General features: G+C 34.1%; 1 pseudogene; it reads left to right on the top strand.

The window, feature by feature from the left end:
* The window catches only part of LOC141695857 (sphingoid long-chain bases kinase 2, mitochondrial-like), a 4,187-nt pseudogene extending 3,368 nt beyond the window's left edge, over positions 1 to 819 (top strand).
* Positions 820 to 72,089: the final 71,270 nt, after the last annotated feature.

Raw genomic sequence — 72,089 nt, forward strand, 5'->3', positions numbered from 1 at the left:
TTTTATTTTTAAATCACATACTAAATGCATAAATATATTAGCTAACATAAATATACATCTTTATTGGGTTTTTTAGCATGTAATATGAAAAATGTAATTTAGTAGTAGTAAAATGTGAACATTTTGTTAAGATTTAATATTTTTTTAAATCACATATTAAAGCAGAAACATACAAGCTAACAAATAAACATCTTTACTGGTCTTTTTAGTATGTTTCTCAAGCTAGTCTCTGATAGATTAAGTAACTACGAGTAATACAGGAGTGGAAGGACCGAAGGAGATCCAGTTATATGTTTTTTTTATGAACGATGACTTACTGACTATCTCTTCTTGTTTGTTTAGCATTTACCCAAGGTTTAGAAAATTATGGCTGAACTTTTAATTATATGTACAACATCTCACTCAAAATTATATATTATATATTATCTCGAAAATTATATATAAATTTACTTGTGTATTTGGAGGTATAATAACCATTGTGTATTAATCTGTTAATTTGACTTAGGCCAGCATGGAGAGTGAAAGACGAAAAAAAATCGCACATTACATCAGACGTAAGATGCTACATCATTCGAATAAAACTCCCTGTGATGTGGAATATCCTTTTGATATAATTAAATAGGATCTTTCACATGACCAGGGTCTATAAGTTTGATCCGAATGAAGTAGCATTTTACATCTAATGTATTGTTAGATTTTTTTCCCAAATGCTCTAGGAAGATCAACCAAGGAAGTTTGACAAAAGGAGGTGCTGCTCTGACCACCGTTATGGGCTCCAAATGCCCTGGATGCAGCTGTGCAAACTTGTGGAGCTCCTGAGAGCAGTCGAAGACTACGCAACCGGAATACTTTATACAGTTGAACTCTATTTTGGTTTGATATTGTAAATCATGATCTTGATGTGCTCTATTAGTTTTAGTTTCCAGTACTTGTTTTGGTATGGTTGATGGTTGGTAGGCTTGGAACTTGTTGGTGGTTGGTGGTACTTGAATTGGTTGTTTTGGTTGTTGGATTATTTTTGTTGATGAATGTTTGGTAAACTTTGAAATGGGGAAGTTCTATTTTCAAATATTATCTTGCCTTTTTTTTTCTCATAATGTGTTGGTAAAGAGTCCTATAAAGTGTAGCTATTGATATAAATTGTTCATATTCTCTGTTGGTGAATACCAAAAAACTTGTAGGTATAGATTTAAAAGTGTAGGTAAAAGCTTAAAAGGTCCACATAAAAGTGTAACTATAGATAACAAGCCGTAGCCATTGATAACTTTGTTTTTCAAAATTTAGTGTTACAATAGCTAATATGGTGTTACCATAGCCTTATATTTACACCAAATATGATGTAACAAAATACCATAATTGTGTTATCATAGATCTATAGTTACACCAAATTTAATGTTACCAAAACAATAAAAGTGTAGGCATATATGTCCTATGATTACACTTTTTTCTGTGTTACCAAAAATTGAAAAAGTGTTACCATAGACCCCTATGGTAGCAATGATATTAGTTATGATCCTATTTTTCGAAAAAGTGTGACCATAGCCATTTTCTTCACTTTCAGCAACGCTTTTTGACCTTTATTCACACTTTTTTGGTGTTACAATAGGCTGTTTATGGTGTAGTGATAGTACTCACATTTTTTCAAATACAAATATTAATATTTATCTTTATCAAGAAAATGAAAAAAAAATAGAAATGAATTCCTTTCCTTAAAAATGGTGTTTATTCAAAGAATTTGAACAAAAAATTTTAAGTTCCAGTCATTTCTACTATTACGTCACTATCTAAAATCTAAAAGAACACTCCTTTCTATTCAAGTATATAGAAATATATTTAAGTATAGAGAAAGAGCGTATGAGAGCTCACTACCTTAATGTCAAATTTTAATATTATTTTTATTTTTAAGATTTAAGCTTATAACATATTTTTATTAATTCCCATTTTAAATATTATTAAATTATAAAATTTTATTTCTTAATATTGGACATATGATTTTCAAAATTATTGGGTTGAGATAGAATGTTTACCAAAAGATAAAAAAAATCTAAAAATCAAATGTTTTAGAGAATTTTTGAAACATACATTATTAGATATCATTATTTTTGGTATTATTTATTTTAAAACAAACAATAATATGGATAAAAAGTCTACCAAAATAGAAAAAAATATAGATTAAAACATTGAGTAACAATGAAAACAATAGAAAGGATAATAAAGACTGAGACAGAAAATGAATAAAAGGAAATGAAAGCCTAAATAAAACAGAAAAATAAATTGAAATGCAAAGAAATTGAAAAATAGTACAATACAGTTTGTCGGTTGATCTTAGGAAAATATGATTTTATACTTGAAGCATCTTTCAGGCTACCCATCCTCTCAAGTACATAACCCCTTAGTACTAAATCCACAGAAGTGTAGAGCCACTCAAAATCATAGAAAATAGAAAATAATATGATACCAACTTTTCATAGTATGGAAGTAAAACCAAACCCCATGACATTAAAATTAAATACTGCATGAGCATGACAGCAAATCTACACGACCATGCCATTATAACTCTCCAATGAACCACCTGACCAAGCTGGGCATCTTCATCATCAATGCGATCTTTAAAAATAGTATCACGGATTTCCAATACCTTAGCAGAATTTTCACCTTCAATTACTTCGCCATATTACCATGACCTTGGAACCCATGTGCAAAAACTTCCGCACCATTTTCCAGTATTTTAATATGTGTTCCTTCCTCCTATTAGTTCATTAAATTCTTGGGAGTGTGTGTGGAAAAATCCATGTCCTCCAGACTCCATTATTATTCTTAGAAATAATTTTTTCTTTTTGTACTATGCTCTAAACCAACTAACGGGGATCACATTCTGCCTTGAATCCCAGTAGCATTTGACCCATCTAATTCATATCATCACCTCTTATGACATGCATATCGGGGCAAATTGAAGAAGCTTTACTTTAGTAACTGTACGTAGCACCTAAATCCTATGACTACTCCAATTCTTTCAACAGTAAGCCCAAAAGCATCCACATTATTCTACTCTGCGAAATGTGATCACGTGATGTATAAAAAATAATCATAAATAGGTTAAGGTAATCAACATAGAAAAATTAGTATCTGACAACCAAATAGAGGTGTGTTAATATTTATTTTTAGCATGCTAACATACTCCCAAAGAATTAGATGGCCTTTGCAAGAGGTCTAAAACTTTCTTCAGCTTCCGAGCTCTCAAAAAGTAGATGCATAGTGGTGTGATATTTAGTCCGCATCATCATAATACAGAAGCAGAGAAACAGAGTCAAGGCTCTGTAATTCACTCATGATAAATGTATTATATTTATGAAATGAATTCTTGCAAGACACTTATACTTAATAAGTACTCGTAATACATAACTGATTTTCGTAAGGAGTTTCGCACACTCAACGTGATCAGATTACAACCATCTATCAGGGCCATAAGTTGTCTTGGAACCTGAATTTTCATTACATTCCTGTTAGGTCACATACACTGTAGAAGGGGGTTGAATACAGTGTATATCACAATTAAATCGAATTCTAATAACACAAGTAACAGAAAACAGACTTTTTTCAAAGCAATAAACTCTGTTACAATATGGAACTGTCCTCTCTCAGTGATGAACAAATATCACGAGAGCTGCTAGGGTTACAATGAATAATATTCTCAATAATGATAACACTTATAGTGTAAACCCTATGTCTGAGTTTATATACTACACAGTTACAAGATTATCGCTAATTGATATAGAATATAATTCTGCTTCCTAAAATATATTAATCAGATATCTTTTCTTCCAAGTATTCCATTCTTCATAGAATTCCTTCTTCATGCATACATAATCTTACATTTGTCTTTATCTTCTTTCCTTTCAATCAGCCGCCATCCTTATCTGAAAGTTTCCTTTAAGCCCTGATATTATCTCCTGATAAATATCTCCTAAACCTTAAGTACTGATAACTTAAGTTCTGACTTCAGTATAAGTGCTGATTTCAGTCAAGTACTGATTTGTCCTGTTTAAGTAAGATCTGAAAACTAAACATAAATCATATTAGTCATGACATTATCAAATATATCTAACAATCTCCCCCAACTTGTAAATTAGCATAATATACAAGTTTAACAGATATTTGGTGATATCAAAAACATTAAGTACAAATGCATGAGAATTTGACTAGATAACTACAACTTACAGTCCTTAAAGCTTTACCAACTTTAACTTCTGATAACAACTTCAGTCCGTATACATATAAGAATTTGAGCAGTTGTAGATCTTGACTTGGCTTCACTTTCTGATCTCTCTGATGTCAGGAGTTGTTCTGAGATAGTTCTTTAACAAATATCTCTCAGCATATCTGAGTTCATCAATCATCCTCCTTTTAGCATCTTTGAGTTCTGCAGTATCTTCACCAGTTTGGAAGATAGCAGCCCTGAGATCATTTATTCTAGCTTTCCTTATGTCCTGATCCAGTCTGATCAAATATGCCTTGTCAGACTCAAGATTGAATTCTACAGCCTTATAACCCAGAAAGGTAGTTATAATCTTAGCAGAGTTAGGCTTCATCTCAATAATATCACCCTTGTGATCTCTGTACTTTGGAAGATATGTGCTGTAAGACTTTACAGAATAAAGCCTTTTCTGTCTCTGAATTTGAGTCTTCAAATAGTTTGCAGCACTTTCTGTTATTCTGTCATTCACTTGAAGTAAGAATAATACATGTTCCAGTTCTTCAAAATACTTCAGTGGAATAGCATTTTCCCTTATATGGTAAACCCTACCATCTGTCATGAAATATAACAAGATGTGTTATTTCAAGTAAGTATGGTAAACCATTTATACAGATTCTAGTTGATTCAATCTTTCAGGAGTTGCTCCAACACCTGGTTCACTTAAGAAAGTTGGATCATTGGTTGTGTTCTATACTCTTCTTTCATCAGCACTACCCAATCCAGATTTATCTCTTGCTTCCTTTCCAGTAACCACTCTTGCTTCAAAACCACTTGCTGCAGTCTTCAAAGGTTGAGTCTGTTTGGCTTTAGTGAAACCTGGTACGAGTAACCTTGAGGATTTAACATGAGCAATGTCAGAGGTTTCCTTTGATTTATCTTTTGATATCAAGTCAACTTGAGCTATGTCAGAGGTTGCTTGCTTCATTGTTATATCAGAACTAACTATATCTTGACTCTAAACAACTTGAGCCATGTCAGAGGTTGTCTTAGAAATCTTTCTTGAAGTCAGAGTTAGATTAGCATCTTCAACAGAAATTTCTTCATCCATAGTAGGCACATAAACCTTTATAGGTTCACCAACTTTTTCTTTGCCCTTAGACCTTGGATCTATCTGCAATTGTGATTTAGCCTTGGTTGTCTCAAGATTTGTCCTTTCTTTTATCACAATGCCTTTGGCCTTAGGAAGTTTCTTTTTACCAACAGAAGCTTCAGATTTAGAATTGACTTTTTCTGACTTAAGTCTAGCTTCTTCTTCCATTAGACTCTCAAAGTCCATTCCTGGATTTTCTTTCAGAAATAACTGTCTTGAAATTTCTTCATCAAGATCCAAAAGTTCATCAGAACTTATCCTTTTACCAGTATCAGAGGTTATTCTTCTCCCAGTATCAGAACTTGTTCTATGACTTGTAGTTCCAGCTCTTCTTGATGAGAGACTTCTACCTTGACCATGACCTCCACCCATTCCGGAGTTTCCGTGGTCATCTTTTTCATCATCCTTCCCCTTCAGTGTCTTAACAGTTTTGCATTTGGACTTAATTTCTTTCTCCCCTTTTTTGGCATAAGCAGGTAAAAGAAGAGAGACAAGCAATTCCACTGAGGATTGGATTTCATCGAGTTGAGATTGTTGAGAAGCTTGATTTTCAAAATTTCATCAATCTGAGATTGTTGCTTCTCCTGGGTTTTCTCAATGTAAGCAACTCTGTCAAAGGTAGGTTGAAAAAACTTTTCTTTTCAATTTTCTTAGTCAATTCTTGCTTGAGTAATTCTTCCTGAATTTTATGCACCTCGGCATGAGTTGTTGAATGTAGACCTTGAAGATGTCTAGTACTCAATGCAGTAACTCGTAGCTGTGTCTTGAAATCATCATTAATTAGCATCTCATTAGCTTTTGCCAAGTGCTCAGAAAGAATTTTCTCAGATGGAACAAAGGTGACTGTGTTCCACTCCTTAGTCCACTCCTGTCCTCTAGGAGTTTCACTTTAAGGTACTGGTGCTTCCCCTGTAACAAACTTCCTGACTATCTCACTTGTGTGAACAGTTTGTTGAGGTGCATGTCCTGATGGACCAGCTGTATTAGCATCTTCTTTTAGAGCAGCATCACCAGTATCATCAGCATTTACAGCATCAGAACTTACAGAGTCAACATCCTCTGATAAAAGAACAGTATGAGAGGCTATTGAGGCTTCAACATCATCCTCTAAGTACTGATCTGCTTCCAAGTTCTGATCAACAGCCATATTCTGATGCTCACCAATAATCTGATCATCAATGTCTAGATGCAGAGAAGGTGTTGTAGACAATTATGGAGTTTCATTAGCATCAGTAATTGGTGTTGTTGATGGATTAATTGGAGCTGTTGGAGCTTCTAAATAGAGAACCTCAGGCACAATTAGGTTGTGAATATCAATCTCAGCACTTGTGCATGGGTCTGCAGTAGATACTGGTTCATGTACAGGAGACACAGGTGGTGTAGATGTTTTATCTGTAGCAGCTTCCTGAGTTGGTGATAATGGAGGTGGAGATGCAGTAGCTTCAGCAAATTCTGGCTCTTTTGAGATCAGAGATTCCTGATCTCCTTCCCTAGCTGCTTCATCCTCATCCTCTGAAACTGGCCTGTGAGCTCTCTGTTTCTTTCTTTTCTGGGAAGATGGAGATACCTTGGGTGTTTCATCAGAATACATCCTTCTAAGCCTTTTGAGAAGCTTAGACCCCCCAATTCCAGTATCCTTCTAAGAAGAGACCTTCTCAGCTTCTTTAATAACAGGTTCTGATACAGAAACCTGTTCCTCACTGTCTGACTCATCTCTCAGAACAATCCTCCTTCTCTTCTGTGGTGTCTGAGGTACAGTCTTTGTCCTCTTGGGCTTGAACGATGAAGGATTCACATTATGTGCTGATGATGAAGGTTGAGTTATCTGTGAAGGTTTGAGATGTGTTCGGATAGAGGGTTGAGTAGTTTGAGGTGTATTGGTGGTATGTTCTGATGGTTGTTGTGGTGTCTGGGATGTGGTGATGGGTTGAATATCAGGGTAAACAGATCTGTAAGTTTAAGGATCAGCATTTACCAGGATCTGTTTTACAGACTGAGGTATCTGTAAGGGTCTAACCACCTTCTTCTTAAGGTCAGCATTTACCAAGTCATTAAAAGCTCGTTTTGCAAGTTTAAAGGGTGGAAATAAAGAACTAGCTAGTTGAGGGTCATCAGCACAACAAAAAGTATATATAAGCTGACAGAATCTAGCAAAGTATACGACATTCCTATCCTCTGTCATCCTATCCCCTATAAAGCCTAGCACAACACTTGCAAAATCAAAATGAGTTTGGTGAACAATAGCATACCCGATGTGTTGACTCATAATTGGAATGACATCAAAGTTGGAACACTTATTGGCGAATGCCTTAGTGATGCAGTCGAAGAAAAGCTCCATTCCTTTCTGATATGTGCTCGTTTCAACTGTCCAAGCTTGGCCAAACTCTGCTCATACCCCAAATTGGCCATGAGCTGCTGTAGAACAGGTTCCTCCGGTGTTGAGAAAATGCAGCCTTCTGGTAAGTGAAGAGCTTTACGAACTGCTCCAGGAGTTACCACATGCTTAACATCATTGACTTCAAAAATAATGCTAGGAGTACCAGTAGCACCACCATTATCAAAATGCCCAGTCCGCCAGAATGTCAGAACTTGCTGGCTTGAAATTACTTGAGGTTGGGTCAACGCATACCCAATCTCACTATGTTCGAGAAGATCTTGCACAAAGTGCAAATCAGATGGAGCTTCATCATGGTTTAAGATTGTAGCATAGTTGCTGGGTACAAACTTGGCTCCATCTATAATCAAATCCTTAGTTGCCATGAGAAAAATTGAGAAATAAGGTTGCCTGTAAGGTGTTTGATAAAATGTCTGAATGAAAAAAAACGTCAGGAGATGAGAGAGAATAGAAGTAAAGAAAGAGAGATAAAGTTTGAAAGTAAATAAAAGATTTTACAATCTTCTCCCTCTTTTACTTATACACGGTGGAAAAAGTAACCGTTGGACACCTGCCAGACATGCAGCAGTAAAGAATAATTAATGGGCACGGGAAAACAGTAATCATTACTTATCACATGCAGTTTTTCAAGGACAATCCGTTTCAATTATCAAGTGATCCCATTAATTAAGGTAGTTCAGTTTTAATTTTAAAATTTAAAACTGTTCCCACTTAGTAAATCATTTTCACTGCGAGTCCAATATCCTGTAAGAATGGAATGAGTGAGAGAATGACCAAAAAAAATAAATCAAGTAAACAGGTACTGACACGTCAGAATCAGAACTTGATTTGTATCAGAGATAAAACGGTCATCAGAATATGGATAAATCAGGATTTAATAATGCATCAAAATACCAAACAACTCAGAGACAAAATCTTGCAACAATATAAAATTTCATTAATATATTGAGTGAATACATTTCATGAAATTTAAATTACATCACAAAATTACAAGATTGTCCTAAGCTACAACTCATAACATCAACAACTATTGTCCTAAGCTAAGAAGCCTGACAAAGCTGACGGTGAAGAGAAACAGGGAGCAGAAACTATTTCTTCTTCCTACTCTCAACCAAAAGAACAGCGAGTCGAATGATTCGCTCCTGCTGTCGAAGACGACGGAGATGTAGTTCTCTTCGAACTGTCAACAGATCACGTTTAATAATCTCTGGAAATTGAATCCAGAGATTGTGAGGGATGTTGTTGATAGGGTATGGAGTTGGAATTCCATTTATAAAGACATGTACAGTCTCATCGCCATAATTGTAAAACCAGCCAAATGCGGCCATTTTTGGTGATAAGAATAAGACGAGAGTGAGTTTTGTGAGTAAATGATATATGTGTTGGCTGGAATGAAGTTTTGGTTTTTATAGCCAATGGAATGTCAGGAGACGCAAGGAAAAGTTAATGATTATTGGTAGAAATAATTCTACCTCGTCTCCCTAGACTTAGGAGTAGAAAAACAGTCATTGAAAGTGTAAAACAGGATTTAATGCGCACATGATACAAGTAAAAATTACTGTGCATAGCCGTGTACCACTAATCCAAATTATGTTGACTGTTAATATCTCACCTAAACATATTTTGATTTCAAATACGACTGTTTCAGATTTTAACCATAAATAAGTCAAGTAAAGAATCAGGTGTTAATATCAGAACTTAGACTTATATCAGAACTTAACAGTCATCAGAACATGATTTCTTAACTCGAAAAGTGAATGCCTATCTCTGTAATTCTTCACACAAATTCTGATTTTGGTTCTTCAGAACTTAATCATCAGAACTTTCATCGGAACCTGTCCTCAGAATGTATACAATCTGACATATAAACTGTTCATCTAAACATCATTTATCACCACAGTAATTTTCATCATTCATATGGAGTGTATGTGTGTGCAGTAAGCTAAATATCAGATAAAGATTAAAGTCTGATTCACTTCAGTACATCTTAGAAATAAGGCATAACTAAGAACTTTGCTCAAAATCTGTCAAAATTCTGAAGTCTACTTTAGAATGAGTTCGTGCATGAGTCTACCTCAACTGTTTTGTGCTCATTTTATGTATCTTTTGAAATTCCATTTTACAGTGGCTTCTCAGTGTAAGTGATTCACGACTGCTTATCAGAATTTATGCTATTATCAGAGTATTTCTCCAGTAATCATAGAGTGTGAAAAGTCACCAAGAAAATTTTTATTTGCTTTTCTGATGCATATTACTTAATACCAGCAATGCACTTGGGTCGTCCCTTTCATATTCTTTACTCTAGATCTTAAAGGAGTACCCAATTTTTATTCCTTTTTCTTTTCCTTTTTCTTTTGATAAGAGAGGTTTATCAGCACTTAGTACATCAATCAGATTTACTAACATCGGAACTTAACAGATAAGAAGCATTATTCTAGTTTTTGACTTAGTAATAAGATAGACAAAGTAAACTTAACTAAGCTCAATATCAGAATTTGCTTGTGTCAATAGAGTTCCATATAAATAATTACTTCTAACATGGGATTTGTTAGTATATTAAAGACTACTAGGTTGGTATCTAGCATATTTATCCTCATTGGATTGAATAATCACAGAAACATTCATATCACTATCAGAGTTTAGAAATTCACATCAGACAACAATCAGTACTTAAGCAATTTTCAATTAAGCACATAATACATAAAGATAGTAATATCTGTAAATACTGATCATAAAGTCTGATGCATCAGAACAAAACTAAGCAGATTTAGAGAAAGAATATGAAACCATTCCAAGTTCATTTACCAATCTTGTAAAAGTAGCTTCACACAGTGGTTTGGTGAAGATATCTGCTAGTTGTTGATCTGTTGGAACAAAGTGTAATTCCACTGTACCTTCATCCAAGTGGTACCTAATGTTGATGTGCTTTGTCATTGAGTGTTGAACTGGATTACCATTCATAGCAATAGCACTTTGATTATCACAGTAAATAGGGATTTTAAAATATGTTAACCCATAATCCAGTAACTGATTCTTCATCCAAAGAATCTGTGCATAACAGCTTCCTGCAGCATTGTACTCTGCTTCTGCAGTTGATGTGGAAATTGACTTATGTTTCTTGCTAAACCAAGAAAATACTTCTGATGCTCCCCCTAAAAGTATGCTCTCCGAATTGGATTCTTCAGAATTTAAGTTTTCAGAATTATCAGAACTTGGCTTATCAAAACTTGATGAATCAGAACTTGAAGAGCCAATTATATGTTCTGATGCTTCTTGAGATGTGGTTATATCTTCAGTATGCTCCCCCTGTACATGTGCATTTTCCTTTGGCGTAGTCATCACAGTTTCAATAACATCAGAGCTTAATCCATCAGCGTTTGTAGTATCAGGATTTAGACTGTCAGGATTTTCAGTATCAGAGTTTAAGTCTTCATTTTCGAATCTCAGCTGATCATGATCATTGAAATCTTCAAGTCCAGTAATCTTCTTATCATCAAAGGAGACATTGATAGATTCCATGACAACCCTTGTTCTTAAATTGTAGACTCTGAAGGCTTTTGTGGAAAGTGGATATCCAATAAAAATTCCTTCATCAGCTTTTAAGTCAAATTTAGATAGCTGTTCAGGATGAGTCTTAAGAACAAAACACTTGCATCCAAATACATGAAAATATTTCAGATTTGGCTTCTTTTTCTTCACCATCTCATATGGTGTCTTTCCTTGCTTGTTAATAAGTGTTGCATTCTGAGTAAAACAAGCAGTTTGCACAGCTTCATCCCAAAAATAGGTTGGTAGCTTTGCTTCATCAAGCATAGTTCGTGCAACTTCAATAAGAGTTCTATTCTTTCTCTCAACAACTCCATTTTGATGTGGAGTTCCAGGAGCAGAAAATTCCTGCTTAATTCCATGGTCTTTGCAGAACTCTTCCATTGTCAAATTCTTGAACTCATTGTCATTATCACTTCTAATGATCTTCACAGAATCTTTGACCAATTTATCCAGTTGCTTGACATGATCAATCAAGATAGATACAGTTTCACTTTTTGTGTGCAAGAAATACACCCATGTGTATCTGGTGAACTCATCCACTATGACCATAGCATATTTTTTCTTTGCAATAGACATGACATTCACTGGACCAAATAGATCAACATGTAATAGGTGATATGGCTCAAGAATTGATGATTCAGTCTTTCTCTTGAATGAAGATTTTCTTTGTTTAGCCTTCTGACAAGAATCACAAAGGCCATCAAGAGCAAATACTGACTTTGGCAGTCCTCTCACAAGATCTTTCTTGACTAGTTCATTTATATTATTGAAATTTAAATGAGAGAGTTTCTTGTGCCAGTTCCAGCTTTCTTCAATTGATGCTCTACTCATCAGACAGATTGCAGAACCATCAGTACTTGTTGAAAGCTTGGCTTCATAAATGTTACCATGCATGTATCCTTTCAGAACAACTTTGCCTGTAGATTTGCTTACAATTTCACAGTGTTCTTCAAAGAAATCCACATGATTACCTCTGTCACAGATTTGACTAACACTCAACAGATTGTGTTTAAGTCCTGAGACCAGAGCTACTTCTTTAATGATGACATTCCCAAGATTGATATTGCCATATCCCAATGTTTTTCCAATGTTGCCATCTCCATAAGAAACACTTGGGCCAGCCTTCTTCACAAAGTCTGATAGCAGGGCTTTATTTCCAGTCATATGTCCTGAAAATCCACTGTCCAGAACTAGGATGTTTTTCCTGTTGCCCTGCAATCACAAATACCACTAATGATAAGTTTTAAGGACCCAGACTTGCTTGGATCCTTTGGCCTTATTAAGTTTGTTAACATTTGCATCAGAGTTTATGTTAACATTTTTCTTATCAGCATTTACACTATTAGTCTTTGTATCAGAACTTACACTAGAAGGAACAATGCTAACTTTCTTTAAAGAAGGTTTTATTTGATAATAATCACAGTACAAACTATGATATTCCTTACAAGTATAAATGGAATGCCATAAACTACCACAATGAAAACAAGGATTTTGTGGCTTATATCTAACAAACTGACTCTTAACTCCTGACTTTGAAGGTAAGGATTTTATGTTCTTATTCTTCCTGCAAAAAGAAGCCAGATGGTTAGAACTTCCACAGTTATGACACGTTTTTCTAGGAGCATCAGGAACAGGCTTATAATCATTGCTTTTATTCACACCTTCCTTTCCATTCCTATTTTTCCTAGGTGATTTTACCTTTTTGCATTCTTAACATCTTTCAGCTTATGCTTAAGCTGCTTCTTAGTCATTAAGCCTACGTTTACTTCAGTTGTCTTTTCTTATTTTAGTTTGTCAGAAGTTAATTCGTTTTTAACTTCTGATTTCTCAGTATCAGACTTTACAGCTACAAACTTAACAGGTTTTAACTTTGGCTTTTGTTTAACAACTATAGGCTTAATATCTACAGTTCCTTTATCATTCTTATCATCTCCATAACCTAAGCCCTCTTTCCAGTTTCCACTACTTAACAAATTCTGAGTTGTTCTGCCAGAGTTAGTCCAAGTCCTGATAATCTCTCTTTCCTTTTCTAACTCAGTTTTTAGAGATTCATTCATTTTAAGTACTTCATCCCTAATATAGAAAGCATCATCTCTATCTTTCTGAGTTTGATGGAACATGACTAACTCTTTTTCTAAATAATCATTCCTCTTTTTACAAGCAAGATTTTCAGAAGTTAATCTTTCACATGTTAAAGTTTGATCTCTATAACTAATGAACATGGTTTTAAGATATCTTCTCAACTCATTAATATTATCAGTATAAAAGGCATAAGTAGATTGAGGTACCTTTAACTCAGCAGCATCAGAATTGTTATCAGCATTTACCATATCAGCATTTGCCATCAAGGCATAGTTCTCCTCACTTTCAGAATCTGAGGTGTCTGTCCAGTTTTTCTTATTTGTGACAAGAGCCTTGCCTTTGTCACTCTTCACTTTCTTGCAATCAGGAGATATATGGCCTTTCTCACCACAGTTGTAGCATTTGACATTTGTGTAATCTCCTCTGTCAGACTTCCCTCCTTTGCCTTCAGATTTTCTGAAATTCTTCTTATCAGAACTTGCACCTTTCCCGGAAAGCTTCTTTCCCTTCCTGAACTTCCTGTATGCAATCCTTGTGATTCCTTTTACCATAAGAGCACACAGCTTCATCATCTCTTCATCAGCATCCATCTCAGGCAAGCTTTCAGATTCTTAGTCATCATCACTATCAGAACTTGATGACTCAGTATCAGACTTTGTGATGAGCGCTTTTCCCTTGCCTTTCCTTGAGGTAGCTTCCTTGGGGAATTCTTCTTCAGCCTTAGGAGCAACTGTCCTTGACTTTCCTCCTTTCCTCTTGCTTCTTTGTTCCATCTCAAGTTCATGAGTCTTGAGCATCCCATAAATTTTATCAAGAGTTGTTTTATCAAGATTATAGTTGTCTCTTATAGTGGTGGCCTTCAAATCCCAGCTTTCAGGAAGTGCTAAAAGGAATTTAAGATTTGAATCCTCAAGATCATATTCCTTGTCAACTAGTGACAAATCATTCAAGAGTTTGACAAATCTGTCATATAAACCAGTTAATGACTCATCAGGCTTTGAGTCAAAGTGTTCATACTCTTGAGTGAGTATAGCCTTCCTGTTCTTCTTAATCGAATCAGTTCCCTGACATCTTGTTTCCAAGGCATCCCATATCTCCTTTGCAGTTTTGCAGTTTATTACCCTATTTGACATTACATTATCAATGGCACTATGCAGTAAATGTCGTACCTTAGCATCCTTAGCAATTGATGCGATATCTTCAGCAGTGTAATCACTCTTCTCTTTTGGTATGGACTTTGTTGCTTCACCTGCAACTGCAACGGCGAGTTTTGTTGGATTGTGAGTTCCTTCCTTGATTCTATCAAGATATTCTGGATCTGTAGCTTCCAGAAACATAGTCATCCTCACCTTCCAAATGGGATATTCAGATGGTTTCAATATGGGAACTCTAATAGCCTCATATCGACTATGGATTTGTGTCTTTGGAGGTTCTTCAGTTTTAGTGGGCTTAGTTGGAGTTTCTACTTCAGACATGATTGTTTTTGAATCTTAAACTGTTTGTGTGTTAACAGATCGGCTCTGATACCACTTGTTAGGTCACACACACTGTAGAAGGGGGTTGAATACAATGTATATCACAATCAAATCGAATTCTAATAACACAAGTAACAGAAAACAGACTTTATTCAAAGCAATAAACTCTGTTACAATATGGAACTGTCCTCTCTCAGTGATGAACAAATATCACGAGAGCTGCTAGGGTTACAATGAATAATATTCTCAATAATGATAACACTTATAGTGTAAACCCTATGTCTGTGTTTATATACTACACAGTTACAAGATAATCGCTAATTGATATGGAATATAATTTTGCTTCCTAAAATATATCAATCAGATATCTTTTCTTCCAAGTATTCCATTCTTCATAGAATTCCTTCTTCATGCATATCTAATCTTACGTTTCTCTTGATCTTCTTTCCTTTCAATCAGCCGCCTTCCTTATCTGAAAGTTTCCTTTAAGTCCTGATATTATCTCCTGATAAATATCTCCCGAACCTTAAGTACTGATAACTTAAGTTCTTACTTCAGTATAAGTGCTGATTTCAGTTAAGTACTGATTTATCCTGTTTAAGTAAGATCTAAAAACTAAACATAAATCATATTAGTCATGACATTATCAAATATATCTAATAATTCCCCCCATATACAGCCCGAAATATTATCATAATCTTTACTCTGGAATCTATCAATCATTTCATCAGTATAGTCTAATGAACCTTTAATATTCCTCAGTGATGGACTATTTATAATCCCAACATTACGGTCTAAATTTTATTGACAATTAATTTGAGATGCTGACAATTGCGTAAACATTTAAAGAGATGACTATTAGCTAAAATTGAACAGGCAATGATTAACCTGAGGAGGAAATAGTGGCTAGGTGGGATTTATATATGATAATGACGTGAATTATTAACATACCAAAGCTAGAAGATCTAAGAACATTCAAGACTTTGTTCTCTCGCAAACTCGAGATAGTCTCTATGTTTTCTTTTGCAATCTGAGACTGTTGTTGAATATTCAATTTTGCTTTAGAACCTAAAACAATATAATTTTATATTGGTGACAAACATTTATGTAGTGACAATGAAAATTACGGTCCAAGATGCTTAATAACTTTATACACAATAGTTTATAAATTACTAAAATATAACAGAGTACATGGGAACAAATGAGGAACGTACAAAAGTAAAGACACAACATATGTGTATACATATTCAAATACCTTTCACCTGACCAAAAAAGATGATTCTCCTGTACTTCATACTTCATCTTGTGTGAAATTGAATTACATAGGAGGAATCAATTACTACTATAAATGGGGGGGGGGGTTAACATGTATATGACGATGACATGAAAAGATAACATACCAATGGTAGAAGATCCAAGAACATTGGAGTTTATGTTTTCTTGCAAACTTTTTGGTGGCTCTTTGTTTTGCAGGCCCAGACTGTTGTTGAATAATCATTTTTTTGGAACCTAAGACATAAACCAATACTGATACTGGTGAGTGTACAACATAAATCTTAGATGAAAAAATGTTTAATTTACAAACCTTTCTATGTTGATGATGAAGATAACAGTCAAATAGGTTGTTGCTTACGCCCTTCAGACAGCAAAAAAATAAAAACGGATGAATGCACGTTATTATGTAGATATTAAACTTACTTCTTTTAACGACAACTTACCAGGTTTATCCATCTTCAACGATTATCATTGTCCAATGAATACAAAAAATTCAAATCATATATGTGAATCAAGATAAAGTACTTAATGCAAACCGCAGACATATTCTGGGAGAATGAAACTTTATATTCTTCTTTTCCACATATGGTCAGTGAAACACTGAATTCAAATTTCAAAATTATTACGTGATTTATGTTGTTATCTCGGCAGTTATTATACAAAGCATATCTTGTCATTTAAAAACGGGTTGACACATTAAATTGGATAGTCCAATAATTTATACTACAAAATTGTGTCAATAGAGTGTACGTGGGTTATATAATGACCCATTTTTAATCATGGATGATCCAAGTAAATTTGTTGGATAAAAAAGGACATGAAATAGGAATTACCAAATAAAGAAATGATGGGTAAACACAGTAAATTGGGGAAGTTAGTACTAACACAAATTAGGAATATATTGATATGTATATCCCAAAAGAACTCATTTAATGGATTAAAATAGAGTTAATTAGATGTTGCTTTATATATAATAGAATTATTTTCATTCTCCTTGAGTCAACACTATCCAACAATACTTTACTCAAATTGAGAACTACAAAACTCATGATTTTGTTCTCGCGATAAATTCATCAACATCCCGTGAAGTCATAATTCAACACATAGAACTCGCTGCTTAATACTATTTTAAGAAGTCTTTCAACAAAAGACTGATAAAATATGGGGAGAACAAAGAAACACATGATTTTATTATAATTCGACTTGTTCTCAATTGTAATCGAAAAGGGGTTGATATAGTTAACAACCAAACAGTAATAAAGAAAAATATCTTAACAAAGACAATATTAAAAAATGAAACTATCTAATAATAATATTATATATGTTTATATGCCCTCTCAAACTCGCGATGATAAATTGAGATTTTTCCAGACAAAAAGCGGGATCCCGTTGTCAAACAATCCAAAATTGCAACAGAGAAAACAAGAGTATCCAAGCGAATCCAAAAAAAGAGTCACGAATCCAAAAACAACAAAAAGCTTCCAAGAGAATTCAAAGAGAATCTTCCAAAAATGCAGCAACACAAAAAACATAGCTATCCAAGTATATCCAAACCGAAATCTGAATTAATAAGAAATCAAATCAGCCAGAGAAGAATAACCGCCCATGTTATTCAATAGCCAAAGCAACTTTAAAACTATAACAAATCTGCAACCATCAAAAATATATCCAATTTTAAAATCCAACATAATAACCAATCTAAACAAACTCTAAATAACCGAATCCAAGTAACAAACTATATCCAATCCTCAACCAAATAAAAATTGTATATCCAATCCTCAACCAAATAAAAACTATATCCAAATCTAACAAATTTCACGAAGTGCCAGTATGCCTAGAGCACTAGATGAACTATAAACTAATATGCCTATAGCACCAAATAACTAAACAAATCATGCAAAGGGTCAATATGCCTAGCACCAAATAAACTAAATTAATTTCTCGAAGGGCCAATGTGCCGAGAGCACCAAATAAACTAAATCAATACTTCGAAGGGCAATGTGGCTAGAGCATCAAATAAACTAATACAATCTCGCAAAGGGACAATGTACCTATAGCAGCAAATAAAAAAAGTGAAGAAAGTATACAGATGTTCCTAGGGCTACTCCAATCATAGATCACGAAAAAGAGAAAAGGAAGACGAGAGGGAAATAGAGGCATTTATGACCAACAACAAACAATATTAAAGGAAATATGTAATAAGAAAACTATTATAATAATAAAATTATCTAATAATAATATTATATATGTTAACAAAGGCATCCTGTCAGATCTCCAATTGCATTCACACCAAGGGGAACCTCCCACATCGAAATATCACATTCGGTTATAGTCAAAAGATCCAGCGCCAAATATCTGACTCCGATACCACTTGTTGGACTATGAGCGAGCCATAACTCCACTATAGTTAGATAATGACCGCTTTGGGTCAATCCCGCACGGTTGTGATTTTGATCACATCCCAAAAGGTCTCAAAATAACGGAGTTAATTGGATGTTCTATATACAAGATAATATTCTATTATCTACTGAATTTTGTACTTGGATTGACACCACCCAACAAATACAAAGAATGAAGAAAAAATTAATATTTCAAAAATATTATTCTGATTACCTAAAATACGCCAATATTCATTTCATTATTGATCTTTAAATAAACTCCACATACCAAGATTTTGAGCTTATCATGTTCGTCTAAAATATTTGTCTACTGTTACAAGAACACAAAGGGTTTCGAAAAAAAAGGTTCACAAGAATACTAGTTCTACCCTTATTGGGAAACTACATAGCTCTGTTGGGTGGTGTCAAACCAAGTACAATAGCGAGAAGATAATAGATAATTTCCTTATATATAGAGCAGCCAATTAACTCCATAGTATGAAGTTTTTTGGGATGTGCCTAAACACAAATATACGCGGCTTCAGTCCAAGACGAACAATATCATACTAAAGTGGACTTAGGGCTCGCTTGTAGCCTAAGAGGCAAAGGATCGGAACTGGACCTTATAGAGGGAAATGAGTTACGGTAGTTTGATGTGAGAGGTTCCCCGAATGCGGCTAGAGTTTTGTCGGATTCCTTGCGTGTTGCAAGATGTAGACAAAATATTGCGAGGTTAAAGACAACGCGATCTGTAATTCTTGTTTTGAGGGGAGGATTGTTGAGTGGTGTCAAACCAAGTACCAAATCGAGAAGATAAGAGATAAATTTGTTGTATATAGAGTAGCTAATTAACTCCATTAGTATGAGATATTTGGAGATGTGCTCGCAAAATAAATCCGTTCAGATTCGGTCCAAAGCAGCCAATATCATACTAAAATAAAGTTAGGGATCGCTCCCCATCCAAGAGACTCATTAATTTAGATTTACCAAACTCGTACATGCTATAGTTGTAGCTTCCAAGAGTGAAGTGAGGGCACATTGGTAATTGAGCATAGGCGGACATTTTTTTATTCAAGTGCATACGCGAACATTTAGTTTAGAGTAGTTGGCATTTTGCATCTCTGACTTTTGACTTTTTTGTTAATTTAGTCATATATTTTTATTTGTGGCATCTTGCATTACATGATTTATAATTTTACTTCCTTTTAAAATCTTTGAGATAACTTCTTTAAAAAATAGCCGTTAACGTTAAAAGAATGAGGATATCCGATCATTTTACAAACATAACATTGTAATATATAATATATACGAGTAATTCCCTTTTGCATATTTTTTAAATGTATCTGCTTAATATTTGTATCTAATATTATACAAGTGAATATCATAACTAATAATAATAAAATTAAAGAGAATTACGTCTCTCTCTGTAATTTTATTTCTAATATGCTTAAACCATACTCTTTTACCCAATTTTGAAATTATTCATTACAATTAAAAATTAAATCACTCATATAATTATTATAATAACTAAAATTATGATTAATAAATGACTAAATACGCTGTCATGTGTTAAATTTATTTTTATCATAATTAATAATAATAAAATTATAGAGAATATCGTCACTCTCCTAATTTTATTTCTAATATGCTTAAACCATACTCTTTTATCCAATCTTGAAATCATTCATTACAATTAAAAATTAAATTACTCATATAATTATTATAATAACTAAAATTATGATTAATAAATGACTATGTACTTTCTAAAATGCGCTGTCATGTGTTAAATTTATTTTTATCATAATTAATAATAATAAAATTATAGAGAATTTCGTCACTCTCCTAATTTTATTTCTAATATGCTTAAACCATACTCTTTTACCCAATCTTGAAATCATTCATTACAATTAAAAATTAAATCACTCATATAATTATTATAATAACTAAAATTGTGATTCATAAATGACTGTACTTTTTAAAATGCGCTGTCATGTTTTAAATTTATTTTCAGTATTAACTCTTACAAGTTTTAAATATAGCTACATGAAGGAAATAAAATAATTAAAATAAAACTATAAATATATGTTAGTCATCCACCGTACTTGCTTCATAGCAAACTTTTAAATTAACAAATAACTTATATCATTGTAATTCATATGAAATAATTAAGATCAATATCTTTATAACTTCCCCAATATTTTAGTACTACCAGCTTCAACCTTTGTTGAGAAACATTTTTTTCTTTAACATTTTATTATTCGTTAATCAACCAATAACTTATTTACATATCTAGAACTAAAAATAAAAACTACTCTCGCACACATATAAATTAAAAACTGCACAATATACTCTCACATACACAACTTCACCTATTTCCCTTCAATTTTAATTGAATTGTTCCACCAATTGGTGAATTCTATTTAAATTTTAACTTCATTATATTTTAAAACATTCTCCAACAATCAATTCGAATATCATATATGATATATTCCAACGATTAATCACTAATTATGTCTATAAGAATCACTAAAATTTACATGTTTCTGGAATAATACAGATTTCAGCTTAGTGATTCGGATAAGCTTAAATACTGATTTATCGTCAAAATATAAAAAATATGCTATGCAAATTGATGAGTGGGAGATGGAGAAAAATACGGTAAAGTTTTATTTTTTTAAAAAAATTTAATCGATTAACGCGAAAAATCAAATTAACAATAAAGGGGAAAATATATACATGAATACATGGGGAAATGAGTTAAACATGTATGTGGTTGTTATTGATTTCTAGTTTGTATTCTAATATTTATTTGTATATAAATGTACAAAATTCTCTTAGATTCTCTCAGATTATAAGATCACAAAAATACTAACTTTTCTAAAAATTTAGTATTTTTTCTAGATTTTTTTAAAAATAAGATGCAATCAAAATCAACCAAATATGCACCTAGTTGCATTTTTTTTTGCTAAGATTGCTTAAAGTTGCATAAATGCGTCGAGATTACATTTAGTTGAATCGAGTCGGAAAAAATCGTATTTTCTTGAAAATATTTGAAAAAAATAGTATTTTTGTAAATTAAAAAAATAGTTTTTATTTTTTTAAAAAAATATTTGTATTGTTTCTTGGTAAAATGTATTATCATCAATTTTACAAAAATACAAAATAAATTCCTTAAAATATCAAGTATTTGAAATTACGAAATTCTCTTAAATTTTTTAGTACAAAATTTTCTTAAGTATTTTAATTACAAGATTCTTTCACGTGTCCTAATATATTATTTTAAGATTATTTTATATGATAATTTAGTTCTTGAAACAATAATAATAATCTATTTATAATAAATTTATTATATTAGTTTAAATATAAATATTTAACGAAATATTTAATAATTTTTTATAGTACATCAGATTCAATTAGGTGTTTGACCTTATTTTATTATATTATTTTATATTTGTTTTTTTATGTTAAATTGAATTATTTATTTAAGATTTTTCATAAAGTGCCTATCAACAATTCTACGAAAATACTAAGAAAACTCTAAAATATACAATATTTAAATCATAAGATTCACTTAACTATTTTTTTAATATAAGATTCTCGTTTAGCTTTTTCTAATAGAAGATTCTTTTAAGTGTTTTAATATAAGAATTCTTGTATTGTTTTTAATATTGTTTTTAATATTTATTCTTCTAAATATAGAAATTCTTTGATTGTTTTTAATATAAGAATTATTTTAAGTGTTTTAATATAAGAATTCTTACATTTAAATCATAAGCTTCACTTAACTATTATATAAGAAATGTCGAAAATAGACAAGATTTTCTTCTTCTTTTTTGTTTTTGCAATGATTAGAATTGTGTATTACATAATTTTAAGAAAACACTAAAGATTCTCTTGTTTTGTAAAGTGTAGTATCAACAATTCAAAAAATTTATTAAAAATTTCTTTAGATTAAAATAAAATATTAGAATAAATTTTTAATAAACCGAATCTCATTATTTTTTCAACTAGTTAATGATATATATAAGAGAATATTACCATATCAAATTATTTTAAAATCTTGTATTAAATTATTTAAAAAAATCTTGTATTAAAAAAACTTCTTCTAGTTCAAGAATGAAGAAATTCTTGTTCCAGCCATGATAAGAATCCGGAAGTAAAAGTGAGTTGACAATGTTGTAACGACTGAGAAATTACGTTTGTATCATATCTTAATAAAAAGATTTATCTGTTTTATTATGTCATTAAATGTATTGAGTTATAAAACCCTAATCGTTAGATGTTATATGTGTTCTGTTTTGTTAGAATGTATCCCACGTAATTATCGGGTGTTTTATTGTTAAATAATTTTACATCAAAAGTTGTACGGCCCAAACAGTGTTTTATTAGCTGATAATTCATAAAAAATTATTGGCCTTATTTTTCCTAGTATGGCCTATACAATATCGATATTCCGAACATTCAGTCGTTTTATAAATTTTCTTATTTCGCGAAAAATGACTTGTACGGGCCCCTTCGGGTGATAAAAACCCCACAAAAATTGCATTTTTATTTTTTATAAGATTATGAAAATATCAAGTATTATTTTTCTTTGCATTGTTGTATTATTCATATTTTTTGGGGACTTTTGGCATATATTTTGTATTTATTGGATATTTAAAAATTCAAAATTAATACCCAAAAATTATAAAATTAAGGGCCAATTAATTTTATTGGATATATAATTAGGTCCTTAATTTTAATTAGGGATATTTTTATCGCTACTATAAATAGCTGATTTATTATTAAATAATTATAAAAAATCAGAAAATCTGAAAAATCAGCTTTGGGGTGAAGAACAAGTTCTTGGATTCAAGCAGAGATTTCTAAGTGATTCTGTTATCCAAATCATACATGTGAGTAACCAAATCAAAGCTGGTCATCTCTACTTTCTATTAACAGCATCAATTTCATGTTTTGATATCTGGATTTTAAATTCATAATTTAGGATTCTTGACTGTGAATTGGGGGTTTTTGATTCTGGGCTTATGGGGTGAAATTGATCATGGGGATAGCTTTATATGACTGTTTATGATTGATTTTCACTATTGATTATATCAAATTATAGCTTAATATAGTAGTTCAAGTTTTTAACTTAATCGTTTTTGGATTTACAGTAATCTGAGGTTGTTTTGATGATAGGTGGATTGATTGTAGGTGTTTTAATCTTTATTTTAAGCTATAAAACAGAATTTTTCATGTACAAAATAGCCGATTTGGTATTTGGCCGGAATTTTTGTTTGATTTGCTCGGAATTTTAGTTACAGGGGTTATCAGGATTAGATAAGGTTATTTTTGAATTCCTTGTGAGATTTTGAATGAAATCGATATATGAATCGAATCAAACGGTGCCTGGATCGTCCGTAAAGGGCTCGCCGAACTTGGAGGTCGAGATCGCCTACGGTAATGGCGGATTTCGCCGGAGATGAAGCTGCGAAGATCGTCGATCACTGAGGGCGAGGGAATTTTATTGCTGCAGTTACAGGGAACGTATTTGGACAGTTAATTGATCAAAATCGATTCAAACAGACTCGAATTGGGTGGCCAGAATCTGGGTTTTGGCCGACGGGTTTCAACCGGTCGGCGAACCCGTTAGTTTCTTGACGACCCGGATTAAAACCCGGTATAAACCCGGTTTTGATCCAGTTTTCCCCAAATTTCAGTTTGAAAATCTGTTTCTGGATATTTTGTTTTATTTTATTTTTGTAAATTCATAAAATTAGTTTATTTGTATAAAAAATCAAATAATTAAATTGATCAATTATTTAATTTATTTTATAAATGAATTTAAACTATTTTCTTATTTTAGAAAATCAGAAAATTATTTATTTAATTATATCTTATTTATTCAAAGTGATTAATTATTTTATAATTAATCAATTTATTTAAATAATTTGTAATAAATCTAATTTAATTCCAAAAATTAGGGAAAATCATTTTTAAATCTGACTTTTCCTAGATAATTATTTAATAATATATTTGAGGTTCAATTATTTTTGAATAATTAATTATATTGACTGATAATTGATTTATTCTTATTTATTACGTAATAATTGCACCGTTTATCAGATTTAATCGAAACGAAAGCCCTGAGACTTAGAAAATGGCTTGAATTTATTAAAAATAGTTATAAATCTTAATTTCTTTTGGGAGCGAGTCGGTTTACGGTATTTATTTAATTACAGAACTTATTATTTATGAATACGAGTCTAACAAATCCCAAAAAATTAGAATACGAGTCAGATATTGTTTGTTAATGCGAGTATAAATCCGATTTCGATTCTAAAAATATTATTGAGTCTAAATTAACTATTTGTCTTATGTGCTATGTGATTTATGTGAGTACTTAAGTCTTAAATACTAGATAATTATATACGGGTCAGATAGAATCGTACGGGTAGACAATAAGGGCTACATGGCCTCAGTCTGAAATACGATTACAATGAGAGTCAACTAAATGAATATCTTTATTTGACAGATTCAACACCAGCAAGTCGGATCAAGCTAGAGTTAGGGAACTGTGAACTACCTGAAGTAAATCGTATACCAGGCAAGTTTTTCCCCTATTCTACGTTCAGAATGGTGAATTACTTTTAGATTTGATGGTAGCTACACACTGTTCACTCCTGTTCACAAATACTGATACACAACTATTGTTACTTTATTCATAATTCATTTCAATTCATGATTTCTTCTAATTCATTGAATTCTCTATTCATATTTCAACAATTATATACACATATACATATACTCTAATATATTTTGATGTTGGGATACATCAAAAGTATACCGATTGTTCCAGATGTTGATTTATGGACTGGATGGTTACTTGGTGGGCTGGATATGAACCGGACCCTTGAATATTAGGCCATAGTGCCTGGGTACCTTATATGTTGGTGGGTCTATGCAGTTGGGTATAGTCCACGCTATATCTCGACTAATCAGCAAGTTATAGTGCATATATTGGTTTTTGTGTCCAGTCTAATTCATTTGGTACTCGCCGATAGTGGCCTTCATTATTCCCTGCAGAAACGTGTGGTTACACGAAAAATGAAATTATCGGTTTATTTAACATTTTATTTACACTATATATATATATATTGCAGGCTTGTAGAGCAATTATGGCTCACCCCTGTTATTGTTTTTCACCTTGTTTTTCAGTTAAGGCCGAGAATGAAACCCATTCGTACTCGAGTGGTCAAGAAGCGGGTCAGACGACGGGAACCTTTGGCACCAAGAGTGCTAATCCCAATCCCAGAAGAGAGTTTTGAGATGCCCGTGCAGGTGTAATGAAAGTAGATGTAGATGTTGTTTGAATAAAAGAAGTTTAGTTTAAAACTTGTGTAGACAACTGGTTTATATTGAAGAAGGCCTGTAAGACTGTTTATTTGGGTTGTTTGTAATAAAGATAGTAAGATGTTCTTGCTTTCACACCTTAACCTTAAAAGATCCTGAGTAGTAGTAGAAAAGGGGTTGTTATATGTATATTATTATTATTATTATTATTATTATTATTATTATTTTGCATGTTTAATAATGTAATTAGTGGCAAGTAATACCCCAGATCTATACCCCGGATTTGGAGGGTGTTACAGTTGGCATCAGAGCATAGGTTTTGGTCCCTGAAACAAGAACATTAAGATTATGATAAGATATGGAGATCACATAAGATAGGGATAATGGTATAAGGGTTTTGTTAGTTTCCCAGATTAAAAAATTGTAAGTTCTAGGAATGGGAAATGACATTTTTTTGTGTTATGGTTATTTTGTCAGATGGCTTCATCATCGACTGAGAGGACCGTGTCCGGAACAGTGATACCACCAGTTGTTATGCCTCCAGCATCCCTGTGGATCCACCAGTTCTAGAGGTACCAGATCCTCTAGACTTTTCCCAAATTTTGAGCCAGAGATACCTCAACTACCACCTCTTGAGTTTCCGATGCTTGAGATACCTAACCTGATTGATTTTCCACAACTGGATGAGCTAGAGGTACCATTTCAGCAGCCATAGCCAGAGATACCTTTCCAGCAGCCAGAGCCAGAGATTCCATTTCAGCAGCCAGATGTACATCTAGATCCTTAGCTGGTCCAACCTCAGATACCACCGGTGTTATTTCCAGCTCCCTTAGCCATATATGCTCCAGTGCCAGGGATTTACCAGTTTCCACCTGCTAAGTTCATGGATGAGCAGGTCATTGACAAGCCTGTGCCTTCACCTTCCCGGGGATCGCAGACAGATCTTAGAGAGCCTCAGACAATGCCATATGATGAGTATGCCGGGATGAGAGAGGATATGCAAATGTGGAGGAATCAGTGCAGTGAGATCCTTGGATTGTTTCAGAGACGTGAGTATGGCCTCGTGACAGCTTTATAGCCAGATTATGTGCTGAGAGAGAGAGAGAGAGACTCAGGTAGGTTTATCGGCAGCTTCACAGGAGTTAGGAGAGCTGAGCCATGAGGATATTCGTACAGACGCAGTGTACTACCGAGCCATGAGATTCATGGAGACAGTTTTAGATTCGATCCGACAAGAGATAGACCGTGTACCACCAGGCTTCTGAGATTAGCCAGTCAGACAGATGTGTTGTATCATATGTGATATATGTATATAGAGGCAGTTATAGTTATATCGGGACTAGATATGTGGATAGTACTCCATTTTGGCCTGTATCAGTAGTGGTTATGGTAGACCTTTTTGTATCAAGCATTAACACCTGAGGCTGGTGTTTGTTTTATAAGATAGACCTTTTTCAATCTTTTCTTTTATTTAGTTAATTCCCAGTCTCTACAGAATTTATTCTTACTTTATTGTTTTACAGCCTTTTCATATTTACAAATTCTGTTTAATATAAAAAATAATAACCATAAATGTAGTGTTTAAAATGATATGCTTCAGACTATTCGGCATTATTTTAAACGAATTGTTAAAACTTTTCAATCATTTAAATTTTCTGTTTTAATACAAGTTAAATTGTTTCTTATCTATTCTCAACCGCTTAACAAAATTATTAAAAAAGGGACTATTTGTTTTATTATCAGAAAAATGGTACCCAAAAGAAAGGTTAGAACTGAGTCATCCAATGATAATACTGAAGGGCAAAATAATAACCACCATATGGATCAAATGTTTCACCTGATACAACAGAAAATGGTGATGATGCAGCAGCAACAACAGTTCCAGTAGCAGATGTTACAGCATCCACCTCTTCTTGAGCCACAAGTACCACCAGTTGTGCCTGTTGTTACCTTTAAACAATTTCAGTCGGTAAAACCTCCAGAATTTGAAGGTAAAGCGGATCCTAATAAAGCTAGGGCTTGGTTGAAGGAGATAGAGAGGGAATTCGCACTGGTTAAAGTAGAAGCAGACCAGAAGACAGAATTTGTCAGTTATTTCCTCAAGGGAGAAGCTAATTATTGGTGGGAGTCCAAGAAAGCGCTAGAAGGCGACAGTGTCATAACTTGGGATAAATTCACCGAGCTTTTTCTAGAAAAATATTTCCCCCGGTATATGAAAAACCAGATGGAGATCAAGTTCTTGGAATTGAAGCAAGGGAATATGTCAGTCACTGAATAAGAAGCCAAGTTTAATGAATTGGCTAGGTTTGTTCCAGAGCAGGTTGACACTGATGAGAAACGAGTAAGAGATTCCAACAAGGATTGAAGCCGTGGATTCGTAGCAGAGTGGCAGTATTCAAATTGACAACCTACACGGCCGTGGTTCAGAAAGCTAAGATTATTGAAGGGGAAATGAGGCGTCCCAAAAGGAAAAGGGACAAAGAAATTTTCAGAGTCATTCTAACAGGAGACCGGGATTTTAAGCCCGAACAAATACAAATTGTAGAAGGACAGAACAAGGAAATCAGAGAATGGGTAACCGGCTCCAAGCCCCAAATCAACAAAGAATCATCAGACCACCAATACCCGATTGTAGGACACGTGGGAAGAAATATACGAGAATTTGTAACAAGCCGAATGTCACGTATTTCAAATGCAAGCAAAATGGACACTACTCTGGGGAATGCCCAACAGGGAAGACCAAGATTACCTGTTTCCAATGCAGAAGAAAGGGACATATTGCTAAAGACTATAGAGGAGCAGCAATAGCATCCAGTATTCCAAGGGTTTTGGCATTACCTCCACCACCATAACAGAATCAGCCTAAGGCAAGGACCTTTAATATGTCAATGAAAGAAGCCATGCAGAGTCCAAATGTGGTTGCAGGTACATTTCCTGTGAATTCTGTAGATGCAAAAGTATTGATTGATTCTGGAGCCACAAGATCTTTTATTTCTGAAGAATTTATTCATAAGTTATATTGTGAAATCCAATGGTCGGAGAAAAAGTTAATTATAAAGTTAGCAAATGACTATCAAATTGTCGTAGGCCGAGTGTGTCCAGGGTGCGATATCGAAATAGTGGGACATCATTTCTCTGTTGACTTGATACCTATCAAGTTAGGAGAATTTGATTTTATTCTAGGAATGGACTGGTTAGCCGGCAATATTTCCCAGATCGATTGCGCGAATAAGAAAGTGAATCTGTGAACTAAAGAAAATACAACGGTAATATTTAAAGACGAGAAATAGAAGTAAATGTTCCTAACGATGATGCAGACCAAACGATTGCTACGCCAAGGATGTAAAGCTTATTTAGCCTATGTATTGGATACGGAAAAGGAAAGTCTAAAAATTGAAGACATTCCCATGATGTGTGAATTTCCTGATGTCTTTCCAAATTAACTCCCAGGACTACCTCCGGATCGAGAAATCGAGTTTACTATTGACTTGGTACCAAGTATTGAACCAGTTTCGAAAGCTCCGTATCGAATGACACCAGTTGAAATGAAAGAATTAGCAACATAATTGCAGGATCTTCTGGATAATGGAATCATAAGGCCTAGTGTATCCCCATGGGGTGCACCGGTATTGTTTATGAAGAAGAAGGACGACAATATGCGACTATGTATTGATTATCGTGAGTTAAATAAGTTAACTATCAAGAATAAATATCATTTGTCACAGATTGATGATTTATTTGATCAATTGAAAGGAGCGGCGTGGTTTTCGAAGATTGACTTAAAGTTAGGGTACCACCAGTTAAAGATCAAGGCGGAAGATATTCCTAAGACTGCTTTTCGAACGAGATACGGACACTATGAATTTCTCGTAATGGCATTTAGACTGACCAATGCATCAACAGCATTTATGGATTTGATGAATAGAGTGTTCAGAAAGTACTTGGATAAATTTATCATTGTATTTATTGATGACATCTTGTACTACTCGAAGACTGAAGATGAACATGCGGAACACCTAAGAATCCCTTTGGAAATTTTAAGGAGAGAACAAATTTTTGCAAAGTTTTTGAAATGCAAATTCTATTTAAAGGAAGTATAATTTTTAGGTCACATAATTAGTATTAAAGGAATTCAAGTCGATCCAACAAAGATTGAAGCTATTTTAAATTGGGAAAGACCAAAGACCCCGACATAGGTTAGAAGTTTCTTGGGATTGGCTGGTTATTACAGAAGATTTGTTAAAGACTTTGCGAAGATAGCTACACCATTAACCAAATTGACCTGAAAGAATGAAAAGTTTGTATGGAATGAAAAATGTGAAGAAAGCTTTCAAGAATGGAAGAATCAACTAGTAACCGCACCTGTACTTGTACTACCAGATGATCAAGGAGATTTCGTCATTTACAGCGATGCTTCCTATCGAGGACTTGGATGTGTACTAATGCAGCATGACAATATAATTGCGTATGCTTCTAGACAACTGAAACCTCATGAACAAAAATATCCGACACATGATATGGAATTAGCCACCATTGTGTTCGCATTGAAACTCTGGAGACATTATCTTTATGGAAAGAAATGTGAAATCTCCACGGATCATAAGAGTCTGAAATATATTTTTACGCAGAAAGAACTTAACATGAGATAACAACATTGGCTATAGCTAATCAAAGACTAGCACGTGTCAATTAACTATCATCCAGGTAAAGCAAATGTAGTAGCAGATGCATTAAGTCGAAAAGAAAGATTAAATATGTTGACATCCTCAAAAGAATTAATCAGAGAGTTTGATAAATTGGAAATTGAAGTTCATATTCCAAAAAACTCCATTGAAATGAACTATGCAATGACATTCCAGCCAAAACTGTTGGAAAAGATAAGAAGGTGTCAAGAGGAAGTAATGAATCATGAAATCGACAATTTAACAGGAGAAGAAATTTCAAGTTAGAAAGATGACAAAGGAATCTTGCGATTTGCCTCGAGAATCTGGATACCCAATGTACCGGAATTGAAAGAAGAAATTTTTACGAGACACTCACAACTCAAGATATTCAATTCATCCCTGGAGCACGAAAATGTACAGAGATTTAAAGGAAAACTTTTGGTGGCCATATATGAAGAAAGAAATAGCTGAATGTGTAATAACCCCAATTTTTGAGAAATTTTGAAACCCTTATGAATAGTGTTTTTGCTGAACGAGAAAACTTTTCATGCCACGCTATGTAGGGGTTCTGTTATTGATCTTATGGGATATTATTAGTACTCTATGTGGTATATAAGTGTATGTAAAGATCGTCAGAATCCAATTCCGAACACTTTGATTTTTCCCGGAAATCCACAAGATACGGAGAGAATTGAGTATAAGGTAACAGGATAAAAAGGATTTAAATTAAAGGATTATAGGAGAGGATCATAGAAGGAATACAATATATTGAGAAAGGTTAAGGGAACCTAAGTAATAAGATCCCGGGTATGATCCCTCAAACGATAAACAAGAACGAAAGATAAGCGAACCGTAAAACAAATAAGTGACCAAGAGACAAGCTTGTACAAGAAGCCAGGGACTGTGACATCATCAAACCACAAGGTGTGGACAAGTGGGAGCATTATGACATGTGCAAGGTGACATAAGCATGACATGGGAAGGAAGGAGGTGTGGTGGCTTTGTAACCACACAAATTCAAGGGCAAGAAGGTAATTGACTAAAACAAGCACAAAAACCAAGTAACCAAGCCAAGAAAAATAATTTTCATCAAAAATCAAAAAGCAACCAAGGCTTTGTTCTTGAAGCTCTCGGCTTTTTACTATTCATTAGGCAAGAATTTTCAAAAATTCAAGATCCAAGCTTCCTAAATTGGTGAGTAAATTCCCTAATCATCTTCATGCTTAGTTAGGGCTATACCATGAGTTTAAGCCATCAATTCCTTCTCAATCTTCTCCATTTAATCAAAGAAGAAGACTATGAATAGTGTTTTCAAGTTTTTTTACTTGAAGTTTTCTTGTTTTTCTTGAAGATTCAAGCTTTCCTAAGACTTCTCAAAGCTTCTTAAGGCTTCCTAGCTCATCCCACCACTTCAAGGAAGGTATACCATCTCCAAACCCTAGATCCCTATGTATTATAAGATGATTTTAATTGGTAGGATGATATTGTAGCTTGTTGTTGTGATTTAGAGTTTGGGATTTGGAATGGTAGTGAAATGGAATGGTAAATGTTGTGGTTTTGATTAAAAGAACTTAAGTATGGTTAAACTAAGCTTAGGCATAAGTATAAATGATTAAATTGAATTGGTTGGGGTTGTTATGATGTGATGAGGATGGATGTTGGTTGTATGTTGGATTTGAGGTTGGTTTGTGGTTGGTTTTGAATGGTTAAAAATTGGGAAATCGCGTAAACATAGCCGTCGTAACATCCGATTTTCTTTGGACTGTTTTTGTGCATAGCATTAGGACCCGAGAACCCCCTGCTAGATTATGACCACTGCCATGTTTAGATATCTCATGTTACGAGCTTCGTTTTGATATGTAGTTCGTTCGATTCCGATGCACGGTTTAGGAGAAACGACCGTTTCAAGTAACGGCGTTTCGCGAACGAAACTTTTTCCCTCGCCTTACTTTGAAACATAGGTTAAAGACGAAAAAGGGTTAATTAATGTATGAAACATTTATGGTAAGTGTGTTAGGCAGTTGGTAAGACACTCGCGAAGGAATCGCTTTAAAACTCATAAAGGTTAAATTATTAAAAATGGTGGAGCCGAGGGTACCCGAGTGACTTAAGCAAATCAGTGAGCGCAAAACAAGCGTTAGAGTCTAAGTTAGTTAAAGTATAGATTTACAAGTGATTTTGGTTTAATTCCAACTTACTTGTTGTTTATAGGTTACCAGACTCGTCCCGAGCCTTTTATCACCCCAAGTCGCTCAGGCAAGTTTTCTACCCGTTATACTGTTGTTGTGATGTAAATATATGTATATGCATTATCTTGTGATAAGTGCATGATTGTTATTAGCAATTCTTGCGATATATTGTAGCATGTGATATGGTATATATGCATGCCTGTTTCATATTCTTGAAATATATATCTGTTGGTTCAGTTGATAATACCTATGCTAGAGGATAGCGGTATCTTGCATATACCCTTAGTGTAGGGACCCAAAGGTGAAAAAAAAATTTCTAAAACCGGGAGTCGAGGATCCCGAGTAGATTTTGTATATATATGGATATGGATATATATATATATATTTATATATATATGGTTATAGTTTTCCAAACTATTAATCGAATAAGGTTTATTCGATAACTTTAAACTTTATTTTATTTAATGAATATTATTACGAATATTCATTCGAGGACTTATGACTCCTTTTATTTTATTATTTGAATATTCATTCGAGGACTTATGACTCAGTTTATATTATTTAATGAATATTATTTGAATATTCATTTGAGGATCTATGACTCCGATTATTTGCTGAGATATATTCTGTAATTTATTAAAGAATAATGTTTCGATAATCAAACTTATTTTCGGTTATTCAAATGAAGATAATACTTTCATATAAGTATATCTTTGGTTATTTAATACTCGTTTCAAGTATAAATTTTAATACTTCTACTTCAATTATTTTTATAAAGATTATTCTTTATGGGAATATTATTTAATTAATAATATTCAGTCATTTTCTAAATATTCCGGGGACTGATTTACTTCATTAAATCAGCTTTACTCCAAACACTCTATAAAGTGTTTTCGAGTCTTCAAAATGATTTTTAAAAGTTAGAGCAGATCCCAAAACTCATTTTTATATTTAAGATCTTCCTTTTTAAGGTGATTTAAATACTCGCTTAAAACCTGAGGGATCCGGCTCTGTGGTGTATTTTATATTCGCAACAAGGTTGCAGTTTTGGTAAATGAATTGATTACTTACCCAACGTTCGGGAAGTAAGTCCATCTATTGAGTCGGCATAAGCAACATGGGCTCAGTGGGCGTCCATGATAGTGTAAGTGGCTCAGTGGGAGTCCATCAAATGCATAAGTGGCTGAGTGGCAGTCCAGCATAGGTCCTAATGCGGCCAGGGTGATGACCAGTGGGGAATTCGTCCATCTACTAGTAGAAAAGGTTACTTATGGGTATCTTTGCCTGATCAGCAAGATATCTGGTTTATGCCAAAATTCTTTTCCTTTCCAAAATTCATTGGATGTTTCAAACTCTGTTCATACTTTATATAACAGAGGTTCCAGGAAATGTTTAAAGAGATATATATGTGGATATATATATATATCGGGACTAAATAAAGTATCTCGTAACTTTATTTCATTCAATAATATTTCAAAGATTGAATCTATTCAAATCTTGTCTTGTAGTCTCATCTATGTGATGAACTTTTGAAACTGGTTATAACTTGAACGGTGGTAGTTCAAGTAGTATTGGGAAAGATATAAGTATATTGGGGTATTTGGTAACCTCATCTTTTAAACTTATATCTAGTTAATAATTGTCTTATGAATGACAAAGATTTTCAGAAAAACGTTGAGACAAGGTTAGATGTATGAGATCACCTTGCAACGATATTTTTTATATATACAGTTATACACTGGGATTTTGTGTATATTATGCATGGAAGAGGACTTCCAATATTTTGAAAAGTATATATGTATATATACTGAATATTTTGCGACTTCATCGCATTAAGATATCAAACTTGGTTCCTTTCTTTTGACCAAGACTTTCATGAGTACTATGAGAAGGCTCATATATTGTTAATCATTATACATATTATTTTGGTGGGCTTGCTGCTCACCCTTGCTTTCTTCTTTCATCACACAACATCAGATAGACAAGATGAACCGGACCAAGCTTCCGATTCGCAAGAGGTTAGGAGACGTTCCGCAGTTTTCTATAAGCACTGATGCCGCCATAGCTGAGGTAGGAACTACCAATAGGCTAGGCTTTCAACTTTTGATGTATCAGATTATGTATATTTATGAATTGTAATAATGGCAAAGAAATGTAAATTTATTCAGAAACCTGTTTAAGGTGTATTGGCATATAATTGTGGAATAAAACGACTTGTGATTATTTTTGGATATTCATCTCTGAGACTATAACTTGTGGTGTGTGTGTTTATTGTGGGGTCAAAGTACAGAGTAGTTGATTATTTATTAAGATTGGGTGTTGTTAAGGGAAATGGAACTCGTGACGACCCGGATCCCCGACCCCGGATCTGGGGGTGTTACAGAAATGGTATCAGAGCCAAGCGTTATAAACCTCAGAGATGATGGGGCGTTAAGATAATAAGTTCACTAAGATAATAAGAACTCTTGCCAAGTTCATAGTCGGGCTACCTAACGTAGCACTGACAGATAAAACCCTTACGGGAACCCTTATAAGTATCGTGATAGTAACATAGTTCGTTCTCGTATAGGGCAGCGGAGCACTGAACCTTGAGGTTCAGGAGCATCAGCATGAGGATGTTTTATTACAAGTTGGAGATTAAATTGTGAATCCGATGGAGTACCCTAATGAGGGACCGGATGAGGTTCAGATAGAGAATGCTGCGGTTGAGGATGTTATTCCGGAAAGGATTGTGGCTGAGGAGGATCCTGATGAGAATGAAGAGAGGACCGCTGAGGAACAGATGACAGTAGTCAGGGCGATTACCAGAGCAAGAATGGCCGCGAGGGTGGCACTAGAGGATGAAGAGTTACCAAGGGCACAAAGGTTAATGAGGGCAGAAGGAGTGGGGCCTTCCACGACCCCAATTATACCAGTATCAGACCCTCTTCCAGAGGCTCCTGTAGACATCCATGAGGTTCCACCAATTCCTGTCCCATCCCCTGTACAGAGCCCAGCACATACTGAGGAAATGCCACCTTTATCCCCTGCACCATTGTCACCTGATACCGTGCTTGGTTATCCATTTGGATCTCCTGGGTCTGCACCACCTGCACCCCATGGACTGCTAGATGCTACCACTCAGGCTTCTCTTATCGCTGATTATCATATGACTTTGGGTGGCCTGTCAGAGGCCCGGAATGTTAGGAGTGATCTGTTGGATCGACTTACTGCACCAAGGATTGAGGGTGGGATACTTCCGGCAGGATTAGCGTATAGTATGGAAAGGATTGAGGCTACCACCCGTGTTACAGCTAGGGGCCATCTTGAGGGTCAGGTTGATCCAGCTCTACTTGCGACTATCTTAGACCTCATCACCTCTGTGATGGAGCAGGTTAGGGATGTCGTGCGTGCTCGCATCTCTTAATCCATGGTAGTGTGCAGAGCCAGAGCAATCAAACAAGGGTTTCATGTAGCACCGCTTTTGGAGGATTAGCCTAAGTTATGAATGATTAGTTTTAATGACGAGATGACTATCTATGGTAGTACTTTTGGGATAGGAGCGATAAGTTCATATGATGTAATCCTCTTTAATATGTTCAGTTGTTGTACCCTCGAACAAATGGTTATGTATATATTCGTTAATTTCAGTTCAGATCAGTTTGATTGTGATAAATCACATTGTTAATTGCTCTATTAACACTTAAGAGAATGTCATGAAGTTTATCGAACTTAAGAATTCATAATTTGCAATCGTACAAGGACTAAACGAGGGGAAGACTTAAGCAAAGTAAGTAAGACAAATATCCGGAGATTCTCAAAAATTTTCCAAGTAATATGCCCCCACAAGGACAAAGATTAAGCGCAAACCTGGAACGTGATAATCAGGGAGGTTGCAATTAAGATATAAAGAACCCGGAATATAATAAAGTGGAAAATGAAGGTTTTAAATTAAAAGATGACTCCAATTATGGGGAGTAGGAAGAAATATTTAGACTAAGAAAGCAAAAGTCGAGCGAGATAAGGAGACCCGAGACGGTACTCCTATACGGAAATTCATGAACCTATCTAAACAGAACTTATATTTTATTCCCAACCACCACCTTGAGGAAACAATGTGGTGTGAAATTCTTTCAGAACCTCTAAGTCGCTAAGCTCTTAGAGTTCCAAGGAACAAGCTGGCCCAGTCGAGGCAAGAGCCTGGCTAAAGGAAATATAGGAATCATTTGAGATTCTAAATGATTGACGAATCACAAAAGACTGTTTTTATCACTTACCCTCCCAAGAGAGAGACCACCCGCTGGTGAAAGGCCAAGGAAGGCACGGACCAAGAGATTATAATAAACTGATTAAAGTTCAGCCAATTGTTTTCGGGAAAGTAATTCCCAAGGTTATGGAATAGTGTAAAAGCTTTAGAGCCAGAACAAAGGCAGACGAGTATGACGAATTATGAATCTAAGTTGTAAAAGTTATCAAGATTCATTCTGAAGACACGAATCCAGAATGACGGGATGTTTGAAATCAATGCTTATGTTGTGTTGGTTCATGAAATAACGATAAGAGAAAGGAATATAAAGGCAACAGAGTTTGAGGAATGATAAGGGAATTGGGTATGAGGAAACCCTAAAGACTCGTAGCAATAGAAATAGATAAATATGCATTCGTCAGGATGAGGGTGATTCACCATGAGTTAAAATTGATGGGTGAAGGCATAAGAGATGCATATATTTTATCCCCTTTAAGTTGGGAGGATTCGAGGAAACATTGAGATAGTTCGAAGGATAAATAGTGAGACGCGGATAGACTGAGGAGACAAGGAAGTAAGAAATTAGGAAAATTGGATGAAGGAAGTGACCTTCAAGAATGTGAAGTGTAAGACCGGTGGCATGATACCCAGGAAGGGAGACGCCAGGTATGAAAGATATCCCAACATTGAGATGACTGTTGAGATAAACAACAAAAGTAAATAAGGATTTATTAAGAAGAAGTTCACGTTGAACACGACCAATATCTTCCAGATCATCCATGTGATCATTACCAAATCAGGAAAGAAAAGCGGATAACCATTTTTATCTTTTGGAGGCCATGTGGATTGACCTTAACTTGAATAAGGATGCTATTGTGAAATTCGGTATAGACTATCGAGGTGCATATGATTGAATAAGATACCCTTATCAGGGATATATGACTTTATTTATCCATGGAAGGATGCTTGTACCTTTTTAAAGGTGGAATTAAGGATAGAACATCGATAACTTAAAACGAATCCTAGGGGAATGCATAAAGGTTGGCATTTCACCCTTAATAGGGATAGTATGAGTTTTGACAGTATGAATTGGAAAGGGTTAAGGTAATAATAACCTTTAAGGATCAGTGGAGAAATTTTTCAGAAGTAAATAGACAATGGTTCTAGTATCAGTAAATGGTATTTGATATGCCCTGTATATAGGGAATACAGGAGGAACGATTGAAGGATAACCTTAGAGGTTTTACAAGGAGAAAGGAAATATTCGAAATTCTCAAGAATAAAAATGTTGATAAAGGAAATATGACATAATTATAATGTTGCCAAGTGGGGCACGTGTTAAACCACGAGAAAGTATGGATCGAACCAGTAATGGTCGAAATTATTCAGGGCAATTAGGACTTAAGATAAAAGATGTTCTAATTATGATTGAGAGTCAGTCATGACAGTGATTAACCTCTAAAGACTGAGGCAACAACTTATGGAAAAATGGTGATTTTTTTTTTTACTTATCAGATGTTAAGGAAAACATCTTCACATAAGCTGTGATTGAAATGAGGTAGAAAATTTAGTTGAAGGTGGTTAAAAGACATTGATTATAAGGAACTATTACTATCAGGGAAGGCCAAAGAGGTGGCCAACACTTTAAAGGTAAGAGGATAATTATAGGCGCGTGTGCCAAAAGAATATAGTGATGATGGTTAAAAATGTGAAGGTTGAATTATGGTTAGGAAGATTGTCATTCCTTCTGATGACTGTGCAATACCCAGCCGTAATAGTAGTTGGTAAAGGTTTAATTCGTGTAATCGCCATGAACGGGCTATCTATCTTAGAAGGTCCTATCTTGAGATAAGCCAGGACCATGTTTCAAAAAGGACTAGATGAACCCTTGAGTTAATTCTTCTATTTAGGGCGTATGATTAAGAATGGTATTAACCTACTATCGTTGCTTTGATTGAAACTCTTCTGCACTTTTATCTGCTTCATGTCATGTATGTATGTCAGGATCAGGAGTGTTCTTCATGAATCAGGAATGGTGATTATGTTACCTCCTTAGAAGGATTTGATACGAGATGTATGGACTCCGTATGGTTAGCTATTAAGACTTCATGGAAAATGAATGAGTACAGTAGGTCAGTGGTGGACCATAGTAAGGTAGCAATGATTCTGCGAGTAATGAGCTGTTTACAACCGTGAGAGTTGTATTGAATGGGTGTTGAGATTGAGTACCACTAATCGGGTCGTGGTAGTGTATAAGTTATCATTGATAGACTAATTAAGTAGAGTATCTACCTAGTGAATTATTATTCTTTCTTATCAATAGAGAGTCATATTATTATACGAGGAAGGTTGCGGTGCAAGCATAGAATTCAAGTAACGATGATGTCTAGAATGAGATCCCAGATTCGATGTTCGATATCGAGGGAGTTTCAAAGGTAATTGTGTATAAGCTCAAGGAAGAGCATGGGTCCATAGAATGATGGACGGGATAGCGAAAATATTTAAGCACGTGAAATGCGATGCTATAATACTTGATGTTGATATAAATACATATATGTTTTGTTCTTCTATGACAAACCTCTATAGTTCAGAGGTAGATTCCAAGCCAGATATTTTGTGGCACTATATTTTTTTTCATATATACAATTCTCTTCAGTTCGTTCTTTTCTCTTCTTTTCATTTCATGTAAGCTGAGAAGAACAACCCTTCCAGAAGGGGAGGTATTGCCGAATGACTATCTATCTTTGTGATAGAAGCCTAGTAGGATACCACATGTTGTTTAATTGCTTGTCAAGTACTAAAGGCTGGCCACCTTCTGTACTAACTATGCGATATAACAAGTGTTCATGATCATAGTGATCTCTCAACAAATTCCTTTACTTCTATATGATTAATCAAACTTTGGAAAATAGAAATAACTGAAAAAGGAGTAATAAAGTGGTGGTAGTATGCGGAATGGGAACACATTCGTGATACTAAGGTTGATGTGGTTATTAAAAGGTTATAGAACGCTAACGAGAAAAAGTATAACCCGTATAATATTAGGAACGGAAGGTAGTAGCGATTACGAACTGGAAAAGAATAGGTATTGAGAAGCAAAAGTTCTAATGATAAAAGCTATAATGAGAGTCTGTGCAATAGACTTGAAAGAATTTGGAATGATCACTTAATTCGGATTGAGTTATCTTACGACAATAGATCATATGTCATTATCGAGATGTCGCCTTATGAGATCCTTGAGGGAAGAAAATGTCGATCTCCCTTATGTTAGGATGAAGTTGTAGAGCGCAAGATGCTCGGACCCGCAGTAGTCCAAAGGACCAAGGATATGATAGATCTAATCAGAGGACGGCTGGTAGTAGCCCAAGATGGACATGATAAGTGTGTTGATTTGACACGAAAGGATAAAGAGTATGAAATAGGGGACCTAGTAATGTTATAGGTATCCCTTGGAAAGGATTGATGAGGTTCGGAAAGAAAGGAAAGCTAAGTCTACAATTTGTTGGACCCTTGGATATATTAAGACGTTTAGGAAGTTAGCATATGAGCTAGCCCTACCCCCGAACCTGTAGCAAGTTCATAACGTGTTTCACGTATCAATGTTAAGGAAGTATAATTCAGATGCCAGATAAGTAGAGGCATATGAGCGCATAGATATGCAACCCGACGTAACCTATATGGAGTAACCAGAAAGGGTTATAGAGTGAAAAGGAACAAGTGCTTAGGAGAAGGATTATCAAACTAGGCAGAGTTTGGTGGTAGAACCACAATGTAGAAAATTGACTCGAGAGTTAGAAAGTGTAATGCTAAGAAAGTATCCCCATTTGTTTTCTATCTGATTCCGGGACGGAATCCTTTTAAGGAGGGGAGACTGTAATAACCCCAATTTTTGAGAAATTTTGAAACCCTTATGAATAGTGTTTTTGCTGAACGAGAAAACTTTTCATGCCACGCTATGTAGGGGTTCTGTTATTGATCTTATGGGATATTATTAGTACTCTATGTGGTATATAAGTGTATGTAAAGATCGTCAGAATCCAATTCCGAACACTTTGATTTTTCCCGGAAATCCACAAGATACGGAGAGAATTGAGTATAAGGTAACAGGATAAAAAGGATTTAAATTAAAGGATTATAGGAGAGGATCATAGAAGGAATACAATATATTGAGAAAGGTTAAGGGAACCTAAGTAATAAGATCCCGGGTATGATCCCTCAAACGATAAACAAGAACGAAAGATAAGCGAACCGTAAAACAAATAAGTGACCAAGAGACAAGCTTGTACAAGAAGCCAGGGACTGTGACATCATCAAACCACAAGGTGTGGACAAGTGGGAGCATTATGACATGTGCAAGGTGACATAAGCATGACATGGGAAGGAAGGAGGTGTGGTGGCTTTGTAACCACACAAATTCAAGGGCAAGAAGGTAATTGACTAAAACAAGCACAAAAACCAAGCAACCAAGCCAAGAAAAATCATTTTCATCAAAAATCAAAAAGCAACCAAGGCTTTGTTCTTGAAGCTCTCGGCTTTTTACTATTCATTAGGCAAGAATTTTCAAAAATTCAAGATCCAAGCTTCCTAAATTGGTGAGTAAATTCCCTAATCATCTTCATGCTTAGTTAGGGCTATACCATGAGTTTAAGCCATCAATTCCTTCTCAATCTTCTCCATTTAATCAAAGAAGAAGACTATGAATAGTGTTTTCAAGTTTTTTTACTTGAAGTTTTCTTGTTTTTCTTGAAGATCCAAGCTTTCCTAAGACTTCTCAAAGCTTCTTAAGGCTTCCTAGCTCATCCCACCACTTCAAGGAAGGTATACCATCTCCAAACCCTAGATCCCTATGTATTATAAGATGATTTTAATTGGTAGGATGATATTGTAGCTTGTTGTTGTGATTTAGAGTTTGGGATTTGGAATGGTAGTGAAATGGAATGGTAAATGTTGTGGTTTTGATTAAAAGAACTTAAGTATGGTTAAACTAAGCTTAGGCATAAGTATAAATGATTAAATTGAATTGGTTGGGGTTGTTATGATCTGATGAGGATGGATGTTGGTTGTATGTTGGATTTGAGGTTGGTTTGTGGTTGGTTTTGAATGGTTAAAAATTGGGAAATCGCGTAAACATAGCCGTCGTAACGTCCGATTTTCTTTGGACTGTTTTTGTGCATAGCATTAGGACCCGAGAACCCCCTGCTAGATTATGACCACTGCCATGTTTAGATAGCTCATGTTACGAGCTTCGTTTTGATATGTAGTTCGTTCGATTCCGATGCACGGTTTAGGAGAAACGACCATTTCAAGTAACGGCGTTTCACGAACGAAACTTTTTCCCTCGCCTTACTTTGAAACATAGGTTAAAGACCAAAAAGGGTTAATTAATGTATGAAACATTTATGGTAAGTGTGTTAGGCAGTTGGTAAGACACTCGCGAAGGAATCTCTTTAAAACTCGTAAAGGTTAAATTATTAAAAATGGTGGAGCCGAGGGTACCCGAGTGACTTAAGCAAATCAGTGAGCGCAAAACAAGCGTTAGAGTCTAAGTTAGTTAAAGTATAGATTTACAAGTGATTTTGGTTTAATTCCAACTTACTTGTTGTTTATAGGTTACCAGACTCGTCCCGAGCCTTTTATCACCCCAAGTCGCTCAGGCAAGTTTTCTACCCGTTATACTGTTGTTGTGATGTAAATATATGTATATGCATTATCTTGTGATAAGTGCATGATTGTTATTAGCAATTCTTGCGATATATTGTAGCATGTGATATGGTATATATGCATGCCTGTTTCATATTCTTGAAATATATATCTGTTGGTTCAGTTGATAATACCTATGCTAGAGGATAGCGGTATCTTGCATATACCCTTAGTGTAGGGACCCAAAGGTGAAATTTTTTTTTCTAAAACCGGGAGTCGAGGATCCCGAGTAGATTTTGTATATATATGGATATGGATATATATATATATATATTTATATATATATATGGTTATAGTTTTCCAAACTATTAATCGAATAAGGTTTATTCGATAACTTTAAACTTTATTTTATTTAATGAATATTATTACGAATATTCATTCGAGGACTTATGACTCCTTTTATTTTATTATTTGAATATTCATTCGAGGACTTATGACTCAGTTTATATTATTTAATGAATATTATTTGAATATTCATTTGAGGATCTATGACTCCGATTATTTGCTGAGATATATTCTGTATTTTATTAAAGAATAATGTTTCGATAATCAAACTTATTTTCGGTTATTCAAATGAAGATAATACTTTCATATAAGTATATCTTTGGTTATTTAATACTCGTTTCAAGTATAAATTTTAATACTTCTACTTCAATTATTTTTATAAAGATTATTCTTTATGGGAATATTATTTAATTAATAATATTCAGTCATTTTCTAAATATTCTGGGGACTGATTTACTTCATTAAATCAGCTTTACTCCAAACACTCTATAAAGTGTTTTTGAGTCTTCAAAATGATTTTTAAAAGTTAGAGCGGATCCCAAAACTCATTTTTATATTTAAGATCTTCCTTTTTAAGGGGATTTAAATACTCGCTTAAAACCTGAGGGATCCGGCTCTGTGGTGTATTTTATATTCGCAACAAGGTTGCAGTTTTGGTAAATGAATTGATTACTTACCCAACGTTCGGGAAGTAAGTCCATCTATTGAGTCGGCATAAGCAACATGGGCTCAGTGGGCGTCCATGATAGTGTAAGTGGCTCAGTGGGAGTCCATCAAATGCATAAGTGGCTGAGTGGCAGTCCAGCATAGGTCCTAATGCGGCCAGGGTGATGACCAGTGGGGAATTCGTCCATCTACTAGTAGAAAAGGTTACTTATGGGTATCTTTGCCTGATCAGCAAGATATCTGGTTTATGCCAAAATTCTTTTCCTTTCCAAAATTCATTGGATGTTTCAAACTCTGTTCATACTTTATATAACAGAGGTTCCAGGAAATGTTTAAAGAGATATATATGTGGATATATATATATATCGGGACTAAATAAAGTATCTCGTAACTTTATTTCATTCAATAATATTTCAAAGATTGAATCTATTCAAATCTTGTCTTGTAGTCTCATCTATGTGATGAACTTTTGAAACTGGTTATAACTTGAACGGTGGTAGTTCAAGTAGTATTGGGAAAGATATAAGTATATTGGGGTATTTGGTAACCTCATCTTTTAAACTTATATCTAGTTAATAATTGTCTTATGAATGACAAAGATTTTCAGAAAAACGTTGAGACAAGGTTAGATGTATGAGATCACCTTGCAACGATATTTTTTATATATACAGTTATACACTGGGATTTTGTGTATATTATGCATGGAAGAGGACTTCCAATATTTTGAAAAGTATATATGTATATATACTGAATATTTTGCGACTTCATCGCATTAAGATATCAAACTTGGTTCATTTCTTTTGACCAAGACTTTCATGAGTACTATGAGAAGGCTCATATATTGTTAATCATTATACATATTATTTTGGTGGGCTTGCTGCTCACCCTTGCTTTCTTCTTTCATCACACAACATCAGATAGACAAGATGAACCGGACCAAGCTTCCGATTCGCAAGAGGTTAGGAGACGTTCCGCAGTTTTCTATAAGCACTGATGCCGCCATAGCTGAGGTAGGAACTACCAATAGGCTAGGCTTTCAACTTTTGATGTATCAGATTATGTATATTTATGAATTGTAATAATGGCAAAGAAATGTAAATTTATTCAGAAACCTGTTTAAGGTGTATTGGCATATAATTATGGAATAAAATGACTTGTGATTATTTTTGGATATTCATCTCTGAGACTATAACTTGTGGTGTGTGTGTTTATTGTGGGGTCAAAGTACAGAGTAGTTGATTATTTATTAAGATTGGGTGTTGTTAAGGGAAATGGAACTCGTGACGACCCGGATCCCCGACCCCGGATCTGGGGGTGTTACAGAATGGGTTAGTAAATGTTATACGTGCCAATGAGTTAAAGCAGAGCATCAAAGTCCAAGCGGATTACTACAACCATTGGATATTCCAGAATGGAAATGGGAACATCTAGAAATGAATTTCGTAGTCAGACTTCCAAGAACTAAAGCAAACCATGATGCGATTTGGGTTATTATTGACAGGTTAACAAAGTCAACACATTTTCTCCCAATCAACGAGAGGTTCTCGCATGACAAGTTAGTGCACCTATACCTTAAGGAGATAGTGATGCACCATGGAGTGCTTGTATCCATTGTATCTGATCGAGATCCACATTTTAATTTGAGATTCTGGAGAAAGTTTCAGGAATGCCTTGGTACTAAACTAAACATGAGAATTACTTATCACCCGCAGACGGACGAACAAAGAGAAAGAACGATTCAAACAATTGAAGATATGCTACGTGTATGTGCAATAGATTTTGAAGGCAGTTGGGATGAACATTTACCACTAGTGGAATTCTCTTACAACAATAGTTATCATGCTAGCTGTTATTCCCTAACAATACAACAATAATTACAGAAAGGGGGTTGAATATAATTCTGGCTCCTTTTTAAGATTTAAAGAATGTTCTAACTTGATAAATATATAATAGTGTTTGATTAGCAAAGGTGCGGAATAAAAGAGTGATAGAAATCAAAACACTAAGTAATAAAAACACAAGCTTTTAAAACTTTCTGGTGGATTTGAAAGTATCCACCATATATATATATATCAATTGAGAACCCTGTGAAGCTTTGGATAGCTCACAACTGCTTTACAAGTTTGAACAAACAAAAGTACAGAGAAAGAGCTTGATATGTTTCTCTGAAAATAAGCTTGCTTAGTTGATTGTTCTACTTGCTACACTTGGTTTATATATCTCCAAGTTTACATGACACAAAGACAAGAAAATAAAACAAAACATATCTAGTCTAACTCCATGCTGCTTCATTACTCTATTCCAGCATCTTTGAATATCTTCACATTAGCATGGAAATGGTAATGCTTCTTTATTCTCGAAATCCTGCTTAACAGGCTGCCACATTCCTTTTTGCAAATACCCAACTCATATGACTGTGTTGTCACTGTCAACAACTATTTGAGTTTGATCATACGCCAGGACTATGTTTGCCATCCGTCGGGAGCTTTGTTGATCATCCATCGGGAGTCTTGCAGATCATCCGTCGGGAGTCTATTTGCCACTTGACTCTATTTCACTTATACAGAATTACAAGACATCACATATTTACAATTAGTCAACCTATTCTGCATATCAATCTAATAGTCAACATGACTTACAGAACCCTACGCAATCTACTTGACTAATACATGTTGTTTACAGAAATGTGCTACAATACTTATTTGTTACATAAGCTACTCACTCGATGGATGTCAATTTGTCATCCGTCGAGATTATAAAGTTTATCCTTCGGGACTATATTAGATCATCCTTCGAGTGCTACAAATTTTACCAAGTTAAATCTACTAAGGTGTTTTGTTTAACTGATCATCAAGTTCATAACAAATTCCTAACACTAGCATTGGAATGCCACCTTATGAAGCCTTATATGGAAGGAAGTATAGGTCACATGTATGTTGGGATGAAGTGGGAGAATACAAAATTCTAGGTCCAGAACTGATTCAACATACCAAGGAAATAGTAGAGCTTATCCAACAGCGACTCGAAGCAGCACAAAATCGACAACGCAGATCAAACCAGGAAGGATGTGGATTACCAAGAAGGAGAACATGTATTACTGAAGATATCACCATGGAAAGGATTGACTAGATTTGGCAACAAGGGCAAACTAAAGCCATGATACGTTGGTCCATTTGAAATTCTGAAGAGAGTTGGAAAGGTCACATACGAATTAGCCTTACCGCCCCATATGCAGCATATCCATAATGTGTTTTATGTGTCAATGCTTAAGAAATATAATCCTGATTCGAGGCATGTAATAGAATATGAGCTGATAGAGCTTCAAGCTGATTTGTCATATATAGAACATCCAATAAGAATTTTAGATCAGCAAGAGAGAGTATTGAGAAATAAATCAGCACCACTAGTGAGAGTCTTGTGGAGAAATCCTATGGTTGAAGAGTCAATCTGGGAGCTTGAAAGTGAAATGTTAGAAAAGTATCCCCAGTTATTTTCTTAGCGAGATTCTAAGGACAGAATCCTATTAAGGGGGGACGTAACAACTGAGAAATTACATTTATATCATATCTTAATAAAGATGATATATGTGTTTTATTATGTCATTAAGTGTATTGAGTTATAAAACCCTAGTCGTTATATGCTATGTGTGTTCTGTTTTGTCAGAATGTATCCCAGGTAATTATCGGGTGTTTTATTATAAGTTAAATGTTTTTACATCAAAAGTTGTATGGCCCAAACAGTGTTTTAATAGTTGATAATTCATACAAAACCATTGGCCTTATTTTGCCTAGTATGGCGTATACCATATCGATATTCCGAATATCCAGTCATTTTATAAATTTTCTTGTTTTGCGAAAAATGACTTTTCCAGGCCCCTTCGGGTGTCAAAAGCCCCACAAAAATCATATTTTTATTTTTATAGGATCATGAAAATATCAAGTATTATTTTCTTTGCATTCTTATATTATTAATAATTTTTGAGATTTTTTGGCATATATTTTGTATTTATTGGATATTTAAAAATTCAAAATTAATACCCAAAAATTAAAAAATTAAGGGCCAATTAATTTTATTAGATGTATAATTAGGGCCTTAATATTAATTAGGGGTATTTTTATCACTACTATAAATAGCTAATTTATTATTAAATAATTATTAAAAATCTGAAAATCTGAAAAATCAGCTTTGGGGGTGAAAAACAAGTTCTTGGATTCAAGCAGAGATTTCTAAGTGATTCTGCTATCCAAATCATACATGTGAGTAACCAAATCAAAGTTGGTGATCTCTAATTTCTATTAACAGCATCAATTTCATACTTTGATGTCTGGATTTTAAATTCATAATTTAGGGTTTTATATTGTGAGTTGGGGGTTTTTGATTCTGGGCTTATGGGGTGAAATTGATCATGGGGATAGCTTTATATGACTGTTTATGATTGATTTTCCATATTGATTGTATCAAATGATAACTTTATATAGTAGTTCAAGTTTTAGGGTATATGTAAATTTTAACTTAATCGTTTTTGGATTTACAGTAATCTAAGGTTGTTTTGATGAGAGGGGATCGATTGTAGGTGTTTTAATTATTATTTTAAGCTATAAAACAAAATTTTTCATGTACAAAATAGCCGATTTGGTATTTGGCCAGAATTTTTCTTTGATTTGGTCAGAATTTTAGTTATAGGGGTTATCAGGATTAGATAAGGTTATTATTGAATTCCTGGTGAGATTTTGAATGAAATCGATGTATGAATCGAACCAAACGGTGCCTGGATCGTCCGTAAAGGGCTTGCCGAACTTGGAGGTCGAGTTCGCCGGCGGTAATGGCGGATTTCGCCGGAGATGAAGCTGCGGGGATCGTCGATCACTGAGGGCGAGGGGATTTTGTTGCTGCAATTATAGGGAACGTACTGGGACAGTTAATTGATCAAAATTGAGTCAAACGGACTCGAATTGGGTGGCCGAAAACTGGATTTTGGCCTCTAGGTTTCAACCGGCCGGCGGACCCGTTAGTTTCTTGACGACCCGGATTAAAACCCGATTTAAACGTGGTTTTGATCCGGTTTTCGCCAAATTTCAGTTTGAAAATCTATTTATGTATATTTTGTTTTATTTTTATTTTTGTAAATTCAGAAAACTAGTTTATTTATTTAGAAAATCAAATAATTAAATTGATTAATTATTTAATTTAATTTATAAATGAATTTAAACTGTTTTCTTATTTTAGAAAATCTAAAAATTATTAATTTATTAATTTATTTAATTATATCTTATATCTTATATATTTAAATTGATTATTTATTTTATAATTAATCAATTGATTTAAATAATTTGTAATAAATCCAATTTAATTCAAAAAATTAGGAAAAAAATCATTTTTAAATCCGACTTTTCCTAGATATTTATTTAAAAATATATTTGAGGTTCCATTATTTTTGAATAATTAATTATATTGACCGATAATTGATATATTCTTGTTTATTGTGTAATAATTGCACCGTTTATCAGATTTAATCGAAACGAAAGCCGTTAGACTCAGAAAAATGACCTGAATCCATTAAAAATAGTTATAAATCTTAATTTATTTCAGGAGATAGTCAGTTTATGATATTTATTTAATTATAGTCCTTATTATTTATGAATATGAGTCTAATAAATTCCAGAAAATTAGAAAATGAGTCAGATATTGTTTGTTAATGCGAGTATAAATACGATTTCGATTATAAAAATTTTTTTTAGTCTAAATTAACTATGTGTCTTATATGCTATGTGATTTATGTGAGTACTTAAGTCCTAAATACTAGATAATTATATACGGGTCAGATAGAATTGTACGGGCAGACAATAAGGGCTACATGGCCTCAGTCTGAAATACGATTACAATGAGAGTCAACTAAATGAATATCTTTCTTTGATAGATTCAACACAAGCAAGGCGGATCAAGCCAGAGTTAGGGAACTGTGAACTACCCGAAGTAAATCGTATACCAGGCAAGTTTTTCCCCTATTCTAAGTTCAGAATAGTGAATTACTTTCAGATTTGATGACAGCTACACACTGTTCACTCCTGTTAACAAACACCAATACCCAACTATTGTTCCTTTATTTATAATTCATTTCAATTCCTGATTTCTTCAAATTCATTGAATGCTCTATTCATATTCCAATATTTATATACATATATACATATACTATGATATATTTTGATGGTGGGATACATTAAAAGCATACAGATTATCCTGGATGCTGATCTATGGACTGGATGGTTACGAGGTGGGTCGGGTATCAACGAGACCCTTAAATATTAGGCCATAGTGCCTAGATACCCTATATGTTGGTGGGTCTATGCAGTTGGGTATAGATCCATGCTATATCCTGACTGATCAACAGGTTAAAGTGCATATGTTGGTTTTTATGTCTAGTCTAATTCATTTGGTACTCGCCGATAGTGGCCTTCATTATTCCCTGCAGAAACATGTGGTTACACGAACAATCAGATTATCGGTTTATTTAACATTCTCTTTACACTATATATATATATATATGTTGCAGGCTTGTTGAGAAATTATGGCTCTCCCCTATTATTGTTATTCACCTTATTTTTCAGTTAAGGCCGAGAATAAAACCCATCCGTACTTGAGTGGTCAAGAAGCGGGTCAGACGACGGGACCCCCTGGCACCAAGGGTGCTAATCCCAATCCCAGAAGAGAGTTTTGAGATGCCCGTGCAGGTGTAGTGACAGTAGATGTAGATGTTGCTTGAATAAAAGAAGTTTAGTTTAAAACTTGTGTAGACAACTGGTTTGTATTAAAGAAGGCCTAAAAGAATGTTTATTTGGGTTGTTTGTAATAAAGATAGTAAGTTGTTCTTACTTTTACACCTTAACCTTAAAAGATCCTGAGTAGTAGAAGAAAAGGGGTTGTCATATTATATTATTATTATTATGCAGGTTTAATATTGTAATTAGTGGCAAGTAATACCCCGGATCTATACCCCGGATTTGGAGGGTGTTATAATGTTGTCTACTACGGGTTTATGATTAATTTGAACCCATCCAGCCCTTAGCAAGGGAAAGTTTTTAAACAAGAAAATGCTTATGAAGATGGTAGTGCTTAAGGGAATCCCCAATTGATGGCACCTCAGTATGAACACAATGATCAAAGTCCATGCATTTGGATAGATTTGACAAAGATGAACTCTTATCTCTGAAAGCAGCTCCACGATAAAAGGATGAACGGACAACTTAGTCTCGCAAGGGAAGAGCTTATGAACAAACATCAATGAGTCGGACTCCAATAACAAGCTCAGTTGTTATCACGAGCCATACGAACTTTCATCCCGGGAGGGAAGCTATATATTTGTTTGATATACCTGAATTCCCTCTTCCTGAGCTTACTAATGTGGCTAAAAGCATCAAGGTGAACACTAGATGGGAATTCCTCGGCCAAGTCTTGGAACATATTTGACGAGCTAAAACCTGCCGAACAAGTTTTCAAAGACATAGAGTAGTTAAGAAGCATACCTCGATGTAAACTAGCCTTGACACAACTAGCAAGTATCTCGGACACGGAGGGAGAAGGACCGTTGTTCCCACCATCATTCCCGCCATTGCCACCATATAAAGGGAAGCTATATCCTTTAGGCATTTTCGAGGAGAGCTTGACTAAAGTTTGAAAAACATGAAGAAGATAAAACTAGAGAGAAATTGAGAAGTTGGAAGTAAGAAGTGAATGAAAATGAATGTTTCCCCTTCCTTTTATAAAAAAAAGGGGTACCTACTAAAGCAAGTCACCATTCATAATGGTTCATGTTTGTAGGTTTTTTACAGGTTAAAAAGCCCACAGACGACTAAAACTCCCCGAGGAAAATAAAAAAAATATATAACCAACGAATAAAAGCTCCGCCAGGGCTGAAAATCGGGGGAATAATAGCTGAATTCATGGAGACAGTCTCGAGTACGCTTAATTAAAGCTAAGGTCAAGGGTCACTCTCTAATTAGAATTTACGGCGCTAATTTCCCTAATTAATCAAATGAATTAGGAAACTTGGAAATTACCTTCCAAGAAAACTGATTTGAAATATTTGAAGGCTTTTCAGCCATGATACTCACCGCGAGACCCCTAGTGGAAGAGTGGACTCGGAAGACTAGGATTACATTTGAAAGCTTTTCATCCATGGTAGTCACCGCGATAACTCATGGAAAAGAGTGGACTTGAAAGAGAAATATTACATTTTAAGGCTATTCAACCGTGGTAGTCACCGCGCCCACTCATGAAAGAGTGGACTTGGAAGAGTAAGATTATATTTGAAGGATTTTCAGCTGTGGTAGTCACCGCAACCAGTCATGGAAGAGTGGACTCAAAAAAGTAAGATTATATTTGAAGGTTTTTCAGCCGTGGTAGTCACCGCAATCACCCTTGGAAGAGTGGACTCGGAAGAGTAGGATTACATTTGAAGGCTTTCAAGCCGAGTAAAAGACAACCACCCAACAAAAATATAAGGATTTTTTGAAAAATCAGTCAAGAAGGCCATGATCACACCCCCCAGCCGAGCTGGGGGGCATGAAACACCTCCTTGGGCGAGTGGCCTCCAGGGGAAACCATCGACCACCGTTGCCTAGACGGCAGCAAAAAAAAGGGGGTCAAAATTTTCAAGCAAGGGGGCATGATGGCCACCCCTTGGCCGAGTATCCTCCAGGGGAGACCCTCGGCCACCATCGCCTAGACGGCGACCAAAAAAAATTCAAAAACTAAATTTTTTGAACTTTTTCAGATTTAGTAAATAACCCTGATTAGTGAAAATTAGACAAAAATTAGCCCCGATTAGGGCCAGTTAGCCTCGATTAAGGAAAATTATCGTGAAGTAGCTTTATGATTAGCCTATATTAAGGATAATTATCATCTTATGCTCAATAATTAGCCCCAATTAGGGCCAATTAGCTGCAGTTATGTCTAATTAGCATACTTTACTTCAATGTTTAGCCATGATAAGCCTGATTAAAAGTTTGTAACCCGGAATTAGCCCCTGTTAGGGTCTATTTATTGCTTTTGCCTTATAATTAACCTTGAAGAAGGTTAAAAGGTGATCAATGCCTGATGTATAGCCCCAATTAGGACGATTTAGCATTAAACGCTACTTAATTAGCCTCGTAAAGGCCTACAAAGTGAAATATCACTTTATAATGAACAAGTCACTGTGAATATATAGGTCGCTCCACACTTCATAATATGACCGAACCCCAGAAGAGACGAAACTACCTCTGAGTCACGAGTAGACCACTGTAACTTCCACGAAAACTCGAGAAGTTTTCCTGAAAGTTGGGGGCAAATGACATGGATAGAAAGTAATCCGTAAAGTCACAGTTAATTTTGAATTAATTATGTCCTAAAGTTGACTGGTCAAGCCCGTGAAGCCACGACCCAAAGTAGATCATCACGAGCATGACCTAATATGAGTTTTAATAATCCGAGTAGACCATTACGGTCATGACCCAAACTGGGTCGTGTAGCCCACAGCCCAAAATCAACTACGTGATAAGCCCGCCGAGAAGGCCTGAAAATGAGATTCAAGAAGACACCTACATCGAATCCAACATGGAAACGAACTCCTTTAGGAAGGATCAAGAATCCACCGTATAAGAGTGTCCTACTTACCATCTAAGTAGGAGACTTGTCCACCAAGTCTCCCTACCCTATTCTAACCCTAGACACAACATCTATATAAAGGGGGTTCCACCCCTCAACCCAAAACTATGTTTTTGTCTTGGTTCTCTACAACACAGAGATAAGTAGGCATCTTCTGAGAACAACTAGTCCTTACCGCGAGAACACCCATTAAAACTCGAAACTCAACAATCCTAGCATTAATTGTAATCAAAACCCTATTTTTTATTCCACAATAATAGGTATCCTAATTATATCCCAGAGTATAATCAAAGCTCGAGGTTCGATACTCGATAACGATAACTTTAATTCTAATTTATTAAATAACAAAAAAATTAAATTTCCAATAATGTAATAACATATTAGTATATAATAAACAATTTTTTGTATATAATATTTATATTACAAATTAAAAAAATTAAAAATACATTTAACATTTGAGTAATTTCAAATTAATAATTTTACTAACATAAAATCTATGCAATACACAAATCTTTTTTTTAATATAATATAACTTTAAAAAAATAATTTGAATTGAAATCTTAAATTTGCTCATTTAAAATTTTAAAATGATACGATTTCATTATAAAAATTTTACCCGTATATGTTCATGATTTGTATAATAAGAGATATTTTAAAAAAATAATAATACTTATTGAACAATATGGTTTTATTAATATTTCTACGTGTTGTTACAAAAAATGATTATATTTTAGTTAGAAGTTAAGTTTTAGTTTGGACCAATAATATATGAATTATGTTTAATCTGATATTAACTTCATTTTATCATGAATTAATAGTTTAAATTATTTTATTTCAACCCGAGACTAATTAAACCAACAAAATTCAACTAATTATTTGTAGTTTGATTTTAATTTTTTAAGCCCAGTTGAATATGATAATTTTGTTTTAACCTGGATAAACAGTATATATATAATTTTGTTTTAGGTATTCAAATTATATTTTGATAAATTAACTTTGATAGTATAAATATTGATATCTATATAACAATTAAACAATTTGTAATTGTAAACACTATTATAGAAATTAATTAAATAAAAATTAAATTAGTAGAATAAGTTGACTTCGATACCAATTAGAATAAAATATGCATCAATATGAATTATAATTTAAATTTGTACAAGACTTGACTTTAATATCAAATATAATAATACATAATTTAAAATGAATTATAATTTAAATTGATAGGGGAAGTTTACTAGAATATCAATTAAAATTAAAATGGTCCACCGACCAACAAAACTTTTAAAATTTCTTTTATTATATAACAGTATAGATATATATAAGGTAAAGAATGGGCTGATCTAGCTAATTAACTCCATAGTTACCACTTACCAAAGCTATTTGCTACAATAGCCTTTCCCCTGTATTGGAAGGAACAAAGCATAGTTGGATTATGAATGCTATGTTAAATAACAAGAGTTTCCGAAAAATAATAAGGTTGCAATAGAAGTAATGTCTTAAAAATTAGAGCATAGTGTAACTCATTCATCTAGCCCGGTACTTGGATTAATTATAAGCTTATTTTTATGATTTTACTATCTTGTGAAAATATTTACAAAAATTGTAAGGTGCAACCAAACTCTACTAGATATTAATTTTTTTTTCGTAAATTTTTTAAAAAATGAGTTTTATTTATCTAGTGAGTTGAAAAAATATCTAGCCCTAATATCTTAACATGTGAAGATTGTCCAAAATAACGAGTTTACTGAAAATATAACTTTTTTAAATATTATAATCTTAATTATTTTTATAAAATCGAATTTAAGGGTTTAGATCATAATCCTAGAATGTCTCTCCATTTCAAGATTAATAATGAACATCCAACTTGTTAACATAGTTAAAAAGAATGTTATATGCAAAATTTTAAGAATTGTTGATCATTAGAAAGTTTAAATATTTTAAATAATAAGGTATATTTAAATTTAAACATAAATTTCACAACACTCTTATCGGTGAAATTTATAATAAAATAGACCAAAATCTTGATTCCCATTTATTTATTTATTTATTTTTATTATAGAGAATCCACAGCATTACCCTTTGGATTTAGTGATGGTTTAATTTATCTGATTGAATTTAACCGCTTTTCTAGTAGTAGATCATTTAACCATAATTCTAGGCCCTGAATTTTCCTACTTTTCCACGGTGAATATGACATTAATTTAATCAGCTGGAAACAAGCCTTTGCCAACTCAAGTGAATGTTTACATTCACCTAAATGATATCTACAATTTCCCTCCCGCACCCCTGATATAATAGAATCGTGTAGTGCAATTCCAAGTTCCAGTCCTACCAAACTACTGGACACTTTCCCTCTCGTCAATATCATAATATATTTGCATGAATGGGCATTAGAGCTAGGGACAGGCCATGAATATTTTTTACTACAATGATGCAGAAATAGCACGTCATAGGTGACAGAATATTTGAGTCTTGACAATATATTAATATATTTATGCATTATCAACCAGTACAATAAAGAAAAAAAGGCCCCCTGTTTTATGTCATTAGTACAAAACACATCCAGAATTTTAAAAATTATAAATTTTTTTAAATATATGATATATTTATAAATATAATTTTGAATAGAATATATTTATAAAAGAGCTTTTATAATGGGACATATTATTAGAAAATCCTAATTTTTTTATTATTGTACTAGAAGTTGCAGCATTTATGATCCTTCTACATTTCTTTATTTATACTTACGCTAATATATATATAAAGTTTAAGAAAAACATTATTTATATTACTAAATTCTTAACTAAATTTGTTTATGGAAAATTTAAACACAAATTTATATATTTACAATATTTTATGTTCTATTAAAAAATTTTAATAATATTAATCTATACCACTATTACTTTGAATTCAAAGTATGAATTTTTTATAACTAATATATATCTATTACTCATAAATGTAATATTTATCACATTTATATATAAACATTTCATATAAATTTGTAGGTACAACTTTTGTATACATCTAAATATAGATTTATATATATTTTTACACAAGTGATTTTACTTAATAATATAAAAAGAAGTTCTTAAAAAGTTATATCTGATTTAAGAATTTATAACCAACAAACTAAAAAAATAAAGAAAATAAAATTTTAATACTAATTTCTTAAAGGCCTCTAATTTATGTTTTGTCTATGGCCTCTAAACTTTAGAGTCTATGGAATCACATCCAATTTGATTGGAAGTTAGGATGGAACCCGATTAACTTTAGACTGCTACTCACCTTCACTGATATGGATTGTTACTCGTATTTCTGCTTACTATCTCCACTTTCTCGGTTACTCGATTTCATGCCACTAACTTTAGTCCTCAAACCTTTAGTTGAAGCATATCACCTAGCTAATAGCACATAGAATTCACCGTCTTCCATGAATAGGGTGCCGGGAAGTGGGGCTGGTGCTAATGTGAACAACAAACTTTTGGCTCTGGGTGGTGGAAATAGGCATGAAAGTTTTTCAGATGTCAAAATGTTGGATCTAGATGCAGGACGCTAGATTTCATCAACACGGTGTATGCGGCATAAGGTAATTGTTCATTTCTGGTTGATAGGCCACTGCAATTTCCTAAAATATAGTGTAATGAGAAAGAGAAGATACAAGATTGTGCACACATGTGCATTGTTGAATTACAAGTTTCTGATGATGAACTTTTTTACACTTATCTGAGAACATAGAATTAAGGCAGTTGATCAAGTAATGAGTTCATAGAATTATTTGTATTCGAGTTCTACTGGGTGTTCATTTCCTATAGCTTCTCAAACAAACCTTATAATATCAACTCGCTTGAATACTTCAAAACCTTATCTAACGGGGTTTTAACAATACTCATCCTTCTGATTTTCAAACTATTGGACAAACTTAGTATTTTAGACTAAATTGTGAATCATTTTGAGACTCTATAAGAGTGAGACACATTATGTGTTAGTGGTGTGTATTTATTAGAACGTGTTCTCCTCTTCGAGGGGATTCCTACGCATATTTACACGCTGAAAATGAGTAAAAGGTGAATAAGAACTAATGGTCCAAAGTGCCACCTTTTAATGTGAAAAGTGGGTTTTGTACCACATCGACAGTAACACAAACTTATTCCTTGATTTTTCTTATAAATATCATGTACCACATCGAAAAGCAAAACAAGTCCTTTTAAGCCTATCTTTAATAATAGAGTCTCAGGGCACCAGTTTTATTAAGTCGGGAAAATAAGATTCGTCTTTTTAATTCTCGGTCTCTTCAGTCTTCAATTTTCCAAATATTCTGATGATAGTTCTCGGGTTTAGTTCAAGTTCGCTGAATGTATTTTCGATTTATCAATTATACTAGTATCTCATTTTATCCTGGGAAGCAGGTTACTAAACACGGATGGTGCGAGGCAAAACTACTTTAAGGAGACAGTATCTGGACTCGAGATTAAAGCCAATCTCTTTTTGTTTTCTTAAACCCTTCTCCTAATTTAATTGTTAATTCTTATATGCTTATGTGATTTAAAAATTAGCAATGTTCTTGTGAATTAGTTATATATTTAATATATATAATAATGTCTATATCGTACAAGTTTGTTGACAATCTTAAAGAAGTTTTATTTGTGATTTTTGAGAAACCGGATACAAAGTTAATCATGTATGATTCATGCTTGTGATTCTCATATTATTTTTAGACCTACATTGTTAAGTCACAAACTAGTTTGTATAAGATAAGAGAAACTCGCTTTTTTGCCATGATATGGATCTAACGGGCTATTCTCAAGCCTTTTTGCTTTGATAGTCAGAGGCGCTTTTGTGACTAATTTATTCGAAATATGTGGTCTATCCTTTTTGTATATGCTACTGGGGCATCTGTTGGTTACATGTATTTGCCACATGTTTTGACTAATATAAGTGTCACACATTGTAATTAATATAAAGGGTTTATTTTTTATGTTCATTCGTGTTATAGAGTATGTAACAATGAATATGATAATGACACCTTAATTGTATCGTTACTGGATATCACATCGTGAATTTTATCATTAATATGTATGTTTGCGTGTTCATAAATTAATCAATTGGATTAATTTATTGTGAGAGAGGATGAAATATGTGAAATAATGTCCATCAACGTAAGTTTTGTGATCTCTTATTATTTGATAATTTAATATCACATGTATTTATTATCAAAAATTTTGTATTATGTAGTAATACATTGGAGTGATTAAATTTTATGGTATATGTGGAGATTATGGTTATGCCTGTATACATCGGGATATTACTATATCATTGTTTAATTTAGTTATTTAGACTGAACATGTTGTGTTTACTCGGAATATGCTATGCAAAGTCAGTTGACATAATTGCTAATTTGCACTTGAAAATAGCAACTTTTAGTAGTTGTTTATGATTGTAAATAACGTATATTATCTTGTCTTTGATAATATATATTCCTGCATTAACTGGTTTAAATTGATTGACTGGCTTTTGTAGGCTAGCAGCTATAATTGTGAAGGTGTCATACTATCATCTTATATAGTCTTGTAGTTAAATATGTTATTTAATTACTTATCGGCTAAAATCACAACTGACAACCTCATTTAGTTTAATATGATTCAACTAAATAAAGCTATTTAGTTATTAGTTGATTGGTTACCTGAATTTTTTTTGTAAAATCAATCCTTCGGGGATGTTCGGACGTTAAAAAACTAACGGGCCTGGTACCGAGTACAGGTTAGGGGTCGGCACATAAATTATATTTTCTGGTTGGATTTTTCCTCCAGTTAAATAGTAATTTCACGTGTTGGTGTCGGTCTATTACGATAGTAACACACGAGCCTATTATAGTGATTCATGTGATACTTAATACGGCGAATATTGATATCATATATCTATGGTGAACTTCGGAGAGAATCCGAAAAGTAGTTAACCCTAACATATCAGTTGATCAAAGATCACTGAATGTGGGTTTATTGAAAATTTATATTTTTCCTTGGGCCTCTTCTGGTTGTACTAGTTGGTGAGCTAGAAATATAGGTTCGTTGAACTATGTAAAACTTTTAGAGAAATTCGGTAATTGAATTTCTAATGACAAGAACTACGGAAAGTTCTTTAAATATGATATTAAAACCTTATAGATTTTTAATGAATGACGTAAAACATGCTCGGATGAGAGGTAGTGACACGATATGTGTTTACTTTCAATTTTGATAGTAAAACATTTGTCACTCGTACTCGTAATCGAGTCGATATTGAAGCTAAATAGAGAGATGTGTGCTCTATAAGCTCAAGGGTAAAACCAATTTAATACAGATAATTAAGATGGTAGTAAATAAATTTAATGATGAATAATCACCAGGTGAATTCTGTTTGCAATGTGAATATTCATGATGTCGTTGCACCTTACTCACATTAAATAAATGGAGTAGATGCAGGCTTGAGTTGCGCGTGGAGGGAGATGCAAAACGATTGTGATCAACTCAGACTATCAGTGAATTTGAGGATATTAGTTACGAAGGGCTAGTCATTCCTTAAACAAGATACCACATGACGAAATAATTGAATTTCCTATGAGTTTTAGAATGTTTTATGACATTCTGTGAAATATTAAAATTGTGGGGGTATATAGAATAGAAAATTATTCAATTTTCTATGAATAGTGGAATGTAATAAAACATTCTCGAAAATAATTGAAATGTGGGGGTATCTCGAAACTTGACACCAATACCTCTGTTGGTAGCATGAGATCCAAAATCAATTGAGATATATTGGATGCATACATAGACAATAGTTGAGTCTAATAATATCCGATACATGAATCTAACTTTTGAGATTCGTAAGAATAATATTACAGAGTTTAGGAATGCTTATGCGATAAGCTAGTAGTTCCTAGTAGATTTGTAATTAAAATTCATCTAAATGAACTTACGAGTTATTGGATGAATATGAGGATGAACCTGTAGAGAGCGAAAGACTTGGGTAATTTCTAGTCCCGAATGTATTGATAATTTTCTTGAAGGTAAACCTGTAAATTTTGATAGAAGCAATGTGCTTCATGTATAATTCCTTGATAAGTGAATATATCAAGAGAAAATTTGACTATTATTGAGAAGTCAATAAATCAAGATTTTCTAGCACGTGTACTAGAAAATGGATTGTGTATGTTCTGTCTATGTCCTTTGTGGGGTAAAGGATGTTAAGAAATAGAGAAAGTGGTTTTGTTTGATAGAATCTTGTTTAAAAAATATATGGATCTTCTTACGAGATAGAAGCATTGGGACCCGGATGAATTTTCAAATTAGGAAAATATATGTGGGTCGGAATGAAGTAAAAGGTCAGACTGATAGTAAAATATTACAGTAAATAATGATGACCTTATATACTTTATAAAATATTCTCGAGTTTTGTGAGTAAGGTTCATTAAGATGATACTAAAATTATTGTATTGTGAAATTTAAAAGTGCATCAATGAACATTGAGACGGTCTTTCTAAATAAATATTTGGAGAAATATCTATTTGCATGAACCTGAGGGTTGCTCTAGATAAAGCAAGAGTAAAAGTCTGTATTTTCACTGATCATGTTGAGTGAAACAACATAGACACAAAATGATGGCATATTAAATTTGATATTGATGTGATAAGCAATGGCTTCAAATAAACGACATGGTTGCAATTTTGAGGATGCTCAAATTGGTTACTATGTGAATAAGGATTGCCAGTTTAAGGACATTTAAACTCGGTAATGATACAAACTGAAATTGCTGGTTTTTGGGACACTAAAAGCTAGTAACATCAATAACAAGTGGAAGCCTTGAGTAATAACTGGTAAAGTTATTTCATAAATGTGAAATATGTCAATATGAGATGTGATAAGTGTGCATGTGTTATTTACACATGAAAGTAATAATTGATTGCATGTGAGCAATATGATCATTACGAGAAGTAATGATAAGAGGATCATCTCTGAAAATCTTGATGAGATTGAAAGATTTTGATTTGAAGATTATAATTTTTGTGACTTTAAAAGTCGTAGATGATACATGTCACATGTTGGTGATGTGAATCTTGAAGAGATCAATGAAGCTAAAGTTGTCATAGCTAGAATGGATTTGGATTTATCCAAGCGTAAATGGAAAAGGATCTATCAAGAAGGATTACAAGTCTGTTATATTTTTTCAAATTGTACAAAATCATACATAGACTACATAGTTGGTAAACTGAGTAGATGCATGAGTAAAATGAAAATTGGTCACTTGGAAGTGACTGTAATGGGATTTAAGGTGTATGATATGTGCTCGTGAGCTTGGACTGCAATACTAAAGATATCTAGTAGTACTATGTGAATATAGTATGTAAATTAGATATTTGACTTTAAGAACATAAAAGTCATTAGAAAATACATTTCACACTTGGCAGTCGTGTCATGAAAATCCTAAACTTAGCTTGATTCATGATGGAATACAAGTTTGGTGCATAAAATAAGTGTAGTTAAAAGGCTGAATAGCCACTTTGTAAGGATATTCCTAAATAACAAGGAAACCGTGTCCTTGATATGCATATATTGTGTAATCAATCTGCAAATTAGGAGATCACATAATTGTATATGTAATGGTATGTCTCACATCTATGATGAGGACATAATACCATTAAACAACTATTCTCAACGAGAATTATCATGATTGACTATGTAAAGTCAAATGATAATGTTTGGATCCACTAACCAGATGGTTCTATTTAAGCCAAGGGAATCTAGTTAGACCGAGAGATAGTTGTAAAATCATCGAGAGGAATGAGCCTTGCTTATTGCTTAACGGCATCATGGTGGACACCTAACCTTGCTAACTGGAGATCCCAAGAACTTTGTTCAATGGGACAACTAAATCATGATGACCAAATCACTGTGGGGGTAACCCCTGGCATATTTCTATGATGATGAAACAGTGAGACCCGTAAGGTACGAGTTTAAGCTTTATGCTTTTAATGATCTTTGACGAATATATGGATTTCAAGTTTGAATACATGAAATTCGATTGAGTAAACACGGGTTATTCTATAAGATAAAGATCACCTATGTGAGAAAGAAGTGGGGCCGCTTCACAGGAGAATTGCGAGGCACAATTCTTTAGAAATTCTTGCAGAACCAAGACGATGTTCCATGGCCAAAATGGACATAACCATGAGAATTAAATGAGTCTGGAAAGATATATTGATAGGTATATCATCGTCTACACAAACGGTCGAACAGTTCAAGGACATCGCGTCATACTGTCTACCAGTAAAGTCAATATACTTATTCGAGTGAAGGTTTAAGGAGCATTCTCTACCTATCGGATGCTATATTTGACAGCAAGAACTATCACCAAGTCAAGCTCCGCATATGTCTGTCTATATGGTGCGTGCTACTGGACCATGAATCTCATTCGTGGGGGATTGTTGGACAAACTTAGTATTTTAGTCTAAGTTGTGAATCATTTTGAGTCTCTATATGAGTGAGACACATAATGTGTTAGTAGTGTGTATTTATTGGACGTGTTCTCCTCTTCGAGGGGATTCCAACGTATATTTACATGCTCAAAATAAGTAAAAGGTGAATGAGAACTAATGTTCTAAAGTGTGACCTTTTAATGTGAAAAGTGGGTTTTGTACCACATCAAGAGTAGCACAAACCTATTCCTTGATTTTTCTTATAAATACCATGTACCACATCGAAAATAAAAACAAGTCCTTTTAAGCCTATCTTTATTAATAGAGTCTTAGGGCACCAGTTTTATTAAATCGAGAAAATAAGAGTCATCTCTTTAATTCTCGGTCTCTTCAGTCTTAAATTTTCCAAGAATTTCCGGTGATAGTTCTCGGACTTAGTTCAAGTTCATTGAGAGTATTTTCGATTTATCGATTATACTAGTATCTCATTTTATCCTGGGAAGCAGGTCGCTAAGCACGGATGGTGCGGGGTGAAACTGCTTTAAGGAGACAGTTTCTGGACTCGAGATTAAATCCAATCTCTGTTTGTTTTCATAAACCCTTCTCCTAATTTAATTGTTAATTCTTATATGCTTATGTGATTTAAGAATTAGCAATGTTCTTGTGAATTAGTTATATATTTAATATATAATAATAATGTCTATATCGTACAAGATTGCTGACATAAACAGACTTGCTTAACAAATTCTCTATGTTTTAGTTTGAAAATCCTCCAGCTCTTAGCTGTGTATATAAATATATATTATGTTTTTCTTATTGAAATTAATGCTTCCATAACTTTCTATCATATATGTGAAAAGCATTTTCTTATTCTCCCCGTTCTTGAATATCCAGTCGAATAAGAAATATAGAATGAATTGTAATACACATCATAACTATTACTCTATTGCCCGCTTATGTCAAGTACACTAGATTATAAATTCTTAAGGTCAAGGTAGTCAGTGTACTAGTGTAGCAGGTTTGCTAGGTGACATTAACGTCAAGGGAAATGGTTCTTTCAAGTGGCCATTGTATTTGTAATCAAGAGCGTTTGTCAGTTGTTTATTATTGGATTATAATAGAGTCTTTAGGGACTTGGATGTAGGCCATAAATTAATTTTAGGGGCCGAACCAAGCTAAAATTCTTGGGGTTCTTCATTTGATTTATTTTTTTATATTATTTTATACTGTTCCACAATTTTTATTCTACAATATATTGAAATTTCTCCATTTGCATAAGAGTCGGTCTCCTCTAATAACTGAGACACACTCATTTAATCTGATTACACATATCGAATTCCATGCATAACATACACTCCCTCTGTCCCAGCCCGTCTCTTTTAAAATGTATAACACATAATAAGAAAACATTAATTAGATGATATATTTCCATTTATACCCCTCCTAATTGAATGAATATAAGCTCTAACTTAACCGTCATTTTTATACAACTATCAACAAGGGTAGATTTGGAATAATATCAATATATACTAGTACAAAAACGACCATACGCGTTTGTCGAAAGTATGGAGGAGTCGTATCAGCTATGAAGTATAAGTGGCTATTGGGCAACAAACGCTTATAGTGTATTGTGTCTGTCAAGAATAAATGCATAAAATAAAAAAACAGCCGCACAAGGTTTGAACTTTTACGTCTGCGTCTTTTAACAGGTGTGAAAGGTTTTTTGCATCTACCCTTAACAAACGTATAAAATCAAAGAACATACGTAAAATATTCCTTTTATGTCAGTTCCACTAAAACAGACGCAAAAAGTTTTTTTTAAAAAAAAATATTTTCCTGTATTTTTAGCTAGACATGTGTAATACATACACTCGATTCTACATATGCTCACCAAATGTTGACTCAATATAAATTTCAATCCCACAATACAAAAATTACTAACTGGGAAAGTTGTACTCACAATTTACAAAAACTAAAAATTTAACTTGTTCCATAAAAATACAATATTTTTCTACAAACCAACATTTTCTTTATAAATTAAAATAACAATCTAGTGTTCATGAACTTCGTTACAAGGTAATTTCATAAAAAATAAGTTTTAGTGCTATTGAATACAATCACCAAGAGCTGGAAGCCCCTCCAAGACTTTCCGTGCCATATAATCATGTGATCTATAGTCGTTAGCACTTTTCTAGAATTGCACCTGTCTGTTCCAGTTGGTGCATAAAAGATGGTTACAGATCTAACATCATTATCTCAAACGACCTCTTCCTGTGAATATTCATATTTATCACTAGTAGTCATAACCTCAAAAAAATCAAAGTAGCTACTGTCATAAAAAAATTGATAATTTAAGCATTCTAAAATGAGTACTTTATATACAAGAACTAAAGAATTTACAAAAGATACTGTAAGAATAACAACATTAGGATGCTCTGGCAGCTAAGTTATAAAACTCATTCAAATTATTTAAATAGTATAATCAAGTATCATTAATCTACTAAGTAATGAAAAACTAAACACCTGAACCATACACATACATATCCAGGGTCTCTAATTTATTTAAAGATTAATTAATTGTCTAACTAGAATACTCAAATCACCAAATAAAAGTATAAGCATATGTCCTAAGAGCTAGTAAAACTTTGGCATAAGCATTCACATCTATTCTGAAAATTTAGCACTAGAGATACCTTGTACACATACTTGAGAACTAAATTAACATAAAAAATCATTAAATTGACATAACATCTCATACGATTGATCTTGTCATCTGGCAAAAAAGTATGTCATATGTCAGGCAAAAACTTTAATTGATATAAATGGTTGTCGGGTTCTAAACTAGTTCATCTGTCTGAATATAACATCTTCAAGAGGGCAGAGTACTTTTATAATGTTTGACTGATATTTTTTTAATTATTTATCACATCCTGCAATATTCTACTGAAATAAAAGTGCAAGTATCTACAGAAATACATAAATTAAAGAATAAATGTAAGATACACAAAAAGTGCATCGTACAAGAGAGTACCTTGCATCATCACCAGAAAGTTGTTATATTGCATCATCAAATTTTTAGGACCAAGCAAAGAAAGCCTCAATGTCACAAAAGAATCCTGGAAGATGCAGAATTATAGAGTTCATGTTGATTGTTAAGCCTTAACTCATGTTCCTGGAAGATGCAGAATTATAGAGTTTATGTTAGAGGTTTAGGAATGACTTTCATTCTTTAACATTCAAAAGATTAGTTCTTTAAGGCAACTGAAACCTCAATTTAAAATAGGACGAATTTGCTGGAAAATTAAATTCTGTTGTGACAATGATCCTTGTATTGCGAATTATTATTTATGCTTATGTTCAAATCCACCAAATTTTACAGACATGTTATTTAAGAATTAATCTACAATTTTTGTCATTTAGATCAAATAAATTCTTATGGGCTTAGAAACAATAACACAAACACATATCAGAGTTCTGAGTTCCAAATTCTTTAGTGATTAATCATGAAGACTGAACTTTACAGGATACAAGGAACACTATTACGAACCTTCTTTAAATATAATATAGTAATGATTTTAATTACTATGACAAAGCGATGTACTAACTTTGGGGACCAAAATCTCATATGAAAGGTATTAAAAATGTATGATTAACACCTCAACAGTTTACTCGGTACATGATGACTCATACATAGTATAAAATAAAGCTAGAGCGACATAACTACCTTCCACAATAGATTTGAATGATATTGTAGTTTGAAGTTTAAACCAACTCAATTGGAAAGTCTCTCCATATATAGTTATGCCCAAAATTTGGTATTCACCTTGATCGGGTCGAAACCGGGTCAATCGATCTTAATTGAGAAATTTTAAGGAAAGGCGAATCTGTTAATAGAAAGAAGGAAGGCATGCCCTACGAATATGGGATAATGGCGCGCCCTTGTGACTGAGAGAGAAGAATAAGTTGTCAAAGTTAACTGCCTTGAAGGCCTGGTGGGTTGGTTTCCTAAATAGATTAAGGCGCGCCCACATAAGAGAGAGGGGCGCGTCTAATTTCTAAAAAGGATGTTTGGGAATATCCTTTGACCATTAGAAGGCCTTAGGGTACGCCCTTAGGTAGTAAGAATGACTTGATGAGATATCAGCTTGGTTATTTGGATGGCTTTTCTAAAGGATTTAAGAAAGATGGAGATTATTATTACTAACGTATTTGCTACATGTACTCTATTGAAGAACTCATTCCTATAATGTAACCACAAGAAGGCGGTGTCCGTGGTCAGAGACCTTCAGGGGTATGCCTGCACCGAAGGCCTTCTTCTGTAGTCAATGAGTTTCCTCACTGGGGATGTGGGTGAATTCTGGTGTGTGCTTTGGGAGCTCTGTCTCTGTAGTCAACGGGTGTCCTCGTTGTGAGACTTCGGCGTATCCTGAACTTTGCACCCAAAATCTTGGTATTACTTTTCCTGTAAACTAGTAGGGGATCCTTATTCGGGGGAAAAGGATGCGTCCAATATTTAGGGTGAACCTCGGCAATACCTGCATCCACGGATTAGAGAAATAGCTGGTAGCGGAGGGTTATCCTTGGTCAGGGAGATATATTATCCGTGAAGTCTCGAAGCCGCGGACGAGCCTTGGTCCTTTGTGGTTGGGCCTCATCACCATACATTCCTAAAGCTAGTAGAGGATGGTGTCTAGTAGGTTTCCTACTGGTCCTCGGAATAAGAGATCTAAGCCTCGGAATAAGAGATCTAAGCCCATTAGATTTTTTGTTCCCCAAGAACTACGTTGGCTTGAATCCCTCTAAATAGGGATACATAGGAAAATTGTAAGGGGTCAGAAACGAGAGCGCAAAGGACCCACCACAAACCCTAAGCAATCTCAGCCACCAATAATCACAAACACCAAACACTATTTATAAAATACGACGATTACTATTTACGTTTTCCGATGAAGGATCACCGTCACAGATCTTGTTTCCGGCTACGAACCTCAAATTTTGTTCCTACCAAATTCCTCCGTCAACAAATTGGCGCTAGAAGGAGGGGCCTAATCAAGATCTGCATCTAGGAGAAAAGATGTCTCAATATCATGATGGAAGTTCTTTTGATGGAGAAAGCTCTGAAGAAGGCTCTGAGCAGGGCTATGATAAACCTTAAGTTCCTACTCCGATGAATCATCCCACCCTGAATGTCGGTGGCCAACAACTAGTCTTAATTAGCAACACGGATTTGTGGGAGCAGCTCTATCGCATGGGCGATTCCTTAAACGGCTTCGACTCGAGGTTAAGTACGGTGGAGCGGTGTAAGACAAGAAGAGGCCTTCGTCATAACCGCTCTGCCCATGGATATGGGAAAGCTCCCATGACTAATATTCTGATTGGCCATGGCCAATCCGGAGGTGAGCATGTGGAAATAATGCCATGATGTCTGAATTACTCCAACGATGCAACCCTGATTGTTAAACTTATTGATGAAGATACTGATGGACGAGAGGTGCCAGGGGCAGATAACTGGGTAATCACTCACCCGCACCGATCCGGGCGTAATCTTGAAGAACATCGACAAGCGGAATCTATGCCAACAAATGAATAACGAGGTTTCACTGCTTTGAAGGATCTCTTGGGGATCCGCTTGGGAGATGATGATCTAAGGATGTTACTATTGGAATGGCAGAGATATGTTGATCGCGGAGATGTGACGCCCCGTGGTTCAATGTGTGTGGCCTTGAATCCTCTTGAAAATCAACAGCGGCACTGCGATAATGGGAGAGCTCCTCCTCGTGGATCGATGGACCGGTATTGAAAGGCATATGTCATAGCCTATTCGTTTATTCGAGGATTTAACTCAACTCAAATAAGAATGTAATAAGTAAATAGTGGATCTATCATCAGAGAGATCTCACAAAGTAACATCTGTCAAAGGATAAAGGAACATTGTTTATCTGCAGACTTGAAGATTCACTGGAAGAAGTTCAAGAATTTGATCATGCCTCAGTGATATAAATCAAGATCGTGGATTTAATCAAGTGACAGAGATCTCGTCAGGGTATCATTTATTATAAGGATTTAATCAGAGTATCAAAGTCAAGACATGAAGAAACGTCACGGAAGTTAGTCACTCATGAACCAGACAGTACATCGAGTGTCAGCATTGAAGTGGCGGAATTGATTCATGAGTCTCAGTGATTTTCAGAAGATTGTCAGAAGAATGGATGCTGCTCAGGGTTAGTATTAATTCTCTATTAATTAATTAAGTCATATAATTTAATTAAGAAAATAAATTATATCTGCAAAGATTAATTTATTAATTAATTGAATTAAATTGATTAATTAATTTAGAATTAATATTGAGGATTTACAAGATTTTAATTGGTTTAAAATCTGCTTAAATTCAAAACAAGACAATTCATTTGAACTAGTATGACAATCGGTATGACAATTGATAGTCATACCGAAAGTCATGCCAATACATTTATTTGTCTTATTAGAATTTCTGTTTAGATTAAAATCTGTTATTAATTCAGCAAGACAATTTATTTGAACTAATATGACAATCGGTATGACAATTAATAGTCATACCGAAAGTCTTGCTAGTTCATTTTGATTGTCTTGCTAGTTGTAAATATTGTCATACCGAAAGTCTTGCTGGCCAAAAGAGATTGTCATGCCAGTACATTTTTCAGTTCGGTGTTTGATAAAAGCAGCAGAAGACCTTTTGTTGATCAACACACAGAATCCAATCAAACAGAACACACAAGAGAAAAAGGAGCAGAAAACAAAAGCATAACATTTTATTTTTCATCTGCTTTTCTTCAAGATTAAATTTCTAGATTGTAAAGTTAAATCCAATCAACTAGAAATATTTATCTTGTTCTTGTGTATCAATCTAGCGGATTAAAATCCCTAGAACTTAATCTCAAATCACATTTAGCATTTGATCTTTTAATTACAAAAATAGAAAAAGTTCATGTCGAATTTATTCTAGATTTGTAATAATTGATTTGAGATTAATCCCTTGTAACTGATACCGTAGTTGTAACACCTTTCAAGTTTAATAAAAGTTTTATTTAACTTGAATTTTGTTTCATAATTTTATTCCGCATTTTATTCGATTAAACGGTATTGTTTGCATTCAACCCCCCTTCTACAAACAAATTGGGACCTAACAATTGGTATCAGAGCCTTCTGATTAACGTACAAATCTAGATCCTAGACTTTTGTGTTTCTTTCACTTCTTGAATTTTTTTATTCACTCAAAAAAATTCATAATGACTACACAAAAAGTTGGAACCGTTAAAATTCCACTTTTCGATAAAGAAAATTATGTTATGTGGAAGAAGAAGATGCTACTGTTTTTACAGGTTGCTAATCCCAAATATTTGCAAGTGTTGAAGAAGGGTCCAAAAATTCCTATGGTTATTGAACCAGAGATAATAGAAAATGATGTGGTGATCACCAAAGCGAGAACTTATGTGAAGGATCCTGAGGACTTCTCTCCTGCTGAAATAGAAGAAGCTTCCCTGGATGCTAGCCTTCAATTAATCTTAGTAGATTCCCTTAATCCCCTGATGAATAGACATGTGATGAATTGTAAAGATTCCAAACATATCTGGGAAACTATTGAGATTATTAATGAAGGCACAGAGGAAGTTAGGGAGAGCAAACTAGAAATCCTAACCTCTGAGTATGAATACTTTAAATCCAATCCAGGGGAAGGAATCACTGAAGTGTTTGAGAGGTACAATGCATTGATCAACAACCTGAACATTAATGGTAAATACTATTCCATCAGGGAGGTCAACAAAAAGTTCCTTTTAACACTGCCAACTCATCTCGAACATAGAATCACTGCCATAAGAGAAGCAAGAGATCTGAGTGAGATTTCTTTGGAAAGGCTCTATGGTGTGTTAAAGACTTATGAGTTGGAGCAGATTCAGCAGAAGGAAGTTTACGGGAAAGGAAGAGTGGTCAGCACGTCTACTGCTCTAGTAGCTGATGAACAACAACAACAACCACAATATCAACAACAATCTCAACAGTCAGAAAGAATGGTACAGTCTTCCAAGGTTGAAGATAATGTGATAGTAGCAGAATTTGATTCTCCTACTACAAATCAATCAGGAGATGATTATTATTCCTTGGAAGAACTGGAGCAATTGGAGGATGAGTCAATGGCCCTGATTGTCAAGAGATTCTCAAATGTCAGATTCAAAAGGAATCCCAAGTTCAAGTACAAGTCCAACTACAACAGATTCCAGAAAGGTGGATCTTCATCCTCTAACACCAGCAGTGGTGGGTATAAAACAGGGATGGTTGATCGAAGCACCATTCGATGCTTCAACTGTAATGAGTTGGGACACTTTGCCACAGAATGCAGGAAGCCAAAACAAGCTAGGAAGAACTCTTACGATTCTAATCAGAAGAGTAAATCTGAAAGGGCTTACCTGGCAAAGGGAAGAAGCTGGGATGATACTGACAGTGAAGATGAAGAAGTTGGGAATCTTGCTCTCATGGCTAGTGATGCAAGCACCTTATTGTCAAGAAAAGAGGTAAAATTTACTGATGCTGAATTAGTTTATCATCTAGGAGGTTCCTTAGATTGTGCTCGTCGTGATAATGAATTGTTAAATCAACAAATCAAAGACCTTGAGAAAGAGGTCAATGAATTAAGACTTGTACACATTAATCAAGATAAATTAAAAGATCAAGTGTCTTTTCTAGAGAATAGAGTTGACTGTTATAGAAAACTTGAAACTATTCTTAAAGACAAGATCACTGGTCTTGAGGCTAAGGTTAAAGCTTACTTTAATTCTTGTTCGAAGTCCAAAGAGTTTTACAATAAGCAAGCTGTTAATCAAACATCTGGTATAGGTTATGATTACAATGCTGCTATTGGAAAATTAGGCATAAACTCCCCTCCTCATGTCTGTGCTAAAGGCAGGGAAGTACCACATGTGCTTAAGGGTGTTGATGAACCCCTCTATAAAGAATCAATTGCTGAACCATTTGATGAGACCTCTTTTATTATTCAAGAAGAAATCCGTGCTGAAGATAATGCTAATGGGAAAGCTGTCTCCAAGTCAAGTGTGTCAAAAGTTCCAGTCAAGGTTGTGAAAGCAACTGAGACTAACTCAGACACACATGAGTTGGATAACACAAATGCCATGTCTACCATGCATAAGTTGCCTATTGTTAATCCTTCTCATAAAGCATGTGGTGTTCCTGATTGTATGTCTTGTGCTTTTAATCTGATGTTTGCTTATTTTAATGGTAAGCATGTTTCTAATGATAAGACTACTCCTCGTCAGCATGTGAATAATAGAAAGCATGATAGGTCTAAGACTGCTAGTCCTCCTAAAGCTAGAAAGGAGACATTTGTGCCTAAGCCTAAACAGAAATTTGTCAAGGCTGTTCACAAGGTCAAATGTTCAGTCAT

The sequence above is a fragment of the Apium graveolens genome, chromosome 11, assembly GCF_009905375.1.
Source record: "Apium graveolens cultivar Ventura chromosome 11, ASM990537v1, whole genome shotgun sequence".
Lineage (NCBI taxonomy): Eukaryota > Viridiplantae > Streptophyta > Magnoliopsida > Apiales > Apiaceae > Apium > Apium graveolens.